Raw genomic sequence first — 72,089 nt, forward strand, 5'->3', positions numbered from 1 at the left:
AAATGAAGATGACGTTCCACGATACGATCAAGGAAATGAGAGTCATGCTTCACTTCCTCCACCTCCTCCAATTTTTCTCCCTAACCCACAACTTCAAAGGCTTGAAAAGTTCAAGCTCACTCAAGCCCTTTTGGCAAGTAAGCACGAAGATGGGAAACCTGTGTGTGCACACATCTTAGAGATGAAGTCACACATTGATAGGTTAAGGATGATGGGTGTCGATATCTCAGAAATATTGGCTGTTGACTGGGTTCTTCAGTCACTTCCTGAATCATATAGTGAGTTCGTTAGAGAGTACTATATGATGGACCATGACGTGACGCTCATTGATTTGACCTATTTGCTTATAGCTGCTGAATCAAAAATGATTTGGCGTGCTGATCAAGCAAATTTGTCTGGCAAATCAAACTCCCAAACTTCAATGGACATTGAAAATGGTGACGTTGGAAATCCAGAAAAGGTAAATTCTGAGATAGTTCCTTGTGCCATTCCAAAAGAGTCAATCTGCTTCTATTGCCAAGAAAAGGGGCATTGGAGACGAATCTTCCCTGTTTACCTGAGAGATCTAAGAGATGGGAGAGTCAAGACGTATGGCTCTACTTCAGGTAAAATCTATTAACTAACTCTATAAGTTCCTATTTTTGATTCTTAATACATGATGTGATAAGATTACATTTTGATGTTTTTCGATCGCATGGACTCGAGGATCAGATTTTTGAGCTGCTACTCTAGAGTTAGGATAGATTGATAAGAAATATGTAATAGCATAGTTTTTCAGTTGAATTACACTGTAAGGACAAGTTTTTCCGCAATAAATTAAATTTTGATTTTATTTATTTATCCTTGCAATGGTGTGTATGAAAAATTGATGTTTAATTGTTTCTATAATGAATTTGATTCTTTATTATGTTATTTGTGGAAATGTCGAGAATTTGCCAAATAAGGGAAGATTCTCATCGCCCAAGTTTCAGTTGGACAGAAACTTGGAGTCATGGAACTTGGTTGCGTGATGAATGAGAAACTTCATATTTGGAAATTAGACTAATTCTTTGACAAAGTGTCAAGAGAGGACTAGGAGATCGAGTACACTAGGTTGTGCGTTGATCAAGTCCACCACAAGAGTGATAAAGATATTCATCATGATTTACTAAAGTTTAGTAAATATGGTTATACTTATAAGATTAAGTATAATTCTGAGTTGATTGAAAGAGTTTCAATCAATAGCAGAACGAATAAGAAGAATCAAGTAGGCAGAAAGATAAAAGTTTCTCCATTCTAAGAAGAAGGGAGAGTACCTTTTATTGTGTTTTATGATAAGTCTTAATGATTAAGAACCATATCTCAATTGATCCTCTAAGTGAGTCTTAGTGCAATTGAGGAATTGAGAATTGTAGAAATGGTTAAATCAAGAAGTCAATCATACTTCGTTCCAATATCAAGTCTTAGAGTCAAGATTCTGACATGAGTGGCAAGTCTTAATTAGGTTTATAACACTCGTCAGATGTGGAATTTGGAAAAAATTTCTTATTCCTGCACATTTGAAATTAGTAAGTTGTGATGTCTTGGATAAGACAAAGACCAACCAGGACCAATTGTGTGAAGTGTTAAACTTGACAAAAGGCTACACTAACTCTTGAATATTTGTTTGTCAAGAAATGTTTCTTGACAAGAGAATCTTATATGAGAAGGAGTCAGTGGGAGTCTTAATGGTGTTGAAAAGTTTCAAGAACAAATCAAGAGTAAACCTAGTTGATCATCACTAGCACACGACTTGAGGTTTAAAGCCTATCGTGGATGACATACTCTTTTTCTGTGCCATTCCAATTGAGTTAATTATGCGTGTGAGTTCTATGAGTTCTCATTTGAATGCATAAAGACAAAGCACCTTGATCAATGGAAAGTACATTGATATGAAAGGGTGAGTTGCTTGGAAGACATGGTGGGCATTCATGTTACCATGAGGCAAGAAATCAAGATTGAACAAGTTCAGTCCATATGGTTTTGGATTTGTCGCAAACTTTCGTTTTGACAAATTCACATGGATAGGAATGCATACATCATAAAATCTAAGTATCATAAGGTTTTCCTCCTTCATGAAAATGATTGTGAGGAAATGCTTTCACTAAGAGAGATTTTAAGAAGATAGAAATTGTGAAAATTGTGTTCTCAAATTCGATTATGATTACGGCATCCATTTTCATAATTCGAATTGTGAGATTTGGCAATTGGTCTGAACATTTGGGACTTAGTAACATAAATTCTGAATTGTTTAGACACACATGTGAGCTATCTAAGGCAAAGGTGTATGAGCTTAAAAAGCTTAGATAAAGGCTTATCAAAGCATTAGGTGTTAGAAATATGAACCTAAGGAATTCAATAAGCATTGTTTTCTAGAAGTTCAATTGTTTTCTAAATACATGTCAAAGCTAGTGGGAGCATAAGTGTTATGCTGATAAGAAAATAATCATCATGATAGTGGGAGCATGATTATTATAGTAAGTATTGCAAGTTAGCAATATTAATTATAGAAAACAAAGATTCACTTTGCAAAGTTGCAAGGGTTGAAAAGTTGTTTTTCTATAATTAAGGGAGAGAATATTATACTTCGTTTTCAAAATTCTAAAGCTTAGATCGAGAAATGTTAATAAATTTAGTCAAGGATACATAGTGCATTCTCAAAATTCGATCATGATTACGGCATCCCTCTTCATAGTTTGAATTGTGGGAACAGGGCACATAAAATATTATGGCAGAAGGATGATAAAGTATCACGTCCTTATGTGAGACATTATGCATCGTGTCCAATACGCTTCGGATATAGGATCGATTGCATATGCTATAATATTTGACCATTCTAAATTTTCCAAATGCCTAGGGCATTAAGAGGGAAAAAGGACTAGAATCGGTTTTGACTAAAATAATTAAACAACTATCAAAGGACGATCTGAGGTTCACTGAGGATTTGTCACTTGTGAGTAGTTGGAAGTATAGTACTGGATGGACTATATTGACATTAATATGAATAGATAAGATTCTATTAAGAATGAGTTGTCATATGGCAAATATGGAAATGTTTTCATAAATGGGAGTTGGAAATTAAGAATCTATGTAGATTAGAAACTTTTATGCATAAGGATGTTCAAAGGAATGTACTTTGAGTGAGAGACATCACATCTATAAAATTGTTCTGTAACAATTTCTGATAGAGAACTTAGTAATTTCATTAGCCAAGTCCTGGTGACTTTAGTGCTATATGACTTTACGAAAGGGTTGTTGCATAAAATATTAGAATCTAACATATTCTAAAAGTGGCAAGAATTTGGTATTCTTATAATAAGGATTGGGGATTGTGAAATGAGTTTCATTGGAAAAGGTTTTTCAATTTATCTATTTCACAAAGTATGGACCATAGGAAACCAAAGTGTGCATGCTTGGAGCATGGGACAATTGTGGTTATAATTCGAGTAATAAGTTGATTTTCTGAAACAGTAAGCAATGAATAATGAGTAATCAATATGGTGTTTAAATAAAATGGTTTTCATTTACGCTCAAAAGTTTTGGGACCATATAGGATTAATATTATTATTGCGTTTCATTTTGCATGTTTTGACTTCCAGAATAACTAGGTTATTCGAACCTCCACAGTCGGTCATACGTTGGAAGTAAGTATGAAGGAAGACTGTCATGAATCTGTCTATAGATTGTCTAAAGTGTTTAGACATAGCACAAGTTTGCTACAGAGTTCATGAGTGCTTTGATAAGATTAAAGTATTGGATTAAACCCACGCTCACTTGAATCACTTCATGGTTTTATCACGAGTGATTGGTGAGACGATAACATTATATATTCTTGAAACCGAGACGTGTGAGTTGTTATTTGCTGGTCGGTTGCATATTGATGATAAGTAAATGCACCAGTAACTTGGTGTTATAAAACTTATTGTTGTGTGTGATTCGATTAGTAGATGCAAGCAAGCATTTGAGTCGAAGTTTATCCATTCCTTTTACCCAAAGTGGGATAAAAGCGATATATGTGGGCCCCTCGATGATTTAGTGATGACAAAGGAAAGTGCTCGGCCGGGCCAGGACTGATTTGATTTGTTCAATTAGTCAGTCGTCACAAATCGGAAATCGGGAAACGACACATAGACTGAGAGAATGATTTCAATCCATGTCTCATGTCTATACGATATCTTGTAGAATGGAGGAATATATAATCCCTTATCTAAAGGACACGCGTATCTGATAAGATCAGAGTTGACAGCGGCTTTTGAAAGCTACGATTGCTGATCAGGTTCTGAAGTCATACGCAGAATAGTTATTAGACTTATCCAAGTGGGAGACTGTTGGATTAGTGTCTAAGTCCATAACTATTTTGATATGTACTTGACCCGATTATGAGCATGGTCCTTTTGGGTTGCCTTCACCATAGCAATATGTAGGATGAATTAATGAGAGAAAGATTTAATTATGATTTATTAATATATTATGAGAATAATATATTAAAGGAGAAATCATATTGTTTAATTAATATTAGTCAAGAATTAATTAAGAATTAATTTTGTGGCTAAAAGAGATTAATTAAACTAAGGGGACTGGAATTGTTATTATAAGATAATTGCAATTGGGCTATGGATCACCTTGGAATAATAGGTTGGACGAATTCTATGGGGAAGCCCATTAGAAATCGTCCAAGGCATGTTCCAGAAGGGGTCCATGGGCTGCTTAGGGCTTAAGCAGTCAAATTAAGGTTTCCTTGTTAGATAACCCTAATTGGCCACCTATATAAAGAGCCCCTTATGCCCAAAAACGAAGACAACTCTGAGATTAGGGTTTCTGGACGTTTTGGCTGCCTCCTCTCTCCTCCCTCTTCATCCAAGTTGCTTAGTGGTGTTTGTGACTCCATTAGAGGTGCAACACTTGAGGCACTAAGCTTTCTGAAGCAAATCAAAGCAAGGACTGATTGTTATTGCTATATAACAATCAAAGGTAATTACTCAACCATTATTTCAGTTCTTATTTGATAGATCTAGGGTTTATAAGTCTTGGATTCAAAGCATGTACAATAGAGAAACCTAGATCCAAGCATTAGGGTTTGTATGAGCACATAGGATTGTTTCTTATGCATAAAACCCAACAACCTCTTCTTGACTTTAGAGGACCAATTGTGATATGGTATCTTAATCATTAAGATGATCATAAACATGATACTAAAGTACTCTCCCATCTTTTCAGATTTGAGAAACTTTTATCTTTCTGTCATACTTTGATTCTTCTTATTCGTTCTGTCTCACATTGAAACTTCTCCAATGCTACAGACTTATACTTAAACTTATAAGTATAACCATATTTACTGAACTTAAGTAAATCATGACGAATAGTCTTCTTGATCTTTTGTGGTGGACTTGACCAGTGCACAAGAATGTATACTCGATCCCTTAGTCCTTTCCTTATTCACATAAGGAATTAGTCTTAATTTTCCAAGCTGAAAGTTCTCATTCATCATACTATAGCATGATTCCAAGTTTCGGTCCAATTGAACCTTGGGTGATGAGAATCTTTCCTTATTTGGTAATATTAGACACTACCACAACCGAAAGAATCAAATCCATTTTTCCAATATTGCTATCAATGGAATCTTATAAGCAACAACTTTTCACAAATGCCATTGTAAGGATACTTAAAATAAATAAAATCAAAACCTTTTTTCTTTTATTTTAAAACTTTGCGGAAAAACTTATCCTTACAATCCATATGAAAACCTTGTTGTTATCTATTCCTAAGCAATATAAATATCATAACTCTTAAGTAATAGCCCAAAATTCTGATCACCGAACCATGCGATTGAAATTCATCTTCGCGATCAGAATCAGCATGTACTTAATAGAGTTAGACAATGGACTTTACCTGAAGTAGAGCCAAACTTATTGACTTTAACATCCTTAGGTAAATTTGGCAGCTTCGTAACCAATGCCCTTCCTTTGGCAATAGTTACCTATGGATCCTTGATAATGGGACTATCTCAGACTTCGCCTCTCTCTTTACCATTGTTGAAGAGAGAGGTTTACTGGATATCCAATGGCATCATTGTCAATGTCCATAGCGTTTTAGGAAGTTGATCTTAGCAAATAGATAAGATCATTAAGGGTCTTGTCTTAGTCTGTTTCATAGGATTCCCAAAAGAACTCACTATATGACTTAGAAAGTAGTTGAGCCACCAACTTTCTCAAGACTTTGACACCCAACTCTCCTGGCTTGTCAATATGTGACTACATCTCCAAGATGTGATCACACCTAGACCTTGCCTTGCCAATAGGGCTTGAGTGACCTTAAACTTTTTAGGAACTTGTGGGTTAGGGAGAATAATTGGAGGAGGTGAAAGAAGTATGATATCCATGGGACATCATCTTCATTTAGGAAAGCTTGTTTCAAGAGATTTGGGAAGATCATAAATGTCTAGACCAGACATCTTTTTGGGAGATATTCAAGATAGTTGATTTAAAGTCCTTAATATGACACCCAATATGAAATATTAAGGCTAGGACCCAACAAACTATTTTATAACTTAGAAGAGGGATGTCGTAATCCAAGCTATAAAATATTTGAAGGTAGGTGAATGACGATTCACCAATTTCCACCATGAAAAACGAAATAATTTATTAGGTTTTAATTGGATTTGAAAGTCCTAGATCTTTGAGGTTCATTGAACTGTTCAAAGGCATGTTTCAATCTCGAGTGTGCCCTTCAGGTTTTGTGACTGGGATGCCGAGGATCACAAAACAAGGTGTGAATAACCATGCAAATATACTTGGTACCCTTAATATTTACCCCTTAATCAGTGTGCCGGTTAACCACACACGCTCCACCGATACTATGATAAATATTAAGTTACCCTTTGCCTACCTTGTTAAGTCCATGTTAGTGTGCCGGTTAACCACACACGCTCCACTAACGACTTAAGCAAAGTGCAAAGTGTAATTTCATGGGTTAGCACCAAATTCACATTTTCCTAAGTAACTAAGATTGGGTATTAATAAGAGTTTAGTTACTTAGTATTTATCATTAATACTTTTAATGAAAGGAGAATTATAGTCCTTGTCCTACCCGTTCGGCTAACGACCCTCCACCAGTCAAGGAAGCGGTGGGTGAGAGTGGACACCCATTAAACTGCCATTTTATAGGCAGTAACCTTATACCCCCCTTATAGACCGGCTTCGTGAATGAGGCCTACTAACGGTAAGACTGACTTTACTCTTATACATATATATAAATATTATTAACTTATAATATTATAAAGTATAAGGGTTGAATTTTAACTTTTAAAATTCTAAGGGCTAACTTGGAATTAAAGTATTCATAAGTGAAAACGTTTCAAATTCCAAAACTTGAGGGCAAGTTTTGAAACTATTCAAAACTAATTAATTCCATAACTTATGAGTTTAAAGTAGTTTTACTTAAAAAAAAAAAAAAAAAAAAAAAAAAAAACTCTTCAAGTTCCATAACTTGAGAACAAGTTATGGAAGACTTTAAACTAATTAATAAAAAAAATAACCTTTTTTTTAATTGTAACTTATGGAACTAATTAAGGTTACACTTTTTTTTGCAACTTAATGAAGAGACTCTTCATTTTGTAACCTTTGCCAACTTTTATGAGTTTTATGATTCTTAAATGTGACTTTTCATATAACTTGAGGACAAGTTACAAAAACACACTTTGGAATCAACTCTTAGATTAAAATGGATTGAAAACAACTATTTCACACAACTTTTCTACTAATCTAAGAACCTCATAAGAACAAGATAATTCAAATCATCAATCTTCAAGAAATTAGCATGAACATACAAACTAATACAAATCTTGAAATTATGACAATTATCTTAGAAATTGGATTAGCATGAACATTACTACATCAAAAACAAGTTTATAAGTCCAAAAACATCTTAGGGTAATGTTCCTAGTCCAATTCCAGCCAAAACAATCGAATATATGCATCCAACTCGATTTTTCAGCTACTTTTGCATGTATAACAAGAAAACAAGCCTAGGCTCTGACACCACTGTTGGGTTATGAGCATTCTAACACTCCTAAGTGTACATGCAACCCTAAATACCTTGGATCTATGTTTTCTCTATTATACATACAATTATGAACATCCAAGGTATTATGCTAATCTAGCATACAAAATAATAAATATAACAAGATAGAATACATACCTCTTTGATGTAGAATGTCTTCATGAAGCTTGAGTGCCTAGTGCCCCAAGTGTGACACCTCAAATGGTTCACACAACACCAAATACACTTGGAATAACTTGAGAGAAACTTGAACACTCCTTGAAATCGTCTAGCCCTCACACTCACACATTAATGCCCGATTTCTTGAGCCATGGGATTCTTTTATATGGTGGCTATTAGGGTTACACCATGTAACTCATAACTTTACTCATTCCTTATGCTCCATGGATTTTAACCTCCATGGAGTATCCATGGGTCACCCCATGGACTTAGTCCAACATAAGGAATCTTGGATCACAAGCCCACATATATAAGAATGAATGATTTACACAATCATCCCATATATTTAATTAGTCTCCTTTTGATCACTTAATTAATTCCAAATTAATTCTTGATCAATACTAATTAAATAACCTTATTAATATATTAGAACTTATAATATATTAACCAACCTTAAGTGTTATTTCTCTCATTATAGTCTATCCAAATGCATGATGCCATGCAACCCAAATGGACCATGCCGGGTCGGGTCAAGTCTTACCAATTATAGTTATGGACTTAGACATTAATCCAACAGTTACAAAGACGGTTCTCGGTTTAGAATTGACAAGTATTTTTCTTTAGATAAAAATATTTTTATTTTGGTTAGGACCGGTTGTAAGAGAAGATTGATCTGTTCTAGGACCGCCTAGAGGACCCGAGAAAGGACCGATAAGGTCTAAAAGTATTCCGAGAAGCACTACTGGTCTAGACCGACCAAGGACTGACGGTCTGAGGAATGGTTCAGGATTGGTCCGGTTCATGGTGGGCTCAAATGCCCACCTCTAGCTGGAGGGTCGATAACGGCGTGGTAACGGGATGAATATCGTCCCTGATTGGTGCTATATTATCCCTCATGGTAAAGAGAACAATTTGCAATGCGTTTTTATTCCGATTAAAATGTGATTTCTCTCTTGCTTTGACCAATTAATAGTCACATTTAAAAATAATAATAATTTACCTTTAAATACATACAATCTATCTCATTGTTATTCACAACATCCTCTTCTTTTTTTCTATATTTTATAAAATTTTAATACTTTAAAAAAAAATCGATTCGTTCAACCAGCCCAACGATGATGATGATATATTCGTCGGTACGATGTACGAGTATTGCAGGAATATGCTACTTCAACCCGATCCAGCTCCTCTACTAACAAGACATGCGATCTTAAACAGAAGTCGAGAAGAAAGGCACCAAAGTCTAGGCCACGATTATTTTATGGATAATTGTGTCTACCAGTCAAGCGGTTTCAAAAGAAGGTTTTGTCTGCTAAAAAGTGTGTTTGTATGTAGAGCCAACGTCTTGGAAAGCAGGTATCGTTTCTTTCAATTCTTTTATTTTTTAAATATAGATTTTAGATGAAATAAATACATTTTTACCTATTAAATATATGTTTAGGTATGATTTTTTCCAAATGAGATATGATGCTACAGGTAGGCGACGATTCACAGGGTTGCAGAAAATGTGATGCAACAATTAAAATGATATCGGGGAGTTTCCTACTTCTATTAACGATTATAAGAGAATGTCTAAGAGAATTGCAAGAGAAAGTTTGTATATGTTGGCAAGAGGTGTTGTTGAAACATTCGGTGACATTTATTTGCGGAAACCTTCGTTGAATGATATGCAACAACTATATGTAGCACATGAAGAAAGACATGGTTTTCCGGGTATGCTTGGAAGCATTGATTGTAGACATTAGAAATGGAGAAATTGTCTCGTGGCGTGGAAAGGTTAGTACGCAAGTGGTCATTATGGAGCGCCTTCATTGGTATTAGAGGTTGTTGCATCCTAATATTTATGGATTTGGCATGCTTATTTCGAGTGGCTACAGGGTTGGTGGAAGTTTCATGAGTGAGTATGTGGGTATAGCAGGACGGTGGAGGAATGATTAGCCACTCTTGAGAGAGTAGATGCAATATGTATGTGTATCCTAGATGATTGGGCCTAGTGGCCATGAATTGTGTATGAAGGGCTACCTGATATTTTTATGGCATCTTATAGTCATTCGGTTTCATTGCTCGAATGCGGCTTGCTTTGTGCTTTGTGGGACTCATATTGATGTGAGTTAACTAGTAAATGGATATGCTAAGTTACATGCTGCAAATGTTAAATAATTTTAGAATGATGGATTCGACCCTATTGTGCAAATCTCATTGAGTATAACCGTTGTAGGGTTGGGTATTTTAGTCAAACAATTATTTAAGTTTTGTTGCATGTAATTATATTCATGAAGTGGTTGGCTAACATTAATAGGGTTTTTTCAGCAGCTGATGGCAGGGTGAGGTGGAGATCCTAGGAGAGCCTAGGAAGCGCTTTAGTACATTTCTTACGCTGTTTAGCAGGTATTGGGAGTACTATTGTGAGTAGTTGGCTTAGAGGACACGAGATTGACTCTTGAGGAAAGTATGGATAGGTGTGGAAGGTAGTATTAGCCCCGTACTACTGGAAACACAGGAACCATACTCTAATCAAGGGAAGTCACGCGGATTTTAAGGAGCTGGTTGAGGGTACATAGTATGGTTGGATAACCATGACTCATGGCAGGGTTTCCATATCTGTCGATCTTCTGGTTATGGTTGTTCAGGCTGAGGATGATTTTGGTGATTGGTTGGGCTTTAGTGGCCATATAGGATTGGGTTTGAATGGTGCAGACCTAGGTGAGTTAGTTGATCTGAGGTCTCGAGGGTCTTACTCGATGGTAGTGCCAGTTGAGTCGTGGGTTTCAAGAAAGAAACGATTGTTATGATCGGCTCGAGGATTGCAGCTAGAGGCCGAGTGATTAGCAGATGGATTGGAATAACACTATCTCCGGCAGTATGGCAATGTGGGAATGCACAAGAGGATTTTTGTGGATTGGTTTCCTTGATATGCGATCAAGGGTCTATTTTCTTTAAATATAGGCAGGTCAGGTACCAGATTGATGGCTGCGGAATTGTGGACGAAGTAAGTGGTAATCCATTTGTTTTGGGATAGAAAATTGGTGTTATGAATGGACTGTTAGAATTATTGCTTGTGCATTTGCGCGGAGTTCTTAATGTTAGAAGTGGTTACGATTGGAAATTTATGAGGCCTTCATTTGAGATTCAGAATCTCTTAGGGTTTGCTTGGTTCTTATCTGGAAGATCATCTTGTGTGTGTTATACTTTCCAAGAGTCAGTGATGGTTTGTACCTGGTTGAGCCGGTTTGAGATATGGTTTGGTTGCAACACCAGTAGGTGATAGTTCGAACCCTAAGTGAGGGGAAAACTAGGTATTCTTCTTGGAGGATCATCGATATGTTCGAGTTGTGGTGTCATAAGAATGGTTCATAGGGATCTGCGGTGCGGGTATGCGAGACTTCGATTCAAGATTTGGTCAAGTCAGGGGTGTAGAGCAAGTAGCTATCAGATGTATGTGTTTAGGAAATACATTAGTTGTCTCACAGCAGTAAGTAGTTGGTTGAGGAGCCCGTGGAAGCCATTGGTTCCTTTTGGGATTCCAATGAATGGATGAGGAGGCACTAGGATCGCTTAGGTTGAGTATCGGTTTGTTGAGGGATTTGTTGGCTCGTTGTATGGATTGCTATTTATAATCTAGATTAGGCAGTTGTCGATCGGTAAATCAGTTTTCAGAGATGGGTATGTTCAGCTCCGCGTGGGTTTTGGTTCAGTAGTTTATTGGTTCACTGGATTAGGTGTCAATTCATTCTCGATAATTGGTCATTTCGTTCATCATCAAATCGAAAATTCTTCGGAAGTTTTGAGCTGTATCAGTTGAATCTCAATGGACTCATCAACCTATCGTCAAGTTCGGCTCGAGTTTAGAAGATGTCATTGGTTATTGGGAGTCTAGAATTTGGGACAATGTTGTTTAGCTTTCCAGATGGGACATTAGATCTGCGTAGAATCTAATTTTGGCATGTCGTGCTGACATAGTTGATAATTGGATGGATCCGACCATGGTTTTAGCAACATTTCTAGTTAACTTTAAAAATTTTATTGAGCTAGTTACGTATTGATGGGATCTATTTCGGTCGTTCATGACGATTTTTTTTGTTAATGATTGAGGGTCGTCACTTCATTAGACCAACTAGTACTTCACCCTTTGGGTAAGGTTTTCAGGAAAAGGGAACGCAGTAGATCCAAGGTTGGTTATGGGTTTCCTTAACGGTGTGTATGGTGGTAAGTTCATTAGATTTTGTTGTGAGGGACGTATGTGGTCTGGACAAGATAGAAATAGAGCACTTGGTTCAAATTATATGCATGTTTCTTATTCGGGTTATAGCCTTGAATTGGAACAAGAGTGTGACCGGCTATCTTATTCTCTTGTTGAGTGTGACCATGTTTTCGTCTGATTTTGCATTGGTAGCAGCCAGCACTGTGAAGGGAATTGTGCGTGATAAAGGGTATGGCATGGATTGTGTTCGGTTAGCATCAAAAGGGATGTCGAATGGGTTTCCTAAAAGATAGTAGGTTGATGGTTGAGTATCTTTAGACCCGGTGTTGATGGTTGTAAGTCTTCAGGCTAGAAATGGAACGGCGGCAAGATCGACATAGTACCATGAGCTTATCGTTTTAGTGGTTAGAATGTGTCATGATGTATCGTGAACTAGTGACTATATGATTCTTGTAGGCGAGACCCGGTAGTCGGTTGGTTGAGACTCTTAAATCTCAGATCGTTAGCCTTATTGGCATGGTTAGATGTTAGTGCATTGTTTTTGGGAGTCGAGAGACTCGGTGACCAACTGGTTTGGATCATGTGGTCAGAAAAAGTTATTTAGGTTGATATATATTATTTGTACACCGGAAGTCGCTTAATGAATGTTTGCTATAGTTGACCCCGTCTTCTTGTGGGTTGTCTACTTGGAGTTTGGTTTCAAGTGTGAGGTGTTGGTTCTGAAATCTCGAGTTACGAAGTTCGTTGTAGATATCTCGAGTGATTTTTCAGTGGATAGCTAAGTTGGGCTGTCGGAGCTGAGTTGGAGTGTGGACTAGTTTAGTATGTGACCAGTTAGTTTTTATCGCGATGGTATAGTTATGTGTGGGATTAGCATGATGGCATTTGGCCATGAAGGTCTTGAGCGATCAAATCTGCGGATTTCCAGACAGTTTGGTTGATGTGATGGGTTGCGTCATGAAGTGGAAGCAAGAGTTGATTTCGAGGACGAAATCTAATTTACGTAGAGGAGAATTGTAACATCATGTTTCCTGTCATATCTTATTTCAAGGGCGTGGGCTAGAAGTTGATTGTGTAAAGGCTTTGAGCCTTAAGGAGGTAATGTATAGACCTTTGGATGAAGGAAATGATGGATGCGAGATCTTAACCTGTGAATTGTGTTTCAGGGCCGAAGGGTAGAAAATGGAAAGTCATAGGTCGGGGTCTTGCAAGAAATATGGATTTTTGTTCGAGAAGTTTTTATTCCAAGATATCTAGATAATATTGTAAGGCTCTTCAATACCTTTCTGTAGATATAAAGATCGTCGAAAACGGAGTTGGAACGAAGTAGTTATGACTGTTTGAAGTTAGGAAAGTTTTGGGTTAAGCCGAGTACGTTGGGCGTACTAGCCAAGAAGGATCGTGGAGGGTCAGCCTGGTACTCTGGGAGTACCAGGAGTACACTGGACGTACACGACCAGAACCCAAACCCTAATTTTGGGGTTTTGAGCCATATTTAAGCTCCTTAACTTCCCCAAACCCTTTCCATTCTCAGCCTCCACCTCTCCAACATCCTCCCTTGAAACCCTAACCCTAGTTTGGGCCTTGTGGGCAAAAGAAGGTGTTTTTAAGTGCTTTGGAGTGTTCTTGGTGCATCTTGGAGAAGAAGGAGCTTATTGGAGAAGTGTTGGTTACATTGGAGCTTATAGATCCAAACTTTGTTCACCTTGATATTTCTTCTAGAGGTATAAAGCTTGAATCTTGATTATGCATTTGTTAGATCTAGCTAGTTTTGGATGTTATGAGCTTTTGGTCATTTTAGTGCATAAATTTTAGATCTTGAAAGTTTGCAACCTTGTTGTGGATAAAGTTGGAAACTTTATCCATCTAAATATCATTTTGATTCGGATCTAAAGATTGGAAACTTGTACTTAATGCATTAAGTAAGAAAGATGAACTTTTGGTCCCTTTGGAACTTAAATGACTATATCTTAGTTTCTTGGACCATTCTAATGGGTAAAGTTGGAAACTGTATCTATTATGGAGTTATTAGGAACTATAAAAATGTAATCTTGGTCATTAGTTTCCTTCCATGAATGGGTTATAATGTCTTGCTGGGTTAAGAAGTAATGGCTTTTTTTATTGAGCACTTCCTAGCCATGCAAAGTAATAAATGATGGGTTTTATGCATAAGAACAATTCTATGTGCTCATACAAACCCTAATGCTTGGATCTAGGTTTCTCTATTGTACATGCAATGAATCCAAGACTTACAAACCCTAATCTAGCATACATAATATCAAATTAACATACATCAGATCTAGATGTTTACCTCTTCAAATAGTAGCTTGAATCTTCTTCTCTTGAGCTTAGAATCACAATTGTAATTCCTCTAATGGATCACAAACACCACACAAGCAATAAGGCAATTATGATAGAGGAGAGACAATGCTAAAATCGACCCTAGGGTTTCTCTTGGGAACAAGTGGTCGAAAATTGCATGCAAGGGTCTCTATTTATACTATAGGCTGCTAGGGTTTCAGTCTAAACCCTAATGGATACCTTAGCCACCAAGTAGCCCAAGGAACCTTCTGGAATGAGGCCTTGGACGAAAATACGATGATCCTTCATCATAATTTCGTTCCCCCTTAGTCCATTAGGTTTCCCAGCCCAAAACTCAACTATCACACATTTGACAGTTTATGCCCCTTTATTTAATTAATCTCTTTTAGTCACCAAATTAATTCCTAATTAATTTATGACTAATACTAATTAAATAAATATGATTTCTCCTTTAATATATTATTCTTATAATATATTAATAAACCATAATATCCTCTCTCTATCCTTAAATTACTTTGTCAAGTTGCTTTGGTGAAGGCAATCCAAAAGGACCATGCACAACCGGGTCAAGTACATACCAAATATAGTTACGGGCTTAGACACTAATCCAACAGTCTCCCACTTAGATAAGTCAAGTAACTATATCTCACATACGACTTCAGGATCTGGTTAGCAATCGTAGCTCTCATACGCTTCTGTCAACTCTGATCAAAATCCTGTCCTTCAGATAAGGGATCGTATAATCCTCTGTTCTAGATATCATGCCGACAATACTTATTGTCCAGCATTTTGTTTCTCGATCTCTGATTTGTTCGACATAGAATTCATTTGAACACATCAACCTCATCCTGACCGGTCCCGACACATAAGTCAAACCAAATCATCGAGTGGCCAAGATATCGCTTTTATACTCTTAGAATAAAAAAAACAGAAAACTTCGACTTATATGCTTTTATTATCTACTAGCTAAGTTACACACAATAATACGTTTTATAACATCAAGTTACTGATGTGTTTTCGTATTATCAATGCATAATCAACTAGCAAACAATAACCATATCTCTAGGTTCAAAGATTATATGATATTATCATCTTGCGATCACTTGTGATAACTTTCATAAAGTGATACAAGCAAGTGCGGGTTTATTCCAATGCTCAAAACATATTTCATAAGCACTCATAAACTTTGTAGCAAACCTTTGCTATGTCTAAAACCTTTTAGACAATCTACAAACAAATTTATGACAATCTTCTTTCATATCTACTTCCAACATATGAGCGATTGTGTACTGTTCGAACAATCTTATTATTCAGGAAGTCAAAACATGCAAAATTGGAAATAACAGATAAATAATCAACACAAGATAGTAACTTTCTTATAAATAACACATCTTTATTTAATCATCAAAATGTTGAATACAAAATTATCCATTACAAATTTCCTACCTATCTAATCTAAACTAATATCGTCCTTTAGCCCAATGCTCCTAGCGTGCTTCAAATGCTTAACCCTACTCAGTCCCTTCGTAAGGGGATCTGCTGGGTTATCTTCTGACGATACCCTCTTCACAACGAGGAGTCCCTCTTCTACCCGATGTCTAATGAAATGGTATTTCCTGTCGATATGTCGAGATCTGCCATGATCCCTTGGTTCCTTGGTCAAGGCAACCGCTCCTTCATTATCACAGAAAATTTCCATGGGCTCCTTTATGGATGGCATAACTCCAAGGTCTCCTATGAAGTTCTTCAACCATATAGCCTCCTTTGACGCTTCGTTTGCCGCAATGTACTCTGATTCGCACGTTGAATCAGCCACGGTCTCTTGCTTGGAACTTTTCCAAGTCACTGCTCCTCCGTTCAGGGTAAAGACCCAGCCTGATTGCGATCGGTAATTATCCCGATCCGTCTGAAAACTAGCGTCACTGTACCCTCGCACCCTTAAGTCATCACTCCCACCGAGGACTAGAAACCATTCCTTGGTCCTTCGTAGGTACTTAAGAATATTCTTGACAGCAATCCAATGCGCTCTACCAGGATTCCATTGATATCTGCTGACCATGCTCAAAGCGAAGGCCACATCAAGGCAAGTACAGGTCATAGCGTACATAATCGAGCCAACTGCGGAAGCGTAAGGTACTCGGCTCATATCAACTATCTCTGCCTCTGTACTCGGGCTCTGAGTCTTACTCAGTTTGGTATTGCATTGAATTGGCAACTCCCCTTTCTTGGAATTTTCCATACTAAAATGTTTTAGTACCTTTTCCAAGTATGTATCCTGACTGAGTCCTATCAGTCTCTTACTTATGTCTCTCACTATCCTTATTCCCAGAATATACGAAGCCTCACCTAGGTCCTTCATAGCAAAACACTTCCCAAGCCAGGACTTGACCTCCTGCAAGGTTGGGATGTCGTTTCCTATGAGCAGTATATCATCGACATACAATACGAGGAAGCTCACTATACTCCCACTGGCCTTGACATACACACATGACTCATCTTCGTTTCGCAGAAAGCCAAACTCTTTGACCTTCTCGTCAAAACAGAGATTCCATCTGCGAGACACTTGCTTCAATCCATAAATGGATTTCTCAAGCTTGTACACCCTATTGGGATGCTTCGCATCGACAAAACCCTCTGGCTGATTCATGTAAACATCCTCAGCCAACTTCCCATTTAGGAAAGCGGTTTTTACGTCCATCTGCCAAATTTCATAATCATGAAACGCAGCTATTGCGAGCATTACCCTAATAGACTTTATTTTAGCAACTTGTGAGAAGGTCTCATCATAGTCAACTCCAGGAGTTTGAGTAAAGCCCTTCGCGACCAATCGCGCTTTATAGGTGTGCACTTTCCCATCCATGTCTGTCTTCTTCTTAAAGATCCACTTGCACCCGACTGTCTTACGACCTGGTACATTATCAACCAAATTCCAAACTTGGTTGTCATACATGGACTGAATCTCGTTGTCCATTGCCTCTTTCCATTTAGCAGACTCTGGGCCTGCCATGGCTTCCTTATAGCTATTAGGTTCGTCCAGATTTACTAGTGTACTATCACTAATAAACGTATCCCCGTCAGTAGTAATATGGAAACCATAAAACTGGGGTGGAACACTAACTCTATTGGAACGTCTAAGAGGTAAGGACTGGTCAATTGGTTCAACAGGAGTTTCCTCCTCAGGTTGAGCGCCAGTGTTAGAGGTTCCTTCATCTCCTGACTCTTAAAGCTCTTCAAGGTCAATCTGACTACCACTGTCTCCTTGACTTATGAGTTCTCTCTCTCTGAAAACCCCTCTCCTAGCAACAAAGACAACATTGTCACTTGGTCTATAGAAGAGATAGCCAAAAGACTTCTGTGGATAGCCGATGAAACAACACTTCTCACTACGAGGTTCTAACTTGTCGTGAGTCTCTCGTCTTACGAAAGCTTCACAACCCCAAACCTTGACATGTGCTAACGAGGGAGCTTTCCTTGTCCACATCTCGTGAGGTGTTTTGGCAACCTTCTTGGTGGGAACTAAGTTAAGGATATGGGCGGCAGTCTCTAAGGCATACCCCCAGAATGAGATTGGTAACGAAGCACGACTCATCATAGAACGAACCATGTCCAACAAGGTTCGATTACGTCTCTTAGCCACACCATTCAATTGTGGCGTTCTAGGAGGCGTCAATTGCGAAACTATTCTGCATTCTTTTAGATAGTCGTGAAACTCAAGACTTAGGTACTCTCCTCCTCGATCAGATCGAAGCATCTTGATTTTCCTGCCCAGCTGATTCTCCACTTCATTCTTAAACTCTTTGAACTTTTCAAAAGTTTCTGACTTCTGCTTGATTAAGTAAATATACCCATATCTGCTATAATCATCTGTAAAAGTCACATAGAAGCGACAAGTGTCCCTTGTGGTGGATCTAAAGGGTCCACATACATCTGTATGTATGAGATCCAATACACCCTCACCCCTTTCACATGTGCCAGTAAAGGGTGACTTGGTCATCTTACCAAGTAAACAAGACTCACACACGTCATCGTCCCTAAGGTCGAATGACTCCAAGACTCCATCCTTTTGGAGTTGGGCTATGCGTTTCTTGTTAACATGGCCAAGGCGACAATGCCACAAGCATGCTTTGTCCAAACTTGTGGACGAATCAATATTCAAAACATCATTTCCTAAATTATCTATAATTAACACAGATTCATAAATCCCATTACAAGGTAATGCATTGAAATAAAAGACACCATTCAAATAAGCATTAATAGAACCATTACTATTATCAAATGAATATCTGAAACCTTGTCTAAACAATCCATGAAAAGAAATAATGTTCCTTGCCATATCTGGCGAATAGCAACAATTATTTAAATCTAGCCCTAACCCATTACTCAACACTAAGGAATAAACTCTGATCTTGGTTACTGGTGAAGACTTCTTGTTTCCCATGATCAAGTTTATCCTTCCATGCTCCACTTCCCTACTTTTTCTTATCCCCTGCAAATCGGAACAAATGTGGTAACCACATCCAGTATCAAGGACCCATGAAGTAGCAAGTGATGAGTTATTAGACTTAATTAAATACATACCTGCAAAGGTGGGCTTTATCTTCCCATCCTTAATATCCTGCAGATATTTAGGGCAGCTTCGTTTCCAGTGGCCCTTCTGGTGGCAATAGAAGCACTCTGCTTCCTTGGGGTCAGAAGAGGGTTTAACAGAACCTGCTTTGGTCCCACTAGAAGAGGAACCATCTTGGGGCTTACCCTTTTGGTGGCTCTTGGAAGGAGCTTTCCTCTTCTTTCCCTTTCCTTGGCCAATTGCCAACACAGGAGCAACTACAGTAGAGGATGATGCAATAGATTTGTCCTTGAGGTTGCTCTCAGCTGTCCTCAGGAGCCCTTGAAGTTTACTTAGGGCGACCTCTTCCTTGTTCATGTGGTAGGTCATTCTGAACTGGTTGTAGCAGGAAGGCAAGGAATGGAGGATGATGTCGATAGCCAAATCCTCATCAAACTTAACATTAAGTTTGAGAAGACGATCAACATGCCTTTGCATTCTTTGCAAATGAGCAGTTAGGGATTCTCCACTCCCCATCCTAGCGGTGATCATGTTGGTAATGATCTCATAGCGCTCTTGCCTCGCGCTCTGGTGGTACCTGTCCAGCAAATCTTGATGCATCTCATATGGATACATGTCCTCATAGGACTTTTGGAGTTCGAGGTTCATGGTGGCCAGCATGATGCAATGAACTTTCGTCGCATCACGCTCGTGGGCCTCAAAGGCGGTCATCTCTTTAGGAGTAGCAACTTCTGGGTTGATCTTTTCCAGCTTCTCATCGAGGACATATTCTTTGTCCTCGTAGCGAGTTATCATGCGAATGTATCTCATCCACTCGTTGAAGTTTGACCCATCAAATGTCACCTTTTGACACAGGTGCATCAACGAGAATGACCCAGAAGCGTTGTTGTTTGCGTTTGCGTTTGACATCTGAAATAGAAAGGAACAAAGTTTTATTAGAAATGAATCCCCAATTAAACACCCAAATGAGAAATTAGGGCTAGGATCCAACAACATTATTTACAACTTAGAAAAGGGATGCCGTAATCTAAAAGTAAATAATTTGAAGGTAAGTGAATGACGATTCACTAATTCTCACCATGAAAAACTAAAAGAGATTAAGTTTTAAATGTATTTGAAAATTCCTAGATTTCCTTTGAGATTCAATGAACATTTCAATGGCATGTTTAAATCTCGATATGCACTCCAAATTTGCGACTGGATGCCGAGGATCGCAAACAAGTTGTGAATAACCATGCGAATCAACATGGTGCACTCAATGTCTTTATCACCTAATCAATGTGCTGGTTAGCCACACACGCTCATTGATCTATGATAAACACTGAGCCACCCTTTGTCACCAATTTCAATCCCAAATTAGTGTGCCGGTTAGCCACGCACGCTCCACTAACGTTTGACAGGGGTACAAAGTGTAATTCCATGGAATAGCATCATTTTCACATTTTACCCTAAAGTAACTAAGATTGGGAATTTATAAAACAATGTAGTTACTTTAATATTTCCATTATACTTATAATGAGGAATTAAGTGCCCTATCCTATCCGTTCGGCTAACGACCCTCCACCAGTCAAGCAAGCGGTAGGTGTGAGTGTACACCCATTAAGCGCCATTTTATAGGCAGCAACCTTATACCCACCTTATAGACTGGCTTCGTGAATGAGGCCTACTAGCGATAAAACTAGCTTATTCTTATACATATATATTAATTAATCTTGTAATAATATAATAGTATAGGGTTGAATTTTAAACTTGTAAAATTCTAAGTGTTTGAAATTTAAATCATTCAAAATTAAACTTTTAATCACAAAATTTAAATTTCAAAACTTGAGGACAAGTTTTGAACTTTTTAAAACACAAGGGATAAAATAACAAATAATATAAATCAAGCAATTAATTTAGTGATTATCTATATTTGACCTAATTCAATTTCTTGCAAGATAAGTTACCCAATTAATACAAATAATCAATTTTAATCATATAAGGAATTTATTATCTAATCAATTGGTAAATATCTTTTGTTTTTGGCAAGGATAGTCTCACAAAATCATTAAAATTCGACTTTTATCAGTAAACACAGATTAGGCAACTATTCCATAGCAAAAACAGCAAGAAATCCCGATATTGCCTCTGTCAGACGATCCGACTCGCCGAGTCACTCATGGACTCGCCGAGTCTATGAAGTGACTCGCCGAGTCCAGTCGAACAGAAGCCAGAAAAACGATTTTCAGCATGTAAACAGTTATAGCATCACATACAACAGAAACTAATCAAGGCTCTGATACCACTGATGGGTTTTATGCATAAGAACAATCCTATGTGCTCATACAAACCCTAATGCTTGGATCTAGGTTTCTCTATTGTACATGAAATGAATCCAAGACTTACAAACCCTAATCTAGCATACATAATATCAAATTAACATATAACATCAGATCTAGATGTTTACCTCTTCAAATAGTAGCTTGAATCTTCTTCTCTTGAGCTTAGAATCACAATTGTAATTCCTCTAATGGATCACAAACACCACACAAGCAAGAAGGAAATTATGAGAGAGGAGAGACAATGCTAAAATCGACCCTAGGGTTTCTCTTGGGAACAAGTGGTCGAAAATTGCATGCAAGGGTCTCTATTTATACTATAGGCTGTTAGGGTTTCAGTCTAAACCCTAATGGATACCTTAGCCACCAAGTAGCCCAAGGAACCTTCTGGAATGAGGCCTTGGACGAAAATAGGATGATCCTTCATCATAATTTCGTTCCCCCTTAGTCCATTAGGTTTCCCAGCCCAAGACTCAACTATCACACATTTGACATTTTATGCCCCTTTATTTAATTAATCTATTTTAGTCACCAAATTAATTCCTAATTAATTTATGACTAATACTAATTAAATAAATATGATTTCTCCTTTAATATATTATTCTTATAATATATTAATAAACCATAATATCCGCTCTCTATCCTTAAATTACCTTGTCAAGTTGCTTTGGTGAAGGCAACCCAAAAGGACCATGCACAACCGGGTCAAGTACATACCAAATATAGTTACGGGCTTAGACACTAATCCAACAATAAAGTTGGAAACTTTATGACTTAAGATGATACTTGGGGGCTAGATATGCATTTGGACGAAAAAGACTTAATGGAATAAGCCCTTAAACGGAAGGATTTCATTCAGCCAGCATATGATGGGCGTACATGAGCGTACGTCGCGCATACGCAATGAGAGCCTCGATTCTGGACCTTGAGTATGCTAAGCGTACAAGCTGAGTACGTTGGGCGTAGTCAACTGAGTCAACTCGGCTGACTTTTTGGACTTTTGACTTTGACCAGGATTTGACCAAGTTTGACTTAAGGGTATTTTAGGTATTTTAAGTTGTAATTAAGATTTGTCACTATTTGATGTATAGGTAACTGGTTGAGCTGATATTCGGAGCAACGACCTATTCATCTATCTGTTCAGACTGAGAGATGAGTTTTCCTTACTATATTGTGGGTCGAAAGCACCAAGGCCGACCTACTAGGTTATGAATGATGGGTTTTGAGCATTCTAACACTCCTATGGTGTACATGCAACCCTAGAAACCTTGGATCTATGTTTGACTATGATACATGCAAATAATTATTTTTCCAAGGTTCTTATCCTATCTAGCATGGCATGGGGAACTTGAATCAAATAAAGCTAGTAGAATTACTTACCTTGTAGTTGTAGTTGATTGCTTGGAGTTTTAGAGCCTAGCACCAATAGTGTGGATGCCTCAAATGGAAATCACAAATCACCACAAACTTGGAATTTTGAGAGAATAGTAATCACCTTCTTGAAATCGGCCCTCTTACTTTACTCACCACAACTCATGTGATTTCAAGAACCAAAGCCTCCTTTATATAGTGTGGTGGATTAGGGTTACATTCATGTAAACCCTAATACCCATGTCTTTTCATTTCCATGAGATCCATGGGTTAAAGCTCCATGGAGTATCCATGGACTTTCCATGCAAGCCTAGCCGATTCCAAATAAGCATTAGCCCACACTATATAAATACAAGAGCCCATATTTAATTAGTCATACTTTTGATCTCTAAATTAATTCTAGATTAATTATAGATCAATACTAATTAAATAATATGATTTTAGATTAATATATTAGGACTTATAATATATTAATAAATCATAACTTATACTATTCTCAAACGATTATCCATAAATTGTTCGGGTGAAGTGCAACCCAAATGGACCATGACGGGTCGGGTCAAGTACATACCAAATATAGTTATGGACTTAGACACTATATCCAACAGTCTCCCACTTGGATAAGTCTAATAACTATAGTTGCAAGTATGACTTCAGGAACCGATCAGCAATCGTAGCTCTTTAAACTCTGTTGAACTATGAAGCGCCATTTTAGATAAGTGATCATATAGTCCTCTGTTCTAGATATCAGCCGGACAAATACATGGAACATGGTCTTGCTTATTGTCCAGCATTTGTTTCCCGATTTTCGATTTGTTTGACATAGAACTTAACTGAACACATCAATTTAGTTCTGACCGGGCCCGGTACATAGGTCAAAACAAAATCATCGAGGGGCCCAGATATCGCTTTTAATCCTTGAAGGAACAGATAAACTTCGACTCATATGTTTGCTCTACTACTTGTTGAATTACACACAAAAGCACGGTTTATAACATCGAGTTACCAATGCATTTTCGTGCAATCAATGCATAACCAACTCATAGGCAACAAATCATATCTCTAGGTTTGAAGACTTATATGATATTACCGTCTCACGATCACTCGAGATAAATTCCATGAAGTGATACAAGTGAGCATGGGTTGAATCCAATACTCAAACTTATGAGCACTCATGAGTGCTGTAGCCCCGCTTTGTCTAACATCTTAGACCTCTACAAGCCAACCCATGACAGTCTTGATTCATATCTACTTCCAACATATGACCGACTGTGGAGAGTTTGAATAATATGATATAAACCATAACTTAATTATTCTGGAAGTCAAACATGCAAAAAGAAATAATAGTAAACGATTGACAAGAGATAGCAACACTTTACTCATAAATAACAGCTTTTATTTATCATCAAATGTCAATTACATTTTACAAATTTCAAGATTATCTAACTACTAAAACTAATATCATCCGTCAGCCCTATGCTACGAGCATGCTGGAGATGCTTAGCCCGAGTCAGTCCCTTCGTGAGGGGATCTGCTGGGTTCTCATCCGATGATACCCTTTTTGCCACGAGGATTCCTTCTTCTATTCGATGTCTGATGAAGTGATATTTTCTGTCAATGTGTCTGGATCTCCCATGATCTCTTGGTTCCTTGGCTAAGGCAACCGCACTATTGATGTCACAGAAAATCTCCATTGGCTCCTTTATAGCTGGTACAACTCCAAGGTCTCCGATGAAGTTCTTTAGCCATATAGCCTCCTTTTCTACCTCGCTTGCTGCTATATACTCTGATTCACAAGTGGAATCAGCCACTGTCTCCTGCTTGGAACTTTTCCAAGTAATTGCCCCTCCGTTTAGAGTAAAGACCCAGCCCGACTGAGAGCGGAAATTATCCCTGTCAGTCTGAAAGCTAGCATCACTGTACCCTACAACTCTCAAGTCCTCACTGCCACCGAGGGTAAGGACCCAGTCCTTAGTCCTCTGTAGGTACTTGAGGATATTCTTACCGCAGTCCAGTGTGCCTTGCCAGGGTTCCCCTGATACCTGCTAACCATGCTCAAAGCAAAGGCTACATCAGGTCGAGTACACGTCATAGCATACATGATCGATCCTACAGCTGAAGCATAAGGTATTCGACTCATTTCTGCTATCTCAGCCTCAGTACTAGGGCTTTGTGTCTTACTCAATCTGGCGTTACTCTGGATGGGTAACTCTCCTTTCTTGGAGTTACGCATGTTGAACCTTTTCAACACTTTGTCCACATAGGTGCTTTGACTAAGTCCAATTCGTCTTTTACTCCTGTTTCTCAAAATCCTTATCCCTAGGATATAGGCAGCTTCTCCAAGGTCCTTCATAGTGAAACACTTCCCAAGCCAGGACTTTACTTCCTGCAGGGTTGGGATGTCATTTCCTATGAGTAGTATGTCATCCACATACAGTACCAAAAAGCTGACTATACTCCCACTAGCCTTGATATAGACACAAGATTCATCTTCACTCCTTGAAAAGCCAAATTCTTTGACTTTCTCATCAAAGCAAAGATTCCATCTGCGAGGTGCCTGTTTTAATCCATAAATGGATTTCTCGAGCTTACACACTCTACTGGGGTACTCTGTACTGACAAAACTCTCTGGCTGAACCATGTAAACATCTTCAACCAACTTTCCATTAAGGAAAGCGGTTTTGACATCTATTTGCCATATTTCATAATCATGAAATGCAGCAATGGCTAACAGAACCCTAATAGACTTAATCTTGGCCACTGGTGAAAAGGTCTCATCATAATCAACTCCCGGAGTTTGAGAATAACCCTTTGCAACCAGTCGTGCCTTATAATTGTGTACATTACCATCCATGTCGGTCTTCTTCTTGAAGATCCATTTGCACCCAACTATCTTACGATCAGGTACATTGTCAACCAAGTTCCAAACTTGATTGTTATACATGGACTGTATCTCGCTATCCATAGCCTCTTTCCATTTAGCAGCCTCAGGGCCTGCCATGGCTTCCGTGTAGCTGTTAGGCTCATCCAGATTTACCAGTGTGTTATCACTGATAAGTGTCTCACCTTCTGCAGTAATATGAAAACCATAATAATGCTCAGGTGCATTCCTAACTCTGGTGGAACGCCTCAGAGGTATAGATTCTTCAGTCGGCTCAACAGGAGTTTCCTCCTCAGGTTGAGGGCTAGGGTTTGAGGTTCCTTCACCACTTGACTCTTGAATTTCCTCAAGGTCAATTTGCCTCCCACTGTCTCCTTGGCTCATGAATTCTCTCTCTCGAAAGAATCCTCTTCTTGCTACAGAGACCACATTATCACTGGGTCTGTAGAAGATGTAACCGAAGGATTTCTGTGGGTAGCCGATGAAAATACACCTTTCGCTTCGGGGTTCGAGCTTATCGTGAGTCTCGCGTCTCACGAAAGCCTCGCAACCCCAAATCTTGATGTGGTCTAGATTGGGAACTTTTCCAGTCCACACCTCGTGAGGTGTTTTGGCAACCTTCTTTGTAGGGACTAGATTAAGGATATGGGCGGCAGTCTCTAAGGCATACCCCCAAAATGAGATTGGTAGCGAAGCTCGACTCATCATGGAACGAACCATGTCCAACAAGGTCCGATTGCGCCTCTCAGCTACACCATTCAACTGTGGTGTCCTAGGAGGTGTCAATTGTGAGACAATCCCACATTCCTTAAGATAGTCAAGGAACTCAGTACTAAGATACTCACCACCACGATCGGATCGAAGCATCTTAATGTTCCTGCCCAACTGATTCTCCACTTCTTGCTTAAACTCTTTGAATTTCTCAAAGGTTTCTGACTTATGCTTGATTAGGTAGACATATCCATATCTACTAAAATCATCAGTAAAAGTCACATAGAACCGATTAGCATCTCTTGTGGCGGTTCTGAAGGGTCCACACACATCCGTGTGTATGAGGTCCAACAAACCTTCACCCCAAGCACAAGTGCCAGTAAAAGGTGACTTTGTCATTTTACCAAGCAAACAAGATTCACAACTATCATCTGACTTTAGGTCAAATGACTCCAAGACTCCATCCTTTTGGAGTTGGCCTATGCGTTTCTTGCTTACATGTCCAAGACGACAATGCCATAAGGATGCTTTATCTAAGCTAGTGGAAGAGTTAATACACAATACATTATTTCCTAGATTATCTACAACAGATACAGTTTCATACACGCCATCACAAGGTAATGCTTTAAAATAAAGAACATTATTAAATAAAGCATCAATACTACCATTATTATTATCAAAATAAAAGGTAAAACCTTGTTTATACAATGCATGAAAGGAAATAACATGTCTTGCCATTTCTGGCGAATAATAACATTTATTCAAATCTAATGTAAACCCACTATTTAGCACTAAGGAATAAACTCCTATCTTGGTGACAGGTGAAGCTTTCCTGTTTCCCATGATCAAGTTTATCTTTCCCTGCTCCACATTCTCACTTCTTTTTAGTCCCTGCAAATCACAACATATGTGAATACCACAACATGTATCAAGGACCCAAGACTTAGAATGAGGTGAGTTATTAGACAATATAGTGTATATACCTGCATGGTTGGGTTTTACTTTCCCATCCTTCAAATCTTGCTGGTACTTTGGGCAGTTTCGCTTCCAGTGCGACTTTTCATGGCAATAGAAGCATTCAGCCTCATTAGGGTTAGCAGAAGGAGTGACAAAACCTTTCTTGGTTTTGCTTGAAGATGAGCCTTCAAGGGTCTTACCCTTGGTACCCTTAGAAGGGTTCTTTCTCTTCTTCCCTTTGCCATGCCCGATTGCCAAGACATTGGCCGCAGTTGGAGTAGGAGTAGGAGTAGTAACAACCGACTTACCCTTTAGACCACTTTCAGCGGTCTTCAAGAGTCCTTGAAGTTTGCTGAGGGTGACTTCTTCCTTGTTCATGTGATATGTCATGCGGAATTGATCATAACACGATGGCAAGGAGTGCAAAATGATGTCTATTGCTAACTCCTTAGGGAAGTTCACATTCAGCTTCAGTAAACGGTCCACATACCTTTGCATTTTCTGTATGTGGCCCGTGATGGGTTCACCATCCTTCATTCGGGTTGTTATCATGGAGGAGATTATTTCATATCGCTTTTGACGAGCACTTTGATGGTAGGGGTCCATCAAGTCCTGGTGCATCTCAAAAGGATAATAGTCCTCATAGGACTTTTGGAGCTCGGCTGTCATGGTGGCCATCATGATGCATGCCACTTTTGTAGCATCTCTTTCATGTACCTCATATTCAGCAAGCTCTTCAGGAGTAGCAGTTGGCTCGGGTACCTTCAGCTCCTTGTCGAGAACATATTCTTTGTTCTCATACCGAGTGACCATCCTGATGTTTCTGATCCAATCTGTAAAGTTGGACCCATCAAAGATGACTCTCCCACAAAGATTCATGAGAGAGAAGGAGCTAGTAGGGTTTGAGCCAGAAGCATTGTTATTGGAAGACATCTGAAAAGAAGAGGGAATAGATTAGATTAGATATAGAGATAGTCCTTAACAAAACACCCAAATGTAATATTAAGGCTAGGACCCAACACAATATTTTATAACTTAGAAGAGGGATGTCGTAATCTAAGCTATAAGATATTTGAAGGTAGGTGAATGACGATTCACCAATTTCCACCATGAAAAACGAAATATTTAATTAGGTTTTAATTGGTTTAGAAACGCATAGATTCTTTGAGATTCATTGAACTTTCTTCAATGGCATGTTTCAATCTCGAGTGTGCCCTTCAAGTTTTGTGACTGGGATGCCGAGGATCACAAAACAAGGTGTGAAGTAACCATGCAAATTACTTGGTACCCTTAATGTATTACCCCTCAATCGATGTGCCGGTTAACCACACACGCTCCATCGATACTATGATAAACATTAAGTCACCCTTTACCTACCTTGTTAAGTTCAAGTTAGTGTGCCGGTTAACCACACACGCTCCACTAACGACTTAAACAAAGTGTAAAGTGTAATTTAATGGATTAGCACCTTATTCACATTTTCCTAAAATAACTAAGATTGGGAATTCAATAAAGTTTAGTTACTTTAGTATTATCATTATACTTTTAATGAGAATTTATAAGTCCTTGTCCTACCTGTTCGGCTAACGACCCTCCACCGATCAAGGAAGCGGTGGGTGAGAGTGGACACCCATTAAGTTGCCATTTTATAGGCAACAGCCTTATACCCCCCTTATAGACCGGCTTCGTGAATGAGGCGTACTAGCGGTAAGACGACTTGATCTTATACATATATAAATATTATTAAACTTATAATATTATAAAGTATAAGGGTTGAATTTTAACTTTTAAAATTCTAGGGGTTGGAACTAAAGTTTTTAATATGACTTTACATGTTCCAAAACTTGAGGGCAAGTTTTGTAAACTTTCAAAACTTTTCATTTCTCATAACTTATGAGTTAATGGTTATTAAAAATGAAGACTCTTCATTTTTTGTAACCTATGTGTTCTTTTAATGGTTATTTATAAATGTGACTTTTGGTTATCCATAACTTAAGAACTAGTTATGGACTCCATTAAAACACATAAAGATCAAGAATTAATCTAATCAATTATTAGCACATAATTTCTATGATCTTCTAAACTCATATGTTTATGAATGTTCATATCAAAAATTTCAAGAATCGTAAGTACATATACAAAACTTGAAATTTTGATACGAGCTTTTGAACAAAACTTCGATTTTCAAGTTTTTTTTTTTTTTTTTTTTTTTTTGCATCAAGTATCAAATAAAACAAACCAAGCTCTGATACCACTGATGGGTTTTGAGCATTCTAACACTCCTATGGTGTACATGCAACCCTAGAAACCTTGGATCTATGTTTGACTATGATACATGCAAATAATTATTTTTCTAAGGTTCTTATCCTATCTAGCATGGCATGGGGAACTTGAATCAAATAAAGCTAGTAGAATTACTTACCTTGTAGTTGTAGTTGATTTCTTGGAGTTTTAGAGCCTAGCACCAATAGTGTGGATGCCTCAAATGGAAATCACAAATCACCACAAACTTGGAACTTTGAGAGAATAGTAATCACCTTCTTGAAATCGGCCCTCTTACTTTACTCACCACAACTCATGTGATTTCAAGAACCAAAGCCTCCTTTATATAGTGTGGTGGATTAGGGTTACATTCATGTAAACCCTAATACCCATGTCTTTTCATTTCCATGAGATCCATGGGTTAAAGCTCCATGGAGTATCCATGGACTTTCCATGCAAGCCTAGCCGATTCCAAATAAGCATTAGCCCACACTATATAAATACAAGAGCCCATATTTAATTAGTCATACTTTTGATCTCTAAATTAATTCTAGATTAATTATAGATCAATACTAATTAAATAATATGATTTTATATTAATATATTAGGACTTATAATATATTAATAAATCATAACTTATACTATTCTCAAACGATTATCCATAAATTGTTCAGGTAAAGTGCAACCCAAATGGATCATGCCGGGTCGGGTCAAGTACATACCAAATATAGTTATGGACTTAGACACTATATCCAACAATGTATCGTAGTATATAGGATGTTGTTATGTTGTGGTGATCTGCTAGATATGTATCCTGGTATATAGGATGTTGTTATGCAGTAGTGATCTGTTAGATCTGTATCCTGGTATATAGGATGTTGCTATGAGGTAGCGATCTGTAGATCTGCCTGATTTGCCTGCTGATTTATTATTTGTTTATCTGTTGTTTATGTCGACATAGTATGTTCTGGGTTGAATATTTACTGCTATGTACGTGTCTAACAGACCGGGGGTAATCCAACCCGATGGCTATGGACCCGAGGGTATTCCAGTCCGGTGACTGAATGAGCCCATTACATATTGGCATACCAGTCAGATGACTGATTGAGCATGTCATAAGTTGGCATTCCAGTCCGATGACTAATTGGGTCGGGGGTAATCCATCCCGATGGTTGTGGACTCGAGGGTAATCTAGTCCGATGACTGAGTGGACCCAACATGCATGATTGTATATATGCTCTGTTGTGTTGTGGTACTTTGGGGAAACTCACTAAGCTTTGACTTACAATCTCAGTTTATTGTTTCAGGTATTTCAGATGATTGTGGTAAGGTGAATGCATGATCGTGCACGTCCTTCGGATTTTATGTTATTGGATTTTGGGATACTCTGATTTATGAATCATACTTTTGAAACAATGTTTTTGTAAACAATTATTGTCTTGGGGTTGTTTTGGAAAAATGAAAATTTTACTCTGATTTTTGGGATGTTACATTCATGGTGGTTTGATCGGCGAAAGTTGACCTAATTTTACAGTTTGTCACAGTTACACAATATTCTTTGTGAGCTACAATGTTCTCTCATTACAACTATCGTTTATTATGACAATGTCAATTATATGTATCTTGTTGGGTTATGATGCTTATAAAAAAAACAATTTCATACATAAACACCAGAAGCAAAAACAAAGCACAAAATATAATCAATGTTCATTTAACATTATCCAAATAGAATTATTATACAAGAAGGTTAAGGTAATTAATACCTTTTTTGATGTTAAGAAGAATCAAGAAAACCTAAAAGAGAGTTCCAATATCATATTGAACCCCTTGGATTTAAATGAGCTTTTCTTCCTTAGTGCACAAGAAAAAATCGAACAATCATTTGGAAGGGTTTCTTTGAGTCATCAAAAGATAGAGGAGATGGGAGAAGAGAAGATATTGAAAGATATTGAATTATGGTTAGGGAATCTAAGGGATTACATGCCTTATATAAGGCATAAGCCCCTAGATCTTCCTTTGTCTCTAAGTTTGCTCAATTTGGTAACAATACCATAATTCAAACTTTAAGTCTTTATAACATAAAAGTGTGTTCTCTAATCTTTTCTAGTTAATTCATAATTTATTGATGAATAAAAATTTTGGTCCCTTTATTTATTTATTCTTGCTTTTTAGTTTCAGCCAAATGTATAACATAATAGGCTGATGCATTTATTAATTGTGTCACTAATTTGTTGTATTGGTGGACATATCTCCGATGGACTCCTACTTACACATGTTACAACAACTATATAGTTAAACTCACAAAATACATAAGGTATTTCTTCCGGGAGGACAAGTACTGACCTAAGGTACGATCCAGTCCAAGGTAAGTGATCAAACATCATTTTGTTCTAGATATCTAGATAAACGTAAGACATTGAAAGTCGTTAGTCGGATATTCAAAATTATGTTTTTCGGTACAGATTCATGGTGACCCAAAAGACAAACTGCATAATTGATCAACACCAATTCCTATGTGACCATATCCTTGAGTACGCATTTCATTCAATATACATCTTCCACATATGACCGCATTATATCCAAAAATTACTTTTAATGTTTGTTCCTTTAACATGGTTGTTGATAAATGGAATCACGGTTCATACAATTTTTGTATCGCGGTTCTTACCATTTTTTGTATGGGATAAAATACCTTAATATCCACCAAGATACACGGCTCTAAAGGTGTAGCTATAAATAAGGTAGTTACGGAAGCGTAAACGTGTGTGGTCTGGCCTGTTCTTCATCCCCTCGTCACCATCAGCCAGCTGATCTGAATTTGAAGCAGCGATCAAATGTTCAACTTTACAACGACAAGGTTTTAATGTAACTCAAGTACTCCACATGATCCACCGACATCATAACCACAATCATCCGCTCATGATTTCATTGTTTCTTTACGTTTTCTTTCATCAAAGAGTACCGATTGTCTGATCATTTCGTTCTCTGGATTTTTTATCACTCATCAACATATGTATGTAAATATATGATCTGATACGTGCTTTGATGAAGCTATATACTCGACTGCAATTTAATCCGATTATAATTTATTTTTTCTTTGTCTATCAGAATTTCGTCAAGTTCGTAAGGAGAAGAGATGACGGAAGAGTATTCATACGACGACGCCATTGAAGGACTGAAGCAGCTTCTCAGGTACGTGTTTTTTCCATTAATTTTGTTCAAATTATATATAAGATAGTCCTCCATGACTACGATTGTTTGATTCGTTACCTCGTTAAATGATCGGATTAGATAATCCTTTTTTTCTCATATTCTTATGAAATTAAATCCTTAATCAGTCTCATTATCTTTTTCATTTGACCTAATTACACCCGATATTTTTTGCGACACCATATATATGCATTTGTCTGTGTGTGTGTGGGGCCCTGCAATTGCTGCTGTCAGCCATTATCTTACTGACAAATTCAGATGTCTGTTTTTTACGTACTGTCAGCATTTACGATCGTATTATCGGTGGTGTTGCAGTGAGAAAAGCGAGCTTGAAACCATCGCCGCCGCGAAAATCAAGCAACTAACGGCTGATCTGGAGGCGGCCTCTACCAAAGCCGTTAACCCGGTAGAGAGGATAAAGACCGGATTTGCTCATTTTAAGACAGAAAAATATGAGTGCGTTTTGTACCTTAGTCCTTATATCATTTTAAGACACAGAAATATTAAATTCTGAACTATTTTTTTTGTCGACTAGGGGATAACTGTACGGCTTTAAATGAACTGTTTTATTCGACCTTAAATTAGTTTGTTAATTTGTGTTTGTCTTGAAGAAATAATAATAGTTATCAGTTCATGCCTATTTCCGCAGAAAGAACCCAGATTTATATGAAGAGCTATGCAAAGGACAAAGTCCCAAGGTCATCTCTCTTACACTTATACTAAAGTATCTGGTAATAATGATACTAGCTGGTTAAACATAGAGTCTTTGGACCACATAATGGAAAATTTCTAATAGTTATGTTGGGGTTAATTTAATTTAATTTAATTTGAAATGCAGTTCATGGTATTTGCGTGCTCAGATTCTCGGGTTTGTCCATCACACATCTTAGATTTCCAACCAGGTGAAGCGTTTATGGTTCGAAACATTGCAAACATGGTCCCTCAATATGACAAGGTCATCATCTTTAATTTTACCTAATTCAATTATTTAATTTGCATCTTTCATTTCATTAATCATAACAAACATGTCATCTACCTAGCACATGGTCCTTTAATTTTGTCCGCAAATCATTGTTAACTAACACACAAACCACTAGAAATTAAAACACACAACCCATTAGAAATTCGAAGACAACAAGCTTAAAGTGGACGCCGGAGCACTGCCTTACAATTTGCCAAAACTTAACATGCCGGAAAGGTTTGTTGGTTTCTACACGGAAAGCCTCGAAGTAAAGATCAAGTATTTTCATTTTCACCTTGCTCGGCTTACTTCATCACCCTATGAAACTAATTGTTAAAATGAATTGAAATTGCGCTTGTAAGTCTCTATTTGGAGAAGACTTGATCTTTACTTCGAGGTAGAGGGGCTTCACAATTGAATCTTTCAACGACTCTACTCCAGAAAGTAGTTGTAGTGACGTTAATGTTGATTGGGTCTTCTATTACATCAACCCATGAACGGGTCAATGATCTTTTAATTAATTGACCAAACACGAGCCATTTTTAGTGAGAAGTTTTACAGAAGATGAAAAATAAAAAGGTTAGGAGAGTAGAATGAAAAAGATTTGAATGTCGTGAAGAATAAAGATTGATTTTATTTACAGTGAAAGATAGAGTCTTCAAATTTTGAAATTTTGAAGAAAAAACGGTTATATTTTAAAAAGGGAGTTTTTTTTTTTCTGAAAATGGATTATTTTTTGAAAATGAGAAAATGGAATAAAATGGTAAAAAAAAATTACATTAATTTCTTTTCTCTCATCGGTAGCTCCTTGCCGAAGTCGTGGGGCGGTGTTTGCTGAAGTGTGCCGATCCCCACTCCTTCGAGCCTTAAGATTGATATTTTTTTGCAATGCTTGTGACTTTATGAGAGTGGATATATATAGTTTAGTTTAGATGAATCAATAATTGTTTTTGTTGTGCAGATAAAGTACTCTGGAGTGGGGGCAGCTCTTGAATATGCGGTAGTGCATCTTAAGGTGATATTAGACAGCATTTTTTTAGCTTCATATTTAAATTAAGGAAGTTGTGCTTAATTTTGGTTTAATAAAAATTTGGTCTTCAGGTGGAAAATATTCTAGTAATGGGGCACAGCTGCTGTGGTGGGATTAAAGGACTCATGTCTATCCCGGACGACGGGACAACACATTCGTAAGTAGTAATACTACCTACCTCTCACAATGAAACTTTTTACAATTTTCTGAAAAATTAATGCAAGATAATAATCAAGATAATCACATCTTTCTTCTTTATATGCATAACAATATTCAAGAATCGAATTCATTGTTGTCTTTTCATCTTTGCCTAATCGATATAGTACGATCACATGTCCTCATAACAAATTGATATTATAGCTTCATGGAAGATTGATAAAATGTTCCCGTGCAATACATTTTGTGGTTAGATTTTGCTCGAGCAAAAGACAACTATTTTGTTCTTTGATGATGTTTCGATTTACTGTTGATTGAAAGTGTTGTAAGGTTTGATTAGGTGACGATTCAATTGGCATCTTTCACTAGGGGTGATAATTAGCCAATACAAATGAATTAGAGAATTCAAAATTCAGGATCAACGGTTATTCTCGTTGACGATGAAGGAAAGTTATGCTCTTATCTTCTTATATAATCATCTTGATGAATTAAACTCCACCTTGATAGATTTTAAAAACGTTGAGGTGAAGAAGTTCCATCAAGCTCTTGCACTCCATGCAGCATTGTGCAATGTTCTGAAAACTCTACCGATGGGATTGAATGTAACAAGTCGGAATAAGGATAGATCCAAAAAATGTAAAATAAAAAAAATAAAAAAAGGAAGGTCAAGGTCGTGGGATGATATTGGACATTGAGAAAACGAGTGTCCACCAAATTAAGAATAAAGGAAATGCAAACACTGCAAAAGAATATATGAACTCTGAAAAGGAGTTAGTCCCTAGGTGTAGCTTTGGGAGATCCAAGGCATGGATCTTAGATCCGAGGTGTTCATTCTACATGTGCCCCAACAAAGATTGTTTTATGGCGTATCAAGAAGTGAGTGTTGGAAATGTATTGATGTGGAACGATTCTAGCAGGATTGCCAACAACTTGATTAATAAACATCCAAATGAATTATGGAGTAGCAAGGATGCTAGACACAGTGGCGAATCTAGAACAAAATATAACGTGGTTCCCAAATTAAGTGAAGCCGATAAAAAAATCCAACAACACTTGTGAGAGGTCGGGTCGGGTCGTGTACGATTTAATGAAATATAACTGAAAAAACCGATCAGCCACCACCAATTAAAATTTTTAAAAAAACCGACTGAAATATAATTGAAAAAACCGAACGATTTAATGAAAAATTAGTTGATTATTAGTGCATTGATACCTTATTGTTTGATAAAAACTATATATTATATTTAACCCTATATATTTAACAGCACAAATGCCCCATATAACTTATTTTTTGCCCATTTTAAAATGGTTTTTAAGACATTTTTTAGAAAAACAAACTCAAGGTAGGTCCTCTATTTTTTCTAAGGTGGTTCCTAATTTTTGTGGTATATATATTATAAATGAAATTCAAATTTTAGGTAGGTCCTAGGACCTACCTTCTTATATGGTAGATACGCCCCTGGCTGGCTGGCTAGACATGTCTCAGAGCTTAGGAAACCTTGGCATGCTCCTACATGTTGGAGTCGAAAGGGTTCAAGTATACTTGTTTGGGTGATGTGCTTAGAATTTCTAAATGCGCTTAAGTGGCTATGAAAGGGGAAAAATAAGGCTACATTATATGTTCTTGATGGAGAAACCTTATTGGGATGGGGAGAGATCCCTCAGTCCAAAGAGGCTAATTAGAATTTCGAAAATAACACGTTTATTGCATGTGAGGGTAGAGCAGTCTGGTAGCTTATAAGGGTCAGGCTCAATACCTTGAGGTCACAGGTTCAAAACACAAAAACTCGTGTCTGCAATACTATTTATATGTTTGTTAGGTTTTGAACGACAAACACACACAACACTTATGTAGTTCACATGATTAAGGTAATCTTGATATGTCCACAAGCAAACTAAAGATATTATTGATTTTGAATGTTTACAACTGCATCATTTTATATATAGATTCATCACTATCACACTCCACAACCCAACAATGTTTAATCAAATTAGCCCAACTGCAAATTTCGACATTGGTTATATTTCCTTTACATTGATAGTTGGAAATTTGTGGGATTCCCTTGACATCCTTAATTGGAAATACGAGAAAACTTGGTTTTGATTCGAGGTTTGTCTGATTTGATACAAAGTTAAAAATACCATATATGACATATATGTAGATAAGGGGAGCCTCTCTTAGCATAAATAATCTTTCGTGAATAAACAAGATAATAACCTCTTTCTTCTTCATTGTCTTTGTACGCTTAATTCATAACAACATTCAAGAACAAAAAATTCACAACATTCCAAGAACCAGAATCTTTGTGGTGTTTTTATCATTTGCTAGATAATTTCTACTCCTACAAACTAGTAAGATCAAATTTATGAATAACATCCGTTTTTGTGTATTTGTATATGGACAGTGACTTCATAGAGGACTGGGTAAAGATATGTGACATTGCGAAAACCAAGGTGAAAGCAGAGTTCGGGGATTTGGATATTGCAGAACTATGCACCCACTGTGAGAAGGAGGCTGTGAATGTTTCCCTAGGGAACTTACTGACTTACCCTTTCATTAAAGCAGCAGTGTTGAATAGATCACTTTCGCTACAGGGAGGATACTACAACTTCCTCAAGGGTAGTTTCGACTTTTGGTGTCTTGGTCATGCTATTTCACCCTCTCTTTCTCTATGAGTGTTTTCTTTTTCTTATATCCAATGTTTCCAATAATATGTATATTTAAACTAGAAAAGATAAGGTGAAATAAATCCATGACATGACATGACCTACCCCTAAACTAAACTACTAATGTAAGGGTCTTCATGAATTTATATATATTAGACACAAATCACATGTGACAATTGATATGTTTGATGTTTGTTTGTTTACATTTATTTTGCCATTTTTTCCAATATATAATCTTCTGAAACAGGATATACAACAACCTTTCCAGTAGCTCGACCAGTTTCAAGGTATGCAAAAGCTTCTTTGACCCGGTCAAACGGAAATGGACCATTTGGGTCAAGCACAGCCTTCACCTTCCCATCCTCCAAATACGGATTCAATTTAGTCAAAGTGGAACCAGTTGACGTCACCACAAATCTAAACCCTGGTTCTGCCACTGCACCGGTTAACACCACCACACTGCCGCCTTCCACCACCACTTTCACCGCTTTCTCCCCTTGTCCTACACCCAAAAAACAAAGTTTCATCTCCATAATCCATCACATTCACAATTACAATCACAATAATTATCTGACTCTTACCAATTGCATCAAATACAACATCGTATTTATCTGGCAAGTCTTCGAAGTTCTCTTTCGTGTAATCAATTGCTAAATCAGCACCTAAGCTTTTCAGCAGCTCGAGTTTTGATGTACTAGCTGTTGCAGCTACTTTTGAAGCACCAAATACTTGCTTCGCAAGCTGCATCATGATCATCAACATCAAAGCTTATCAATCCATACACAATAAAAAATTTACTCATAAGTTTGGAATAACGAAGTGAAGTTTTATGAAAATTAAGAAGATACCTGAATCACAAGCGATCCAACTCCACCAGCACCATTCAAGACAAGGATTGATTTACCTTTTGAGAAACCGGCTCTCTCTAGACCTTCATATGCGGTTTCAATTGCAAGAGGAAGACTCGCAGCCTGTGCAAAATCTAAGCTTTTTGGCTTCAAAGCGAGAAGTTTCTCCTCAACGGCTGTGTACTCGGCTAAAGAGCCTGACTGTTTAGGTCCATCGAGTGCCTTCTCGCTTATATCTCCGTATACTTCATCTCCTACTTTCAAGCTTTTTACTTGGCTTCCCACCTTAACCACCACTCCGGCGACATCGTATCCTGGAACAGTCTGTTATCGGGAACAAAATCAGATTCAGAGTAAATGTGGTAGAAAACGAAAAGCAAACGACCATCAATCACGCACAATTTCGAGAAATTATATAGTTTAATGCAGATTATCTGCAAGGTATTTAACTTTAAAACAAAATGCAATCGAAACAAATCAAAACAACCGATGAAATTACCGGTAGGGCGGAATCTGTGGCCTGAAATTTACCAAGCCGTCTCTTGAAATCAACAGGATTAAGTGCCGCAGCCACAACCTTTACCAAAACCTGGTCGTCGTTAACTTCTGGCACCGTAACATTCGAAGAGAACTTCAGTACATCAACACCACCATATTCATCGTACACCCAGGCTTTCATCTCAGAAGGAACTGTTGTAGAACCGACAGCGGTTTCAGTTGCAGATCTCGAAGAAGAACTCGCGCAGACTCGGAAACAAGGGTGCGATTTAGATTGTGAGTTTTTGCGAGAAAAAGGAAAATTTCTTGAGGTTTTGATGGCGGGGTGAGTGAATGTAGAGTGAGGAAGCGAGGGTTTGGACGAGAAGGAGCCAGAAAGCGGTGGCCGGAGTCGTAGAGTTGCGGAGGAGCTCAGCAGAGCTTCCATTATCGTCACTCTTGTTCTTGCTACCAACAAATGAATGGAATCATGATAGATTTTGTTACCCTTCCCTGTTTTATATGGTGTGTATTTAATTATTTATTTTTAATTTGTTTGTACTATTCTAGGTACTAGAAAAATCGATTTGTTGTCGATTTTATCGAAATTAAATTAGGTCTTTATGGTTTGACTGGTTGACACAAATATAAAGATTTAGTTCTACTTTTGAAGTTTGGTATTAGTTCTCCTTATGGTTGGCAAAACATGTAGATTTAGTTCTTCGAGAGGTCGTTGTCTCAGCGTTTTCTCCACAGTCCACAATACGACACACTGTGAGGCAACGACCTTCGTTTGCGGTGCTTTCGATTGAGCCGCATCTATAAGCTCCTCTTTTATCGAAAGCACCGCAAACGGAGGTCGTTGTCTTACAGTGTTATTCTATTTTACTAATTTTGTTAAACTAGTAGTAAATTATATTACATAGTTTACATCTAAATGAAAAAAAATAAAAAATTAAATAAACAATGATTATTGGTTTCGGCCCCGTCGAATAGAGTGTCCGTGTTCTGTCCGTGGTTACCACATTAAAAAAGTGTCATTTCACATGTCATGTCACTTCAGGGTGTCATAACACTAAATAAGGAAAACATCCAACATGTTATAACATCCACTAATTTTCATATCATCATTTTTTATTTTATTTTTTGGTTTAATTTTTAATATTTATAAAAACAAAATTAATTTAATAAAATATGTCTTTAAATAAAACCTAATTTCTTAATTAAACATAACATTTAAAATTCTAAAAATAAAACATTACAACAAAAAAACAAATAACATTTAAAAACAAAAAAATACATTTTAACTCCTAAATTATTCATTTTCGTTATCATCGTACACATAATTAGTCAGATCTTCTCGAAGTTACATGTGTTTTTGTGCTTCTTGAATATCAATGACTCTATGTAAATATTCTGTCATCTATGGTTGAAATTGCACGTATCTGGGCTTCGTAGCCGAATACTCTGCAATATTTCGTCATTTATCTTTAATCACCATGTTATGCATTATAAGGTCGGACAAAATCATCGCGGGAAAGGGCAGCGGGACTATTCCCGCACGACGGAACACCGGACCGTCGGTGCGGGAAACGGTGGTGCGGGAACCGGAGAGGGGAGTGCTTTCCGTGTTCTCTCTCCGTCGATTATTGGGCGAATTTTTTTTTGAAGTAGTCGTTGTTTAACGGTATTTTTTTATACAAACGGCTATATGCATTAAAAGTCAATTTTTTTTTGTTTTTTTTTTACCTTTTTAAACATCTATAAATACCCAACTATTTACCTTCAATCAACATTCAAACAACCCCTCTACTCCCTCTATTTTCTTCAAAAAAAAAATGAATCCCAACAATCAAACCCCAACTTCCGATCGAAGGAAAAAAAGTCATGGTTCGAGTTTAAGCACCCCTACTCGAAACATTTTTGCTATCGATTCATCATCACAAGGAGTTTATCGCCCCCAACTCGATGCTCCCATTCAATCTCCACTACAATTTCAATACCAAAATGTTAGACAATATTACCCGATCCAAGTTCCAAATGTTACGCTGCAAATGTTTTCAAACTTTGTTGTTTTTCCGGATCAACAATCGCCAAATCAACCTCAAATCCAAACCCAACCCCAAACCCAAATCGAAACTCAAACCCAACCCCAACAACAATTCCAACTTGGCGATGAGTTGGATGACTCGGAAGAAGAAGAGATGGTTTCTGAAACTCAACCCACACCACCCCCACAACGATACAAAGGAAAACAACAAGCGGCCAAGGGTGTCGCAAAACCGGGAAGACAAAAGCCCACAGCATGGCTTCCACACGAAGAGTTAGTTTTGGTAAAAGCTTGGGCTGAAAGTTCTAAAGATTCAATTCATGGAAACGCACAACCGGGAGACCATTTTTGGTTTCGCATTTTAGAACGGTTTCGAGAGGAGCTAGAAAAAGGTGACGACTACCGTACGAAACATCAACTCAATTCGAAGTTTCGAGAAATAACAAAGGGGTTTCAAAAATAAACGAGTTGTACAACAACCTAAAAACCCAACGAAAAAGTGGCCAAGGCGACGAACAAATACTTCAAGAATCTTTGCAATTTTACCTTGAAGAAGTGGAAAACCATTCAAGTGGCACGATTTGGTGGAAATTATTGTTCCGATGTCATAGGTGGAAAAAATACGAGCAAGATTTTATTTTTGGAGTCCAACAATCAAAGCGAACGAAAATGGGCTCTAGTGGTTACACAACTTCCTCTGATGCTCGGGTCGGTCTAGATTTAAATCAGGAGGACGAACTTGAGCTAGAAGAAATTGTCCGACCGATGGGTAGGGACAAAACAAAAAGGAATGGAAAAGGGACTTCTTCGGGTGCATCGGATTTCAGCATGGACGTTGACGAAATGCGGAAAATAACAGCGTCGTTTGATCGATATAATCTTAATTTCTCCGAACGTTTGGCGTTCGACAAAGAAAAAGAAGAAGCAAGGAAGAATGAGCGGGCGGAGAGACAAGAAATGGAGGATATGAAGTTCTTGATGGAAAACACTGATCATCTCACGGGACCGGCTCTCGAGCTCGTGATGAAGAATAGGGAAAAAATTATGAAAAAATATTTTTCGTAAGTTGTTGTTGGTTTGTTTGTGTTTTTTTTTTTAATTTTCTACTTTTTTAAATTTTAGGTTTATTGTAATTTTTATTTTAATTAATGAACTGCATTTTCTTTTTAATTTATTTTTTTGGTTATTTTTAATTTAAAAATTATAAATCAATTAATTTTATTTAGAAAAAATAGTGATGGAAGCTTCCCACCCATTCCTTGGATTTCAGGTAAGGGAAAGGAAAGTGAGAGAAATGGTGGTGTGGCCCACAAAAAGTGAGGGAAACTCCCCTCCCATACCCTCCGGTCTAATACATGCATACATAATATCTCGTAGAACGTCTAACTGATATGGTCGTGCTGCATTTTCTATTATGTGTCATTTCAATTTTAGAACTCCAAAAACACATTCCACATCCTTATGTGCTCCTTCTTGTCTTCTCTTGAAAAAATTTGTCTCTTGGTTCTACTGGTTGTCAAAACGCCATCACGAATGTGGAATATGTTGGATATATTTCATCCGTAAGGTAATATCCAAACTTATATTCATTTCCATTCACTGTGAAAGGAGCATTCAGTGCCTTCTCTGACAAAAGATCGTCGAATATTGGTGACTGATCAAGAACGTTGACGTCGTTATTGGAAACCGCATGTGACATCCCCTAATTTCTCGGCCAGAAAAGACCGATTTAATTTATGCTTTTTAAAATAAAATCAGAGAAATCTTTTCAAAAGATGTTGCGGAATAGGTCCCCAAAATAAAACATGATAAAAGTTTATCAAAACCCTTCTTTAAGAAGGTATATATTTTCCATATATATCAAAACCTCGGGATGTCATGTTCCGATACAGATCAAAAGCATAAACAAGACATTATAAGCCTTTCAACAGTTATTTACAACTACTGGCCTATAATCCAAAAATATCTCATCGTCCTCCGACTATGCTCGGGGTCCACTACCTGTAATCATAAAAAGCTGAGTGGGTTAGGCTTGGGAGCCTGGTGAGCATATAGGGTTTTCAACCCACAATAATAATAATTTATTAAGTTCACCAATCAACAATAACCCTGATTACCCATTCCCGTTGTCCTCACTTTACGTCCCTAAACACCTAACACAAGGGACTTAACCTAAGGAATATCATCGGGTTGGACACTACTGCTAAGGGGACTCCTCAGCCATACATGTCCTAAAGGCAACCATGAGGGGGATTGGAGTACACAAATGAACATTTAGTTCATCAACACCTACAAGTTGCGAACTTGCTATTGTACCACTGGACTGTCTAGAAAGGTCCGTGATCGTCATCTATACTCCGCTAGACGACTACAACAACACCAACAACAACACCGACACTGAGGCCTCTCATCATTTTAACACCCACCGACTATTTTGTCTACCCATGTTCTACCCAACATATTTGTAGATAAAATACATATACAGTTTAAAACTTGTATAAAACATCTATTCAACAGTCACCTCAAATAAACAATTAACATATTTACACATAGCACATATTTTAAGCTAAATACTTCATATCTATGTGTAAAGTGAAAGTAACTACACACTCACATGTTTTGATGAAAATCGGGCAGCAATTCGTTTCCTAAAACGATCGTTTCTAATAAAACCGGGAGTTTTATTGAGAAACCGGGCTCTGCGAAGGTCTGGCTTTGAAACCGAAAAGATAAATTTTCCGGGCTTCACGGGTACTTCGTGGCGTATTCCGGGGGTTATAATCGATACCGGGGCTTTGGGGGATGTTAATATGAAAGAAATATGAGTTTAGGGGCTAAAATTGACAAGTTTTCAAAATATACCCGGGAGGTCTCGCACCTTCCTATTTATAGGAGCGAGCCTCCTGATCCAACGGCTGAGAAGCCTCCAGGTGGCGAAGATCCGAAGCTCGCAGGGGATGGCTCGCACGAGGGATGCATGTGCGAAGGGGCTGCTGGCCTCTTGTGATTGGACCGAAGCCTAGGTCCGAAGTAGGGGCATCTGTGGCAGCCTTGCGAGGGTTCGGACATGTGCTAAAGGGTACGCGTCGCCTTCTCAGTGGACCACTTCAGATCAAGTCAGGAGCTCGGATGACTCAGCAGCTCGGACACGTGGCTCGCATGACTCACCAATTTCGGACACGTGGCATGTTCTAAGCGAGGGTGACGTGGCAAAAACGTGACTATGCGAATTTTCTCGATTTTTGTGCAAAAACTTCTAAAATCCATAACTTTCGCATACGAGCTCCGTTTTTGATGTTCTTTATATGCACGCGTAGGTAAAATTATGCTCTACAACTTTCATTTAGGCTTCGTCGGCTAATTTTGAATTTAATTTTTATATTATTATTTTTTAACAGACCGGGACAGGAAATCCGTTAAAAATTCATAACTTCTTCATCTGACTTCCGTTTTCGTCAGACTTTTTACCGTTGTGCTACTATTTACGAGACCTTCGATTCTCGTTTAGGTCGTGTCGGCTAAAAATCACTCGATCTAAAATTCGAGTTTTTAGCTGTCTACTGCTAAGCTGAAACTTCGAAAAATCATAACTTCCTCATACGAAGTCAGATTTGGGTGTTCTTTTTATACCTACTCTTCGTTTAATGAACACTACGAGTTTCGTTTAGATCACTAAGGCTAAAAAGTAGTTTATCAAAAACTCACTTTTTACGACATTCAGCACCGAGCCGGTTTTGTCGTGAAACTTCGACAGGTCATAACTTCTTCGTTATAACTCGGATTTCGGCATTCTTTATATATCCGTAATCCTTGTCACGACCACTACAACTTTCTTAATAGATATTGGCTTTATCTAATATTTATTTTTGACGCTCATTTTTATTCTTAATTAATTAACTCCTAGTAATTAAGCATAAAACACATAAAACACATAGAATTCACATAATTCCTTTTTCATTTCTTCAAAATGAGTTACAAAGGTTAACCTAGACTATCACCTTAATATTAATGCCTAGGCTAGAAACACGAGTGTTACAATTCTCTCCCCCTTAGGATGATTCTGTCCCCGGAATCACACATCACCAAACAACTGCGGGTAGCGACTCATCATGTCACTCTCCGTTTCCCAGCTGAGATTTGGTCCATTCATATGTTTCCAGCGCACAAGCACTAAATCAACCATCTTGCGCCGCAACTTCATAGTCTTACGGTCAACTATTGCCTCAGGTTCTTCAATCAACCTTTTGTTTTCATCCAACCTTAATTCAGAAATGGGAATTATGTCGGGCACATCTCCCGTGAACTTCCTCAAATAACACACATGAAATGTGTTATGAATACCCTCCAGTTCTTCCTGTAATTCTAGCTTGTAAGCTTGATTCCCGATCCTCTGAAGAACTTTAAATGGTCCAATAAACCTTGTACTAAACTTTCCCCTTTTACCAAATCTTATAAGTCCCTTCCACGGCGAGACTTTAAGTAAAACCGAATCTCCAACTTCGAAGGATATCGGTTGTCTTTTCTTGTCAGCATAGCTCTTTTGTCGATCTTGAGCAGCTAACATCCTCTCCCTTATCACTTTCAACTTTTCAGCAGTTTGATGGACTATTTCAGGTCCCATAAACTGCTTTTTCCCAGCTTCCAGCCAACATGATGGCGTTCGACACTTTTCCCCATACAAAGCGTGATAAGGTGCCATCTTAATGCTTGAGTGGAAACTATTATTATAGGAGAATTCTACTAGAGGTAAGTGTTCATCCCAGTTACCTTGGAATTCTAGGGTACATGCTCTCAGCATATCCTCCAATGTTTGAATTGTTCGTTCGCTTTGGCCATCAGTTTGCGGATGGTAAGCTGTACTCAAACACAACTTGGTACCCAATTCCTCTTGTAGACTCCTCCAAAACCTTGAGGTAAAACGGTTGTCACGATCAGATACAATCGTTAACGGAACACCGTGTAGCCTCACGATTTCCTTCACGTAAGAATTCGCAAGTTTATCCATAGACCATTTCTCGTTAGCGGCTATGAAATGCACACTCTTAGTGAAGTGATCAACGACCACCCAAATCATGTCGTGACCGTTCCTTGTTCTGGGCAGTTTAGTCACAAAATCCGTGGTAATGTCCTCCCATTTACCCATGGGTACAGGCAAAGGTTCTAAACTCCCATATGGTTTCTGATGTTGTGCCTTAACCCTAGCACAAGTTACACACTCGGCCACATACTTAGCAACATCGAGCTTCATCGTCGGCCACCAGTAATAGGGTTTTAGATCCCTATACATTTTCGTACTGCCGGGATGAATCGAGTACATGGTTTTGTGAGCTTCTTCCATCAGAAGACCTCTTACTCCTCCCGTCTAAGGTACCCAAATCCTATCTTTGAATACCTTCAATCCTTGACCGTTTGTATCAAACACCAACGTTTTTCCCAAACGTTCCTCCTTCCGGTCATTTTTCTCCAAAGCTTCCTCCTGAGCTTTCTTTATACTTTCCACAATTGTCGAGACAACTTCAATCCTTAACGCTCTTGGCCTTCTCTTTTCAAGATTTACCTTCCGACTGAGAGCATCAGCAACAACATTTGCTTTACCAAGGTGGAGTAGTTCCAGCCAGCGCCGTTGCCTCATGTTCAATTCTTTCTGATTAAAGAGATATTGAAGACTCTTATGATCAGTGAAAAGTTTACACTTAGTACCATAAAGATAATGCCTCCATATCTTTAAGGCGAATACTACCGCTGCCAACTCCAGATCATGAGTGGGGTAGTTCTTTTCATGTTCTTTCAACTGCCTCGATGCATACACTATCACTTTATCCCTTTGGGTCAGAACACATCCTAACCCAACTCCAGAGGCATCACTATAAACTGCAAAGTCATCAACTCCTTCAGGTAACGAAAGAATCGGTGATTCACACAATCTCTTCTTTAACTTTTCAAAGGCTTCCTTATGCTTCTCATTCCAAGCATAAGTAGCTCCTTTGTGGGTCAAAGCTGTTAATAGAGTAGCGATCGAAGAAAAGCCTTGGATAAATCTTCGATAATATCCAGCTAATCCTAAAAAGCTTCTAATCTCCGTAGGACTTTTTGGTTGTTCCCACTTCATCACAGCTTCAATCTTTGCTGGGTCAACCAATATTCCTTCTTGGTTAACTACATGACCTAAAAATTGGACTTCTTGAATCCAAAATTCACATTTGGAGAACTTTGCATACAACTTCTCCTTTTTCAGGACTTCTAGCACTTCGCGCAGATGCTTCTCATGCTCCTGCTTGCTTTTCGAATAGATCAAGATATCGTCTATGAATACTATCACGGATTTATCAAGGTATGGTTTACAAACCCTGTTCATCAAATCCATGAAAGCTGCTGGGGCATTGGTTAATCCGAACGACATAACCAAAAATTCATAGTGTCCATATCTTGTTCTGAACGCGGTTTTCTCGATATCCTGCTCCCTCACCTTTAGTTGATGGTACCCCGACCTAAGATCGATCTTCGAAAAATAGCTCGATCCTTGCAACTGATCGAACAAGTCATCGATCCTCGGCAACGGGTACTTGTTCTTTATCGTCACTTTATTCAGCTCTCTGTAATCGATGCACATTCTCATGCTCCCGTCTTTCTTCTTTACAAATAACACAGGGGCTCCCCAGGGTGATGAACTAGGTCGAATGAAACCTTTGTCCAATAACTCATGAAGTTGTGTCATAAGTTCTTTCATTTCGGTTGGTGCTAATCGATAAGGTGCTTTGGCTATTGGCGTCGTTCCTGGTAACAAGTCGATACGAAACTCCACTTGTCGATCATGGGGCAATCCGAGAAGATCTTCGGGAAAGACTTCCGGATAATCACACACCACCGGAATATCCTGCACCTCCTTCTTCTCCTTCTGAGCATCGATCACGAACGCTAGATATGATGTACACCCCTTGGCCAAACACTTTCTGGCTTTCATTAGGGAAATGATTCCAGAATTTACTATGCGTTTGTCTCCATACACCATAAACGACTCTTTCCCTGGCGGGTTTACTTTAACTATCTTCTTCCTACACATTATTTCGGCATCATTGGCGCTAAGCCAATCCATTCCTAAAACTATGTCGAAACCATTTAACTCAATAGGCAATAATTCCTCGTGGAACTTATTCCCATCTAAGTCAATGATGATATTTTTCATACGATGGCTAACAGGTACAAACTTGCCACTAGCAATCTCGACTAATAAGGCTTAACTAGTCTATCTACAGGCAAAGCTAGTTTTCTACAAAATTCATGCGATATAAAGGAGTAATTGGCTCCAGAATCAAACAAAATTTGGGCAGGCAATTCGTTTACGAGAAAGGTACCTGAAGCGACATCGGCTTCTTCTTTTGCAGCTTCGAGTGTCATCTGAAAGGCTCTCGCCTTCCGCTTTGGTGGCAGATTGGGTTTCGCTGCGTCCTTCTTCTTCGGGCAATCCCTCAAAATATGCCCTTCTTCATGGCACCCATGACAGACGCTATTAGTGAAGGTGCAATTATTGGCATAATGCCCTGGCTTTCCATATTTGTAACAAGTGAGTTCCACGCTGCACTTCCCAACATGTTTCTTCTTGCACCTGTCACACCACTTGGCTTCGGCTCCTCCTCCGAATTTTCTCGAACCAGACTTCGAGAATTTGTTCTTTTTATTGGAACCCGACGTTCCTTCAAACTTTCTCTTTTCGCCAACTTCAACCTTGCTGGCGGCTCTCCCCTTGATCATATCTTCAACAGACTTGGCAGCCCAGATAGCTGCCTCCAAAGTAAGTGTCTGACGTACTGGCACCGCATACTCCCATGGAAGTCCCTTTGCGTACCTGTCAATTTTCGCCAGCTCATCTGGGACAATACGCAAAGCAAACTCCATTTTGTCTGTGAAGTGATTCGTATATTCGTCAACAATCATACTCTCCTTCTTCAACGTTAGAAATTGGTTTTCTAACTCAAGTACGTTTTGGGCCGAGCAGTATTGCGCTTAAAGTGCACCAAGAACTCTGCCCAATTCATTTGCAGTGGCTCATTAGGGCTTAGGGTTTTCCCCAATGTGTTCCACCAACGAGCAGCACTACCCCTGAACTGACGCACTGCAAAGGTGGTTTGTAACTTGCCTTGGCAATCACAAGTCATGAAAGCCAACTCCATTTCCGAGATCCAGTCCATTACTCCGACATGATCTTCTTTTCCAGTGAAGGTCGATGGCTTGCAAGTCATAAAGTCCTTATACTTGCACCCATTTCTCTCCACTCTACCCTCGTGGTTATTCCTCCCAACCACAAGCGGTTCACTATGACCAACCGATCTACTGTTATTCCCTTCTTCAGATCGATCGTCATTTAGTTCACGTTGTTCAACAGGAACTGAAGGTTCATCCCTGTTGTTCAGCAACATTTGCCTCAACTCCTCCCTCTGTTCAGCCATCATGGCCTGAATCACAGCTCGTACTCCAGCCCATGGTGATGGGTTCAGATGCAGCTCCTACTATTGGCACCTGTTCCACCACTTGAGGTTGAGGTTGTTGGTTTCTGTTTGCATTTCCCGCTCCACTTCTAGTTTTTGCCATTACAATCTATATACCGAATAAGGCGAATTTAGGTCTTTATCCTTGTTAGATATTTTAATTCTCTTATCACTCCGAAACGTTTACATGTTAGTTCTAATCTCGTAATCATACGCTTAGAATCCTACACATATAAGGTTTCCTGATCCGGTCGGCAACAGACCATAGATCCTAACAAATAATGGCATATATGGCAACATATAGCATTTAGCACATAAAGGCATTTTAGGCACCTTTCCTAAAATAAACTAGTGCTCGTGTCTAAAATATGGTAGACACTCACCTTACAATCATCACTTAGCATTCTAAGTTTAAGTCTAGAAATTCTACAATTTCTTAGTTCGCTTAAACTAATGCTCTGATACCAACTGTGACATCCCCTAATTTCTCGGCCAGAAAAGACCGATTTAATTTATGCTTTTTAAAATAAAATCAGAGAAATCTTTTCAAAAGATGTTGCGGAATAGGTCCCCAAAATAAAACATGATAAAAGTTTATCAAAACCCTTCTTTAAGAAGGTATATATTTTCCATATATATCAAAACCTCAGGATGTCATGTTCCGATACAGATCAAAAGCATAAACAAGACATTATAAGCCTTTCAACAGTTATTTACAACTACTGGCCTATAATCCAAAAATATATCATCGTCCTCCGACTATGCTCGGGGTCCACTACCTGTAATCATAAAAAGCTGAGTGGGTCAGGCTTGGGAGCCTGGTGAGCATATAGGGTTTTCAACCCACAATAATAATAATTTATTAAGTTCACCAATCAACAATAACCCTGATTACCCATTCCTGTTGTCCTCACTTTACGTCCCTAAACACCTAACACAAGGGACTTAACCTAAGGAATATCATCGGGTTGGACACGACTGCTAAGGGGACTCCTCAGCCATACATGTCCTAAAGGCAACCATGAGGGAGATTGGACCGAAGCCTAGGTCCGAAGTAGGGGCATCCGTGGCAGCCTTGCGAGGGTTCAGACATGTGTTAAAGGGTACGCGTCGCCTTCTCAGTGGACCACTTCGGATCAAGTCAGGAGCTCGGATGACTCAGCAGCTCGGACACGTGGCTCGCATGACTCACCAATTTCGGACACGTGGCACGTTCTAAGCGAGGGTGACGTGGCAAAAACGTGATTATGCGAATTTTCTCGATTTTTGTGCAAAAACTTCTAAAATCCATAACTTTCGCATACGAGCTCCGTTTTTGACGTTCTTTATATGCACGTGTAGGTAAAATTATGCTCTACAACTTTCGTTTAGACTTCGTTGGCTAATTTTGACTTTAATTTTTATATTATTATTTTTTAACAGATCGGAACAGGAAATCCGTTAAAAATTCATAACTTCTTCATCCGACGTCCGTTTTCATCAGACTTTTTACCGTTGTGCTACTATTTACGAGACCTTCGATTCTCGTTTAGGTCGTGTTGGCTAAAAATCATTCGATCTAAAATTCGATTTTTAGTTGTCTACTGCTAAGCTGAAACTTCGAAAAATCATAACTTCCTCATACGAAGTCAGATTTGGGTGTTCTTTTTATACCTACTCTCGGTTTAACGAACACTACGAGTTTCGTTTAGATCACTAAGGCTAAAAAGTAGTTTATCAAAAACTCACTTTTTACGACATTCAGCACCGAGCCGGTTTTGTCGTGAAACTTCGACAGGTCATAACTTCTTCGTTATAACTCGGATTTCGGCATTCTTTATATATCCGTAATCCTTGTCACGACCACTACAACTTTCTTAATAGATACCGGCTTTATCTAATATTTATTTTCGACGCTCATTTTTATTCTTAATTAATTAACTCCCAGTAATTAAGCATAAAACACATAAAACACATAGAATTCACATAATTCATTTTTCATTTCTTCAAAATGAGTTACAAAGGTTAACCTAGACTATCACCTTAATATTAATGCCTAGGCTAGAAACACGAGTGTTACACCGTAACCCCGAAAAAAGCATGTCAAATCCATAAATTTTGGGAAGCAATAGGCTCTAATACCAAAGAAGGCATTCCATGATGATCACTTGCATACTAGCCTTTCCGCGCTACGGGATAATTTCTCCAGTTCTAGTGTGTGCAATCAATGCTTCCAAACATACCCGAAAAAACATGTCTTTCTTTAAGTGTCGTATATAGTTGTTGCATATCATTCAACAAAGGTTTGTGCAAATAAACATCACTGAAGGTTTCGACAACACCTCTCGCCAATGTATACAAAATTTCTCTTGCAGTTCTCTCATATATTCACATATAATCGTCAATAGAATCATGAAACTCCCACATAGCCATAAGCTTAAATGCCCCAACACATTTCTGCAACCCTGTGAATCATCGCTTACCTCTAGCATCATATCTGCAACAGTCGAGTGGAAAAATCAAAGAAAAAATTCGCGTTGCAGCTCATTACCATCACTACGAAACAACAGTTCCCCCCATGGTAACGTTGTTGAGGAGGATACACATCGATAATAACAGGCCTTAACTACCCTATATCGCATAGTCTAACAGAGTTATAACGTTGGTCCTTAACATAGTTATAGTTATTTCATTCCGTTAAATGCACGCTAAAATAACAAGATTATCTTTATATTTGTTATTTTTGTGATTTTGTATTTTTATTATAGTTAAATAAATGCCCTCATCACCACAACCACCGCCAATCACCACCACCGCCGCCGCCACCATCATCACTAATCACCACTACCACCAATGATCACCATCTATCTGTTTACTTTTAATAATTTATTTAGTTTTTACACCACCCAACATTACCACCACCACCACCACCTGAAAAAAAATCAACCAACTTCGCTTTGCTCTCCCTGCTACACCATCAAATTCAGAACCGACGTTCTTAAATTCAACTTGACTCATGACCCGCTTCATCCCAAAAATCGATCACGAACATATGTTTTGAAATTTCTCAAAGAAAGGGTAGGGGCAACATGATTGAGTTTTTGGGTCATTGTGACATCCCCAAATTCACGGTCATTTTAAAAATTTTATTTATGCTTATTTAAAATCAAAGTATCCATTTTAAAGAATAACATTGCGAAATTTGTTCCCAAAAAAAATGATAAATATATTATCAAAGCATTTCCGAAAAAATGTATTTTGTTTATATTAAAACATTGGGATGTCATCGTCAATACAGAAACATGAGCATAAACAGACCTTACATTCATTTGCACTAATGATTTACATCTCCTTTAATCTCTTGGTGTAATGTATCTTCGTATCGACAACTGTGATACAAATAAACTAAGTGGGTCAAGTTGGGAAACTTGGTGACTACATAGGGTTTTCAACCCACAATAATATAATTATTATGTTTAATCATCAAACAATTAACCCAACTTCCCATCCCCATTATCTTCTTTATTCTTAAGGATCTATCCTAAGAATAATGTATTCTTCATTCATTCATTCCTAAGGATTGTTCTAAGGAATAGGCACGAAGTTCATTGCTGTCAGAGTTTATCTAACAGACACTAAGTCCATAGCTGCCGATGTTATCTATTAGGCACTAAGTCCATAGCTGCCAATATTCATCTATAGGGCACTAAATCTATAGCTGCCAACGTTCATTTGTAAGGCACTAAGTCCATAGCTGTCTGGGTTTTTAGAGTACATTTAGTGAACACGTTGTTCACAAACACCTACAGGTTGCGAGTCTGATAGCGTTCCACTGAACTGTCTAGAATAGTATGTGGTCGTTATCTATACTCTTCTAGATGATTGGATCAACTTTAAAGTCAAGGCTTCTCATCATCTTTCACCTCTCATTATCTATATCATCTTTCATTTCTCATCATTCATCTACTCATCTTTACCCAATATATTTATAGGTATAAAAATACATATACAGTTTAAATCACGTAAAACATGTATAAATCGTTCATCTAGCATAGATATCAGGAACACAGATAATAAGCACATGTATCATGTATTAATATTAGATACTTCATATCTATGATTAAGATGAAAGTAACTATGCACTCACTTGTTAAAGTGATGACTCGAAATTCGGGCAGCGCTTCGCTTCTAACAATCGTCTTTTCCTTCGACGAAACCTAGAATTATTATCACTAGATTTAGTCTAATATTTATTACAACTAATTATTAGTCTAGATTCATCATTAACTAAAATTCTACTTCAAGATCCATCAAGTAAGGATCAGCCAGGAAGGACAGTTGGGAGGCAGGACCATTTCGGCATATACCTTTTCTGAAATCCAACAACCAAACCCAACGTGACCATTCTAGACACCTCTCATGTAAGTAGATCAATCATTATAACGACTTTGAATCACTAATAAATCTTGTTTATAGGTTAATAATAATGATAATGAACTTAAACATAAGTTATACTTAAAGAATGGTAAGCATAACTCACTTATAAGGGGGTTTAGCGAGAAATCGGGTTCTATGTGAGCAGAACTTCTGAACCGAAAGCTACTTCTTCTCGGAGCCTTCTGGCGCTCCAGGACTCGCTTCTAGCACTTAGGAAGTGCTAAGGAATGGAAGATAGGGTTTGGGGGTATTGGGAGAGAAGAGTTGAGAATGGTGTGAATAAAATGAGAGATTTGTGCCTCTATTTATAGGTTGTCTGGGGGCCTCTCACGCCGTGAGTCTTGCGTAGGCACCAAGACGAAGCCTGGTGCTGACACATGGCACCGGACGCAGGTAAAATAACCAATTTTAAAAAATTCATAACTTTCGAATACGAGCTCCGTTTTTGACATTCTTTATATCCACACGTAGGTATTGAAAAGATCTACAACTTTCCCTTTGACCCCATTGGCTAATTCTCGAATAATTTTAAATTTAATAGTCTGAGAAGATTACACTGTCATCAGACTGAAATACCATCAAGCCCTCAGTATGAGTCTGACATACCGCCTGGTCCTCAGCTCGTATATGGAATGCTTACGAGCCCTCAATATGAGTCTAGCCTACCCTACTCGGCCCTCAACTCATATCTAGAATGCTCCAGGGTTTGTTGGCTACAACACGGAGCAGTACAACCTCAACCCAACACAATATGTCGATATATAATAGATAATAAACATATATTGATAATCATACAAACAGAATCACAGGTAGTCCTACAAATCTACCAGACCAACATATCAACCACTAGCATAATCATGCATATCTATTCTATACTCTGTTGCATTAGGTGTCTAAGACCATAACTATAATTGGGATGTACTTGATTTGATAGTAGCATGGTTCTTTTGGGTTGCCTTCACCCTAGCAGCTTGACAAGATGACTTTTGGAGAGAGAGGTGAATTTATTATTTGGAATAATAAATTGATTTATTAATGTATTATGGAAATAATATATTAATTATAAATCATTTTATTTAATTAATATTTAATCAGAAATTAATTTGGAATTAATTTTGGGATTAAAGGAACTGATTAAAGGAAGAGAGGCTGTTTTGAAAATCATTGATAGTTGTGAAACTGGGCTACTGGACTTCTTATAATGGAGTGGACTAAAACTATAGGGAGGCCCTATAGATTTCGTCCAAGGCTCCCTAATAAGGGTTCATGGGCTGCTTAAGCCTTAAGCAGGAAATTAGGGTTTCCTCCAGCAAACCCTAGCAGCCCACAGCTATTTAAAGACCCCACTGCCTATGATTTTCGGTATATGCATTCTTGATACAAACCCTAGCCAAAATTCTTAGAGTATTCCTCCTCTCCCCTCTCATCCTTTTGCTAGTGGTGTTTGTAAGCCATTAGAGGTGCAACATTTGAGACACTAAGCTTTTAAGAGTCAAGATCTACAAGGTGTTCTTGTTATTACTACATAACAAGTAAGGTAATCATCAAAAACCCTTTTTTGTTTGTAATTTTCGAAATTATATATGCTAGATCTAGGATTTTGCTTTGGTATTCAATTTGCATGTTCAACTAGTAAAAAACTTAGATCCAAAGCAATTAGGGTTGCATGAGCACAGAGGTTGTAGTTATGCTTAAAACCCATCATACTCAACATATCAGTGAATATCAGGATATCAAACCAATGGGTGGGCCTTGATGCCTTCGACCCGCAAGTACAGTGAGGAAAACTCACCTTGCAAACTGGACAAAAGCTGATGAGGTCCCAACTCTGAATCTCATCTCTCTAACCAACACCTATTCCAACCAAATGACCAATCTCCATCAAAATCCCAAATTACCCAAAATACCCTTAAGGTCAAACTTGGTCAAAGTCAAATTCAAACTAGTCAAACCAACTAAGTCAACTGAGTCAACCCAGCCGAGTCAACTCAGCCGAATCGACTCAGAGTGAGTACGCGGGGCGTACTCCGAAGGTACGTTGGGCGTACTCGCGTCCTCACAAGTTGACCACCATCGAGGTGGTTGACCTCGTACGCAGGGCGTACTCCCAAAAGCCCAAAACATCGATTAAGAGCTTAATGGCTAAAGCTCTTACGTCCTCACTTCAGGTCCATGACTAAAATACTCTTAGGAGTCATAAAGTCTTCGACTTTATGACTTAGCATGTCAAATAAGTGCTTAACTCAAGGTCTTAATCCATTAAGACCTTCTAAATGATTCATGGAGCAAAACTAACCATTTGGAACCCATTCTTATGACTCAAGACCCTTCCAATGGCCTGAAAGGACGACTTAATGGGTCAAGAACATGCTTTGTTCATGAATCATCATTTGGGACCAAAAAGTAACTTAATAGAGCAAAAACCTTGATCTACAAGACAAAGGGGTAAAGATGAAAGCTTTATACCTTCAAGATGTTCCAAACCAAGTAGCATTCCCAGATCCAAGGTGCACTTCAACTCCAAGTTCTTCTCACCACCTTCTTATTTCTTCCAAACCACACCAAATCTCACTTAAGGCTCAAAGTTGCTTCTCTTTTTCTTTAAGGTTGCTTAAGGGTCGATATTGCAGATGGAGGCTGAGTAAGAAGAGGGTTTGAGTCTATAATGTTGCTTAAATATGAACCAAGGCCCTAAAATTAGGGTTTGCATGGAACCCTCATACGCCCAGCGTACAAAGGCACGCCTTAGTAGGCTTTTCGTACACACACATACGCATGGCGTACTCACCCGACCCAATTTCCACCAAAAGCCAATTTAGGCCTCTTTTCACCATTTCTCAACTTATGGACCAAAATGCAACATACTAACATCATAAAGCCCAATATTAGAAGTACCTTAACATCGGGATGTTACATATGATTTGTAATTTACAAGTCGGCTGTCCATTGGTGTTATTAAACGCATCAGTAACTTGATGTAACATCCGAGATTTATAAGGTACTAATCTTTTTATTTATATAAAGTTAATAGTTTTATAAGGTTTGGTCTTGGACCTTTGGGCCCTTGTAATTGGGATGAGGAAGCACCATACGCGGAGCGTACCTTTCCATGTACGCTCAACGTACTCAAGAGACTGGAACGTGGAAGCCATGCAGGTACGCCCAGCGTACCAGGAGTACCCGCAGCGTACGTATGCAGGTTCTAAAACCCTAAATTTTAGGGTTTTATCCCTATATAAAGCACCTTATGCCTTTAGTCCAGCCTCCCTCTCACCCTTAGACAGCCACCACGAAAACCCTAACTCATATTTGTGTGTTCTTGTGATTTGGAAGCCACTTGAGAGCATTTTAGTGTTGTTTTGGTGTTTAGAAGAGAAAGGAGTTTGAAGAAGGAGCAAGGATTCAAAGGGAGCTTGTAGATCTAGGAGATTAGCACCATTTCTGACTTATTTGAGGTATCAATCTTCAAACTTGATCATTGCATGTTTAGATTTGATTTTGGGGTGTTTTAGGTCACTTTTTGGACTCCATTATTGAGGTTGCTTGAGTCTTGATAGTTTTAGAACATAAGATCTGTCCTTTTTGGACTCTTAGAAGCACTTAGAGTAATAAAAATTGGACCTTGATGGTTAAGCCACAACCATGCAAGTGTTTGAAGGTAAAAAAGTTGGGTTAAGGACCAAAAATCATGTTTTGACCCCAACCATGCATGCAAGCACATAAAGTTTGTGATTTTATGGACTAGGATGCTTTAAAGGACCTGGATCTACATTCTGGACGTGAGGACTTAATGGGTTAAGTCACAAATGAAGCCCCAAGAAAGCTGGCCGATACGCCGTGCGTACACCCTAGTACGCTACGCGTACTCGGTCAACTTCCCGTTTGGTCAAGGCCAACGTACGTTGGGCGCACGTGTCGGGTACGCCGCGCTTACGTATGCAGATTGGTGAACTTGGGCTTTTGGGCCTTAGAAGTATGGGTCTGGATAGTTGGGTCCCATTGCCCACTGTGGAGCAGGGTATAACATTCAGTTATTTTCTACTTTGTAAAAAAGTCAACTTTAGTCAACAAAAGTCAATATGTCGAACAAAGGTCAAAATTATTTATTTAATCATCTTAATAAGGTTAGATTAATAAGTCCTAAAGTTTATAACTTTGTGTGAAAAGTGTTGTGTGTTTGAGAAGTGAAAACATTTCCAAACCTAGGACCTTCATCCGAGCCGCAAACCCTCGCTTCTTCTTCTTCTTTCTTTTCTTCGGACCGCAAACCGAAGGGGGACCACAAACTGTTTGCAGCCGCAAACAGTTCGCCTTCGTGAACCATCGCAGCCGTAAAATCCCCTCGCAGCCGCAAACCAAGGATCTTATCTCCTCGGGAAACGTTTACAGCCACAATCTCTTATGTATATATACATGTTTGATTGATTTTTCCTTCATTCTTCACATCCCAGCCGAAAACTCAAGAATTCTCTCTCAAATATCATCAACCAAAAACCTCCTCTCTCCTCAAGAACATGAGAAACTTCTTCCTTTCTTGAATTTCATGTGAAATTCTCTTGAATTCAAGTTAGAACCTTGCAAGGATCATACCTTGATCTTGTAACCAATTTATAAACACTTCCAAACTCCATAATTTGGGCCGAAAACCCAAGAACATCAAGAGCTTCTGGCGGTAAACTCCAATCAACCATCCATTTTGCTTCTAACACTCTTATTTGTAAGTTAAACTTACAAATTAGTCCATTTCCTTATCATATTTTTGATTATATTATCTAAAAGTATACATATATATTACATGAAATGCTTATAGGATTCGTTTTGCTTCGGGATCTAACTTGTGGAAAAACATCCTAAATCGAACCTTCAATCGAATCACTCACAAAAGGTGAGTTCATACCCCTACATTTTTATGATTTTTAACTGTTTTAGGGGGGAATACAAGTGAAACACAATAAAAATTGTGTAAATATCTAAAATATTTTTAATGTTTTTAGTGTTTTTAAATTGTTATAATTATCAAAATTACATTTTGATATTTGTGTAAATTATATAATTTGGATTCAGAAGATTTAGAATATGCAATTTGACCCCATTTCCCGTTCCTTGTTTGATTGTGGGCTTGGGGTAAATATAAAATGGTTTTCAAACTGTTTAGTGCTATTTGAATAATAACAGTGGAATTCAAGGAACAACAGAATTACAGACTTTTACAAAATTTAACAAAGGTTTTCATTACAGTATAATAAACATATAAACTATAATAGGTATAGTTTAGAGAACTTATTCATTGGTTTCAAGGTTTAGAATACATAACAAAAAACCAATAGAGTACATAATGGAAAACAAGTAGAGGACATTTTTCAGAAAACAAACAGAATATTTTACTGAAAACAAACATATAAATTATAGCTTATGAAACTTACTTACAGTGTATTTATTTTAAAGTAACTTTTCATTATTTCACACGTAATCATCAATATAGCATTTGTGAGACAATCTTCACGTACTTTACTAAGTACCAACCAAGTCCTGAAATTATAACCAGAGTCTCCTAGAGGGAGAGCATGACACTTGTGTATAGATCTATACGGGACTGACGATCCCGCACCAGAGCTGCTTGCAACAACTAGGTCAGCAGACCTGTGGTGACAAATGTTGTAGCTTTTACGACGCCTGAAGAATTTCATGTTCAGACCATCTTAGGTCATCTAGTATGGTTATAATAATTCATAATTTGGTATTGAATAAAATGATTAGTGTATGAACAAGAAAACAACTTCACATAGTTTTATCAAAATGAAACTATAATACAACATTTTATAAGTATAAGTACGAAATATTATTTCAGTACAGAGAAAACATACTTTTCATGGTTTCAAGTGAACTAAATTACAATTTACCACATTGGAGTACAGTAACTTTCACACGATTTACTTACATTATACTACAACAGAAAATATAAGATTTTCTGGGAAAACATGATTACTTTATCAAAGAACAAGAAAACAGATTTTAGTTATAAACATACTTATGAACTCACCAACTTAATTGTTGACACATTTTTCAAAAATGTTTGTATTCTCAGGGAAACAGTAAACAGGTACATCCATAGCTTTTGAGAAGACGGAGCTATATAAACTCATGTCTTTTAAACTTGTACTTTTGGTGTATACATACTATGTTTTGAACTCAGATGTAAAACTTATAACTTTGTAAATACAATGGTTGTTGTACTTTGATTACTATTATGCATTGTTGTGATACTGTACATGACGTCCTCCGCCCCCGAATGTTTCCACCATTCTGGTTTGGGGGTGTGACACAGGGTTTCTGGGCCTAGAACTGAGACTTAGAGTGTTGGGCCTTTTGGGCCATATTGGGCCACTCGAGATTATTTATTTTGGGCTAAGGATTTATTGGGCTTGTGAAAAGGCCCATTTGAAGAGTTGGGCCCAATTTAGAAAATTGGGCCATTAGTGAGCCTTTAGTGGGCTGGGAAAGATAAGATGGAAATGGGCCTTGGGTATGGTCCAAATTAGACCAAGGGGTAAAATGCCCATTTTACCCTAAGAAGTATCATGGATTTTGACTAAGTGTTGTTATGATAATGATAGTCGGGGAGTCATTGGAGCAGCTGTTAGAGATTCCTTCCAGTGATATTTGACATTCAGCTTTACGAGGCGAGTTACCTTCGAGTAGAAGTGGGTCTAAGGCCACAATGTCGGCCCACCGGTAGGAGTTGTTTGTTAGATGATTGTCTTTGTGATAATTGTATGGTATGTTACTGTCTTATATGATTTATATGCTAGGATGGTATGATGTATTTGTTAGTAGTAGTAGGGGTGAAATAGTCCTCGGATACCGGTTGGAAGATACCGAAGGGGTAGACAGTACCCATGCATGCCTAGCAGTATGTTCATGTTATGTTATCATGTGGTAGTGGTAGGGGGTGAAATAGTCCCTGATTACCGGTTGAAAGATACCGATGGGGAGGACAGCTCCCGGTTACCGGTTGAAAGATACCGAAGGGGAGGCCAGCTCCCGGTTACCGATTGAAAGATACCGAATGGGAGTCCAGCTTCCAGTTATGCCAGTCAGATACCGGTTGAAAGATACCGAGGGATATGCATTATATGTTATGGTATGTGGTATGATGGGGGAACTCACTAAGCGTTGTGCTTATGGTTTTCAGTTTTTGTTTCAAGTCCTTCTTTTTCGAAGGGAAAGGAGTCGGCACGGTAGCAGCGCGTCACACACATGATTTTCCGCACATAAGATTCTTGGGACTTGTAATCTGACACCATTACTATTTGATGATATGGTTTTGAGACATGTGATCTATGGTTTTTATGAAATGAAATAACTTGATTATGTTTTTCTATAAAATGTTTTATGAATCGTTATATTAAAAATGAAATTTTTGGTCTTGAATTTTGGGATGTTACACTTGATGTTATAAAACTTAGTGTCATGCATGATTTGGAGAGTAAATGATACAAGAATATGAGTCAAAGTTTATTCGTTCCTTTTGCCCTAACTGGAAAAGCGATATCTTTGGGCCCCCCGGTGATTTGATGTTGAATTATATTGTTGGGACCAACCAAGACTAAATTTATGTGTTCAATTAGTAAGTCTTATGAGGTCATCACAAATCAGGAAATCGGGAAACCGAATTTTGGACAATGAGATTGATTCTAATCATTGTCTCATGTACATGCGATATCTTGTAGAATGAAGGAATATTTGATCTCTTATCTTAGGACTAATGTCTAATTAGATCAGAGTCTGGAGTTTCTTTGGGAAGCACCCTTTGCTGTTAGTTTAGAAGTTATGATAACAATTGTAGTTAAAGACTTATCCAAGTGGGAGATTGTTGGATTAGGTGTCTAAGGCAATAACTAAATTGGTATATACTTGAACTATTAGCAAAGTCTTTTTGGGTTGCTCTCAAACCTGGTAATTGGATAGGATGATTTTTAGAGAGCAAGAGACTGATTTATTGATTTTGTAACATCCAAAAAAATCAGGCCAATTTAAAACTTTTTCAACCATTCAAAACCATTAAGTTATTACAAAGTGTTTTCAAAATAGTTTAGACATCAAAGTATCCCATAAATCAATATCATAAAAATAAGAGGAGGTGCACGATCACGCCTTCGCCTTCCCGCCATCATCTGAAGTACCTAAAACAAAATCCAAAACTGTAAGACCGAAGCTTAGTGAGTTCCCCCAAAATACCCATACACATAACAATATACACATAATCACAAACAACATACTATAGGTCCAATCAACCATCGGGTTGGAATACCCCAGGCCCTCAACCATCGGGTTGGAATGCCAACATACTATGTGTCCAGTTATCCTCGGGATGGTATACCCTCGACCCACAACCATCGGGTTGGAATGCCCACATACTACGAGTCCAATCATCCTCGGGATGGAATACTCATGGCCCACAACCATCAGGTTGGAATGCCCAGGTCTGTTGGCTCTCGCACAAAGCAGATAAGCCTCAACCACTAATCAACATGTGCACATATATCATATAATCACATAACAGTCTATAGACAGACAAACTGATCTAACATATCATAATAGCATAATAACATCCTATCTACCAGGATACCGATCTAATAGATCATACGATACTCGAGCATATAACATATCAGGATAACAATCCAAAAAGGGTCGGCCTTGGTGCCTTAGACCATTGAGTATAGTGATGAAAACTCACCTCACAAATTCCGAATTGTAGTGATAAGATCAAGCTCTTGAATCACAACCACAAACTCCACCACCTATATTCACCATAGGACCACTTCCATAAATTCCCAATTTACTAAAATACCCCCAGAAGTCAAACTGGTCAACCCTTGGTCAAAGTCAAAGTCAACGATCAAGGTCAACAGTCCATGTTGACCCAACTCGTCGAGTGCAGCTCACTGACTCGTCGAGTCCTTCCAGAACTCGAGAAATTGTGAAAACCCTAGTTGACTCGCCGAGTTTCCAGACAACTCGTCGAGTCCATGCGTGTCCAAGTGTCGGGAAAACCCTAACTGACTCGTCGAGTCATCTCACTGACTCACTGAGTCCATGCAGAAACCCACAACTGTCAATCTTCATCCGACTCATCGAGTTGACCATGCAACTCGTCGAGTCCCTTCATTTCATTTCTCCTTCAGACGTTTTAAGCTACCCCAAAGCTCCAAATTGTAGATCTAACCTCCTAGGGCATGGTTTCCACGTAAAGTTGCAAAAGCTACGTACATGCATGGTCCTAAATGCCAAAACCAAGCTAAGTGAAAGGTTTAACCCAAAGAGAAGGGCCAATGCTTGCTAAATTTGATAACTTTATGACTGTAGGGACCTAGTGTTGGATTAGGTGTCTAAGCTCATAACTATAATTGGTATGTACTTGAATTGATAGCAGCACAGTCCTTTTGGGTTGCCCTCAACCTAGCAACTGGACAAGGAAATTATGAAAGGAGAGATATTAATTTATAAGATTAATAAATTAATATATATAAATGATTTATTAATATGTTAAAAGATTAATATATTAATTAGAAATCATTATGTTTAATTAATAGTTAGCCAGAAATTAATCAGAATTAATTTTGGGGTTAAAAGAATTAATTATAAAGTGCAGGGACTAGTTTGCAATTAACTAATAGTTGAGTGGAAGGATCCAGAACCCCCTTGGAAGGAGGTGGACTAAATCCATAGGGGAAACCCTAGAGATTTCGTCCAAGGGGTCCAGATAAGGCCCTTGGGTTTTGCTTAGGCCCTAAGCAAAGGATAATTAGGGTTTTCCCTAAACCCTAGATCCCTCAGCTATTTAAAGAGCCTCCTGGCTCACATTTTAGGACACTCTATTCTTTGGAAGATATCTAGGCCGAAATTGCATACTCTCTCCATCCTCTCTCCTTCTAGTTTCTTTCTTGCTAGTTCTTGGGTGTGATTCCATTAGAGGCATTACACTTGTGGTGCTAAGCTTCCAAGAAGATCAAGATCAAGATCAAGGGAATTGTCAATTGTTTGCTATAACAATTGAAAGGTATGTAACTCCTAAACCCTAGTTTACTATTTTCGAAAATAGCCTCCTTCTCTAGGGTTCTTGTTTTGCAATTCAAAGTTGTATGTTCAATAGTTAAAACATAGATCCAAAGTAGGTTGCATGTGAACTTAGGAATTGTTTTCTGGTTTATTTGTTTTACCCAGAACCCATCAGTGGTATCAGAGCCATTGTTTGTTTTAAATTGAATTGCTATAATTGTTGAATTGTAAATTAGGGTTTATAGCTATTAAACCCTAAAGGGCAAATTTTCGAAATTAGGGTTTTGGATAACAGGGTTTTCGAAAACCCTAGCCTCCAAAGAACCCTAATCGAAATTAGGGTTAGGGTTTTGAAAACCCTAGCCTCCTCCCTTGTAAATTTCGAAATATGCTAGAAGTTTTAAGGTTTCTTGTTTTGGATAATTGTTACTTGATTAGATTAATTGGATAATTATCCTTACCCTAATTTTCGAAATTTAGAGGGATAAGGATTAGGATTAAATTAATTGATTAATTTAATTAGATAATCCTTACAAGATTTAATAAATTGATTAAAAGTTAATTCATAGATAAATATTAAATCTAGTAATTTGGTTTATTTTAAATTTAAATTAATAGTTTAATTTTCGAAATTTATATAAACCTTAAAGTTTTAAAAAGTTTAAAACATACCTTATATATGTATTATGATTAAATGTTTAATATTATATATGTATAAGAATATGGTCAGTCAAATCGCTAGTATGCCTCATTCACGAAGCTAGTCTATAAGGGGGGTATAAGGAAACTGCCTATAAAATGGTAGTTGAATGGGTGTCCACTCTCACCCACCGCTCCCTTGATTAGTGGAGGGTCGTTAGCAGAACGGATTTGATAGGACAACTACTTCTCATTAAAAGTATAATGCTATTAAAGAAAGTACTAGAACATTATTTTACAAAATCCCAACTCTAGTTACTTTAGAAAAAATGTGAAAAGTATGCTAATCCATGAAATTGCACATTATGCTTTATTGGTCGTTAGTGGAGCGTGTGTGGTTAACCAGCACACTAAAAGGCACTAATAAAGAGCAGTAATGGGTATCTCATAATTGTCATTTTGATGGAGCGTGTGTGGTTTACCATCACATCAATAGTTAATGATAAAGACAATGAGGTTACCAAGCACATTTGCATGGTTATTCACATCTTGTTTGTGATCCTCGGCATCCCAGTCACAAATAGAAGAGCATAATCTGATATTAAAACATGCCATTGAATAGTTTCAATGTATCTCAAAAGAATTAGGAATTTCACTTCGTTTGTTTCGTCTAATGGTGGAATTGGTGAATCGTCATTCACCTACCTTTATGAAATTTACACTTGGATCTCGACATCCCATTTCTAAGTTGTGAATCTTCATAGTTGGATCCTAACCTTGATATTTTATCTTTGGGTTATTATATTAAGGTATCTTGAAATCTAACTAAAACTTTCTTTCTTTTCAGATGTCTACTCCTGGAAACACTTCTGCTTCATCCTCCTCCAACCAAAACTTCTCTTTGCTCAATATCTGCTCCAAAGTCGTTATGGATGGCTCTAACTATAACGATTGGATGCGCAACATCAAGATGGCTCTTCGTTTTGAGAACAAAGAATATGTTCTTGAAAAGGAGCTCAAAGAGCTTGATGAGTCTGAAGCTACTCCTGAAGAATATGCTGCCTACAAGAAACATTACGATGATGCTACCAAAGTGGCATGCATCATGGTGGCAACCATGTCCCCAGAACTGCAGAGGTACTATGCGGACTACTGGCCTTTCGAGATGAACAAGGACCTTATGGAAAAGTACCATAAGCGAGCTCGTCAAGAAAAGTTTAAAGTAGTCAAGTCACTCATGGCTTGCAAGATGAAAGAAGGGGAATCGGTTGTGTCACATGTGCAAAGAATGCAACGCTACATAGAGCGTTTGGTCAATCTCAACATTCACTTTGATGAGGAATTGGTCATTGACATGGTCTTGAACTCACTACCTGATTGTTATGGTCAGTTTATTCTAACTTACCATTTGAACAATACTGAGCAGACTCTGGCCCAATTGCACAACTTGTTGCAGACAGCTGAAGCAGGGATGAAGGGTAAAAGTATACCCTCCACACCTGCAAGTGCCCCTGTCTTGGCTATTGGACAGGGAAAGGGGAAAAAGAGGAAAGGTACTCCCAAGCAAAACTGGAAGAGCAAGGCTCAAGCTGGGTCATCAAGCAATGGCCCAAAGGCTAAGCCTAATGGTTCCACTCCCCATGTTTCTAATCCAAAAGAGGCCGTTTGCTTTTACTGCAATCAAAAGGGGCACTGGAAGAGATCTTGCCCACAATATCTGCAAGATATCAAGGATGGCAAAGTGAAGCCATCTTCAGCAGGTATTTACACTATTTCTGCTAATAACTCATTATCTTCTCGTTCATGGGTCCTTGATACAGGATGTGGTTTTCATATCTGTTCTGATATGCAGGGGCTAAAGGAAAGTGAGGAGATAGAGCGAGGAAGGATAAACTTGATCATGGGAAACAGAAAGTCTTCACCAGTAACCAAGATCGGAGTTTATCAGCTTTTGCTTAGTAATGATGTTAGATTAGATTTGATAAATTGTTGCTATTCGTCTGAGATGACGAGAAACATTATTTCATTTCATGCATTGTTCAGACAAGGTTTTAAATATTCTTTTAATGATTTGAATGGTTCAATTTCTATTTATAAGAATGGTGTTTTTATGTTTGAAGCTTTACCTTGTGATGGTGTGTATGAAACAGTGACTTGTGTTGATAGCTTAGGAAATAGTGTACTTAATATTGACTTGTCTAATAGTGTAGACAAGGCATGCTTGTGGCATTGTCGTCTTGGACACATTAACAAGAAACGCATAGCCCAACTCCAAAAGGATGGAGTGTTGGAATCATTTGACCTAAAATCAGATGATATGTGTGAATCTTGTCTTTTGGGAAAGATGACAAAATCACCGTTCACAGGGTCTTGTGAAAGAGGTGAAGGTCTGTTGGATCTCATACACACAGATGTGTGTGGGCCCTTCAGATCAACTACAAGAGATGCTAATCAATTCTATGTGACTTTCACTGACGATTATAGCAGATATGGTTATATCTACTTGATCAAGCATAAGTCAGAAACCTTTGAAAAGTTCAAAGAGTTTAAGCATGAGGTCGAAAATCAATTGGGCAGGAAGATAAAGATACTTAGATCCGATAGAGGCGGGGAGTATCTTAGTATCGAGTTCAACGACTATCTGAAAGAATGTGGGATAGTCTCACAATTGACTCCTCCTAGGACACCTCAGTTAAATGGTGTAGCTGAGAGGCGTAATCGAACCTTGTTAGACATGGTTCGTTCTATGATGAGTCGTGCTTCACTTCCTATTCACTTCTGGGGGTATGCCTTAGAGACAGCCGCCCACATCCTCAATCTTGTCCCTACAAAGAAGGTTGCCAAAACACCTCACGAAATATGGACGGGGAAAGTTCCCTCGTTGGCACATATTAAAATCTGGGGTTGTGAAGCTTTCGTAAGACGAGAGACTCATGACAAGCTAGCAGCTAGAAGTGAGAAATGTGTTTTCATTGGTTACCCAAAGCAGTCTTTTGGATATTTGTTCTACAGACCAAGTGAAAACGTGGTCTTTGTAGCACGAAGAGGAGTCTTTCTGGAGAGAGAGCTCATATTCAAAGAGGACAGTGGGAGCACCATTGACCTTGAAGAAATTCGAGAGTCAGCCAATGAAGGAACCTTAGATGACACTAGCACTCAACCAGAGGAAACAGTTCCTGTTGAACCAGTTGATAACTCATTACCTCTTCGAAGGTCCACTAGGGTGAGTGTGCCACCTGAGTTATATGGTTTTCATATTACCTCAGAAGGTGACACATTCATAAGTGATAGGACACTGGTAAATTTAGATGAACCAGTCACTTATAAGGAAGCAATGGCAGGCCCAGAGGCTTCCAAGTGGAAAGAGGCAATGAACAACGAGATTAAGTCCATGTATGACAACCAAGTTTGGAATTTGGTTGATAGTGCACCAGGTCGTAAGACAGTTGGGTGCAAATGGATCTTCAAGAAGAAGACAAACATGGATGGAAATGTGCACACATTCAAGGCTCGACTGGTTGCAAAAGGTTTCACTCAAACCCCAGGGGTTGACTATGATGAGACCTTCTCGCCAGTAGCTAAGATTAAATCTATTAGGATATTGCTCGCCATAACTGCCTTTCATGACTATGAAATCTGGCAGATGGATGTCAAGACTGCTTTCCTTAATGGGAAGTTGGCTGAGGATGTTTACATGAATCAGCCAGAGGGTATTGTTGATGCAAAGTTTCCCAATAGAGTGTGCAAGCTTGAGAAATCCATTTATGGATTGAAACATGCATCTCGCAGCTGGAATCTTTGCTTCCATGAGAAAGTCAAAGAGTTTGGCTTCTCTAGAAGTGAAGATGAGTTTTGTGTGTATATCAAGGCTAGTGGGAGTATAGTAACTTTTCTGGTGTTATATGTCGATGACATATTACTCATTGGTAACGACGTTCCAACCTTGAGAGATGTTAAGTCTTGGCTTGGAAAGTGTTTTGCCATGAAAGACCTTGGAGAAGCTGCCTATATTCTTGGGATAAGAATATTGAGAGATAGAAAGAAGAGACTAATTGGACTTAGTCAGAGCACATACTTGGATAAGGTACTAAAGAGGTTTAGTATGGAAAATTCCAAGAAGGGAGAGCTACCCATTCAGAGCAATACCAAATTGAGTAAGACTCAATGCCCGAGTACAGATGTTGAAATAGATGACATGAGTCGTGTACCTTATGCTTCCGCTGTCGGATCAATCATGTACGCTATGACATGTACTCGCCCTGATGTGGCATTTGCTTTGAGCATGGTCAGTCGCTATCAGGGAAACCTGGGTAGAGCTCACTGGATAGCAGTAAAGAACATACACAAGTATTTGCGAAGGACAAAGGACTGGGTCCTTGTACTTGGTGGCAATGATACTTTGAGAGTAGATGGTTACAGTGATGCCAGCTTTCAGACGGATAGAGATAACTTCCGTTCTCAATCGGGCTGGGTATTTTTACTGAATGGAGGAGCAGTTACTTGGAAAAGTTCCAAGCAAGATACGGTGGTTGATTCTACTTGTGAATCAGAGTACATAGCAGCGAGTGAAGCGTCGAAAGAAGCAGCTTGGTTGAGGAACTTCATCGGAGATCTCGGAGTTGTTCCAACCATCCAGGAGCCTATGGAACTGTTATGCGATAATGAAGGAGCGGTTTCCTTGACAAAGGAACCGAGAGATCATGGTAAAACCAGACATATCGACAGAAAGTACCATTTCATCAGACATAGAGTAGAAGAAGGCCATCTTGTAGTAAAGAGGGTGTCATCTGAAGATAACCCAGCAGATCCACTCACAAAGGGTCTGAGTAGGGCTAAGCATATTCAGCATGCTCGGAGCATAGGACTGAAAGATGATATTAGTTTTAGTAGTTAGATCAGTTTTGTTCTGAAACTTGTAACAAAATAAATGTAATTGACTTTTGGTGATTAAATAATAAAGTATTGTTTATTAGTTTGATTACTGCCTTTTGTTAATTGTTTATTATTGTGTTTCATATTTTGCATGTTTTACTTCCTGAATAATAAGATTATTCAAAACTCCACAGTCGCTTATACTTTTGGAAGTAAGTAGTGAATTAAGACTGTCATGAACTAGATTGTAGATTGTCTGAGGATAAACATGGCAATAGAATTGCTACAATGTTCATGAGTACTCAGAAATTGAGATTTGAGTATTGGATAAACCCTCGCTCAGAGTATCACTTCATGGAATTCATCACGAGTAATACTGAGACGATAATATCTTATAATCTTGAAACGAAGATATATGAGTTGTAATTTACACAGTCGGTTATACATTGGTGATACGAAAACGCATCAGTAACTTGGTGTTATAAAACGTATTGTCATGTATAATTTGATGAGTAAAAGATACAAGCATATGAGTCAACGTTTATTCGTTCCTTTTGCCCTAACCGGAAAAGCGATATCTGTGGGCCCCTCGATGATTTGGTGTTGACTTATGTGCTGGGCCCAGCCAGGACTAAATTGATGTATTCAATTAGAAGTCCTACATCATCACAAATCAGGAATCGGGAAACATAGATTCTGGACAAAGAGATTGATTACATTCTATGTCTTTTGTCTAGGGATATCTAGCAGAACGAAGGATTATATGATCACTTATCTTAGGACACGTAACTGACTGGGTCAGAGTTCGGCAGCAGCTTTTGGAAGCTACAATTTGCTGGTCAAATTTAGAAGGCATACTAGCAATTATAGTTACAGACTTATCCAAGTGGGAGACTGTTGGATTAGGTGTCTAAGCCCATAACTATAATTGGTATGTACTTGAATTGATAACAGCACAGTCCTTTTGGGTTGCCCTCAACCTAGCACCTGGATAAGGAAATTATGAAAGGAGAGATATTAATTTATAAGATTAATAAATTAATATATATAAATGATTTATTAATATGTTAAAAGATTAATATATTAATTAGAAATCATTATGTTTAATTAATAGTTAGCCAGAAATTAATCAGAATTAATTTTGGGGTTAAAACAATTAATTATAAAGTGCAGGGACTAGTTTGCAATTAACTAATAGTTGAGTGGAAGGATCCAGAACCCCCTTGGAAGGAGGTGGACGAAATCCATAGGGGAAACCCTAGAGATTTCGTCCAAGGGGTCCAGATAAGGCCCTTGGGTTTTGCTTAGGCCCTAAGCAAAGGATAATTAGGGTTTTCCCTAAACCCTAGATCTCTCAGCTATTTAAAGAGCCTCCTGGCTCACATTTTAGGACACTCTATTCTTTGGAAGATATCTAGGCCAAAATTGCATACTCTCTCCATCCTCTCTCCTTCTAGTTTCTTTCTTGCTAGTTCTTGGGTGTGATTCCATTAGAGGCATTACACTTGTGGTGCTAAGCTTCCAAGAAGATCAAGATCAAGATCAAGGGAATTGTCAATTGTTTGCTATAACAATTGAAAGGTATGTAACTCCTAAACCCTAGTTTACTATTTTCGAAAATAGCCTCCTTCTCTAGGGTTCTTGTTTTGCAATTCAAAGTTGTATGTTCAATAGTTAAAACATAGATCCAAAGTAGGTTGCATGTGAACTTAGGAATTGTTTTCTGGTTTATTTGTTTTACCCAGAACCCATCACCTAGAGGAGTCCAGATCTGAAGTTACAACTTCAGATCATGACCAATACCCGAAATGACTCACAAATATGCTAAAAATGGCCCTAAACCTACGCATGAATAGATCTAGCTAAAGATAAGTCAAGGTAACGACTTGTTACCTTCAAAGTGAGGCCAAGATGAAGTAGAGTCAGATCCACAAGCTTCTCTTTGCTCCAAGCTCCTTAGACTTCAAGCCTTCTTCACAAAATTCACCTTCCAAGCTTCTTAACACACAACAATGGAGAGTAGGCGAGATAAGGGTTTTCTGAGCTCAAGGGGAACGGTAAGGGAGGCTGAGGGAGGCTAAGGACCCTTTAAATAGGGTGCAAAACCCTGGAAATTAGGGTTTCATTTTCCAGATCCTACTCGTCGAGTTGGGGTCCTCTAACTCATCGAGTTGGCCTCATAAAGTCATGTGGCCTGAATCGTTTCTACACGACGAGTTGGGGCATCCAACTCGCCGAGTGGGTCTAAGAACATGACTATAAACTTTAAATTTTTATACTTGGGAGTCGGGATGTTACAAATTTATTATATGATTAATAAATAACAATAAATGATTTTTTGATATATTATGAGAATAATATATTAATTAGAAGTAGTATTATTTAATTAAGAAGTA

The 72,089-nt window shown here is 38.2% G+C and overlaps 2 protein-coding genes across 3 annotated transcripts; one reads left to right on the forward strand and one right to left on the reverse strand.

Moving 5' to 3' along the window:
- Positions 1–32,551: 32,551 nt before the first annotated feature.
- On the forward strand, positions 32,552–38,025 carry LOC145166295 (carbonic anhydrase 2-like). Of its 2 annotated transcripts, none has more exons than XM_079085235.1 (8): positions 32,552–32,838; positions 32,934–33,017; positions 33,351–33,491; positions 33,685–33,766; positions 33,874–33,990; positions 34,958–35,011; positions 35,098–35,183; positions 37,588–38,025. In XM_079085235.1, exons 2-8 carry the CDS (start codon positions 32,962–32,964, stop codon positions 37,856–37,858), a joined length of 807 nt encoding a protein of 268 aa, XP_078941361.1. In that variant the 5' UTR covers positions 32,552–32,838; positions 32,934–32,961; the 3' UTR covers positions 37,859–38,025. The 2 variants fall into 2 exon arrangements, with proteins under 2 accessions (XP_078941361.1, XP_078941362.1); XM_079085236.1 differs by having other exon boundaries at positions 32,559–32,838; positions 33,685–33,733.
- LOC145166294 (2-methylene-furan-3-one reductase-like) lies at positions 37,984–39,681 on the reverse strand. The gene is made up of 4 exons (XM_079085234.1): positions 39,197–39,681; positions 38,698–39,021; positions 38,431–38,590; positions 37,984–38,351 (listed from the first exon to the last, which is right to left on the reverse strand). The coding sequence occupies exons 1-4, from the start codon at positions 39,620–39,622 to the stop codon at positions 38,056–38,058; spliced, it is 1,206 nt and encodes a 401-aa protein (XP_078941360.1). The 5' UTR covers positions 39,623–39,681; the 3' UTR covers positions 37,984–38,055.
- Between the last annotated feature and the right edge of the window lie 32,408 nt (positions 39,682–72,089).

This window comes from Lactuca virosa, chromosome 3, assembly GCF_052849685.1.
Source record: "Lactuca virosa cultivar CGN04683 chromosome 3, Lactuca_virosa_CGN04683_v6, whole genome shotgun sequence".
NCBI classification, from domain to species: Eukaryota; Viridiplantae; Streptophyta; class Magnoliopsida; order Asterales; family Asteraceae; genus Lactuca; species Lactuca virosa.

Excerpts from the sequence above, each read along its gene's own strand:
- LOC145166295 (XM_079085235.1), top strand. The coding sequence starts at position 32,962 with ATGACGGAAGAGTATTCATACGACGACGCCATTGAAGGACTGAAGCAG. Across the intron at positions 33,492-33,684 it reads TTTAAGACAGAAAAATATGA|AAAGAACCCAGATTTATATG; the intron begins GTGCGTTTTGTA and ends CTATTTCCGCAG. Across the intron at positions 35,184-37,587 it reads GACGACGGGACAACACATTC|TGACTTCATAGAGGACTGGG; the intron begins GTAAGTAGTAAT and ends GTATATGGACAG.
- LOC145166294 (XM_079085234.1), bottom strand. The coding sequence starts at position 39,622 with ATGGAAGCTCTGCTGAGCTCCTCCGCAACTCTACGACTCCGGCCACCG. Across the intron at positions 39,022-39,196 it reads CCACAGATTCCGCCCTACCG|ACTGTTCCAGGATACGATGT; the intron begins GTAATTTCATCG and ends TCCCGATAACAG. Across the intron at positions 38,591-38,697 it reads TTGGATCGCTTGTGATTCAG|CTTGCGAAGCAAGTATTTGG; the intron begins GTATCTTCTTAA and ends ATCATGATGCAG.